Source organism: Macaca fascicularis, chromosome 20 (assembly GCF_037993035.2).
Source record: "Macaca fascicularis isolate 582-1 chromosome 20, T2T-MFA8v1.1".
Lineage (NCBI taxonomy): Eukaryota > Metazoa > Chordata > Mammalia > Primates > Cercopithecidae > Macaca > Macaca fascicularis.
The window spans coordinates 42,253,754-42,325,229 of record NC_088394.1 but is presented as its reverse complement, the minus strand read 5'-3'; the positions used below and the strand labels follow the sequence as shown (position 1 = coordinate 42,325,229).

Sequence of the window (71,476 nt, the reverse complement as noted above, 5' to 3'; positions counted from 1 at the left end):
GCATGCTAGTCATTCTGACCACAAGGCTCCCTCTTGGAATCATTCTACTAGGTTTCCTTGGAAATATATATATATTTTTTTTTCTTTTTGAGACAGAGCTCTGTTGCCAGGCTGGAGTGCAGTGGCTGTCTCGGCTCACTGCAACCTCTGCCTCCTGGGGTCACTTGATTCTCCTACCTCAGCCTCCTGAGTAGCTGGGACTACAGGTGTGTGCCACCACACCCAACTAATTTTTTGTATTTTTAGTAGAGACGAGGCTTTACCAGGTTGGCCAGAATGGTCTCGATCTCTTGAACTCATGATCTACCCTCCTTGGCCTCCCAAAGTGCTGGGATTACAGGCGTGAGCCACTACACTCAGCCTGGTAACAATTTAATAGAGAACCAGCTGTTAAGTTGAAGAAATTACTTCCCCTTTGCTTTCTGCCAGTGTGTTAGGGACATTTCCAATGAGATGATTCAAATAACACACTTTAAACAAGTCCTGACATAGAACCAGTTTACAACACATTTCCCTAGAAGTACCTCCCACAGCATAGAGATCAGCAGTACAGGCTCCAGATCAGAAGGCCTGGGGTTGGATCCCGGCTCTGCTACTTGTTAACTATGTGACTTTGGGAAAGTTACTTAAGCTGTCTGTAACTCAGTCTTCTCACCTGTGAAGTGGGGATAGAGATAATAGTACTCTCAGGCTTATAATGGATAATGGAATTGTTATCTGTAAAATACTTATGACAATGCCTGGCTCATAAGAAGCGTTTAATCAACATGGGCTATCATTCCTGGTTCAATGCTTTTGTGCAAACTGAAGTATAAAGATCACTGCAAAGGCGACACGGGCTGGGCCCCCACTGGGGTTATTCTGGATGCTTCTCTCCACTAATAAGGCTACTTGACAGGCAAAACAGATGCTAAGAATGTGAGTTGGAGTCATACTCCCTGGGTTCAATCCTGGCGAAAAAACTCCTTCTTAGTTATGTGAGCTAGAACAAGGTGCCTCACTTCTTTCATCTGTTAAGTGGGGACAGCAGTGGTATCTGCATCATAGGATGGTGTGATGGTTAACACTGAGTGCCAACTTGATTGGACTGAAGGATGCAAAGTATTGATCCTGGGTGTGTCTGTGGGGGTGTTGCCAAAGGAGATGAACATTTGAGTCTGTGGGCTGGGAAAGGCAGACCCGCCCTTAATCTGGGTGGGCACCACCTAATCATCTGCCAGCATGGCCAGGATGTAAAGCAGGCAGAAAAGTGTGAAAAGGCCACACTGGCCTGGCCTCCCAGCCTCTTTCTTCCATGCTGGATGCAGCTTGCCCTTGAACATCAGACTCCAGGTTCTTCAGTTTTGGAACTGGAACTGGCTTTCCTTGCTCCTCAGCTTGTATATGGCCTATTGTGGGACCTTGTGATCATGTGAGTTTATACTTAATAAATAATTAGGCCAGGCGCGGTGGCTCAAGCCTGTAATCCTAGCACTTTGGGAGGCCGAGACGGGCGGATCACGAGGTCAGGAGATTGAGACCATCCTGGCTCACACTGTGAAACCCTGTCTCTACTAAAAATACAAAAAATTAGCCGGGGGCGGTGGCGGGCGCCTGTAGTCCCAGCTATACCGGAGGCTGAGGCAGGAGAATGGCGTGAACCTGGGGGGCGGAGCTTGCAGTGAGTGGAGATCGCGCCACCGCACTCCAGCCTGGGCTACAGAGCGAGACTCCCTCTCAAAAAAAAAAAAAAAAAAAAAAAAAAAAAAAAAAAAAAAGTACAAAAAAACTAGCCGGGCGAAGGGGCGGGCGCCTGTAGTGCTGAGGCAGGAGAATGGCGTGAACACGGGAGGCGGAGCTTGCAGTGAGCCGAGATCGCGCCACTGCACTCCAGCCTGGGAGACAGAGCCAGACTCCATCTAAAATAAATAAATAAATAAATAAATAAATAAACAAACAAACAAACATATGTGTGTGTGTGTGTGTGGAGGGTACTTAATTTAATAATACACAGAGTAAGTATCCTCTATTTTAATTTATTCTCTTTCTCCCTCCATTGCTAGAGTATAGCAGAAAGTAGTTTTTCTACCTGAATATGCAACTGGGCCACCACTTCATTGAAACAACTCAGGATGCTTAATTTCCCTTGTAAAATTGATTTTCACTCCATGTTCGCAGGGAGGGCTCTCCATGTTTTGAATGTTTCCGCACCGTGTTAGAGGATAGGCTCAAATGGAAGTCTAGACAGCTGGTTCCTGACCACTCCTCCCTTGATTGTGCTTACATCAGCTTCACTTTTGGAAAGCATTTTAAAGGAATGATAAAGTAGCTTAGTTTCAGAGTTTAGGTTTAAAATGTCTTTCCATTTTTTCATCAAAAGTCCAAAATGGCCAAAAATAAAACAATTAAAAAGGCCTTTAATTATCAGGTCTACTTGGAATATCGATGTGTGTAAAGCATGTGGGGCATTACCCACTCCAAGCTCCGTTTCTAGAACGTATTTTTTAAACTGTGATTCATTTAAACTTGTTTTTTAATTTCAGCAATAACAAAATAGAAATAAGCAAATATGCATATACACACATATCTGTATATATAATTTTAGGGGGGGATAATCAGTTTCACACGTTTGAGGTTACGAAACACAATAGGAGTTGATCCGTGTAAATTCAAGTTGGTCTGAATCACTAGCATTTATTAAATTATCATGGAGCACAACCTGCATCTCTTTGGTCAATTTATTGACACAATTTCTTCAATTATGAAGAGCGGTGAGGGGGCGGCATTAGGGGAAAAGGCAAGTCCAGGTGATCTAAGACAATGGGATACAGGGGAAAGGAGAGTGTAGTAAAAGGCTCCTGATCCATCCTGTGATAAGGCCACTGTCCAACCGGCCTGACCCTCCCCTCACTCTTGGGTTCTGTGATGAAGGCTCCTGGTTTGGGCTGATGGGAGAAGGGAAGTCACTTCCTGTAACTGGCAGCACTGGGAGGCCACGGCTCACTCTATTCAGAACAACTCAGTTTCATATTCCTAGAAACCTCAGGTCCAACTTTAATCAGTCCACTCTTGCTGGGCAAAGGGGAGAAAGGGCATCCTGAACATGTTTTCACCAGGGCCTGAAATCTTAACACCTGACATCACAAGGCTTAGATTCCAGTGGAAAGATGGGTGAGAAACACACACATAAATAAGCAAGATAATTTCAGAGAGAGCCAAGCGACTGAAGAGTCAGAGGCTGTGACTTAATTGAGCTTGGCATGGGACAGGTGTGAATCCCTCTCTGATGATGAAGTGTAGCTGAGACTTGAGTTATGAGGAATGATGGTGCTTGAAGTCTCCGCTGGTTTGGGACAAAGTTCCCATTTCAGCTCTCTCCCTGGTAAGGTTGTTCAGGAACATGAGCTGCTGCTCTTCCCAGGGTTCCGCCATCTGTCCCTTTTCTTGTGACATTGTCTGAGGTCAACTCTGCAAGAGTAGGGACTTTTGTTCACCGCGGCACTCCCACCCGGGAGAACATTGTGGGGCCCACCATAAGCACCTGTGGAATGAATGAATGAATGAATGAATGAATGAATGAATGAACGAACGAATGGAGTAGTTCCCCTGTCTCCTCCAAATCGCCACACCCCTGTGTTCCTTATCTTAGTGAGTGCAAGTCACATCCCCTTGTTCCCAAGCCAGAAACCTGGTGTCAGCTCTGACACGTTCTCCCTCCTCAAGCCTGAGCTGATTCTTTCTCAGGCCTGGCTTTGTGGGTTTTGGGCATCTTCCAACAGCCTCTTCATGGGATCACGTCTTCAGCTCGCCCTCCCCTGCCAATGCTTCCGGCTTCAGCCAGGCGGATGAACATAAGATAGGACTCCGATCAAGACCTTTCTCTTCAGGTGCTCCGCGGCTGCCCATGCTGTCCCAGCCTCTCGGGATGGTGCAAGCCTGGAACAGTTTAGTGCCAGGATGTGCCCCCTCCTCCCCTCTCGCCCCCTTTTCTCTTTTATCCTGAAACCAGTCGCCCTAAACACCCACAGTGTCTGCGCAGTTGGTGTTCAGTAAATGGTGCCGCGGGACTTGGGTGCTGCTGGGAAATGAGCCAACTGTGTTCCCAGATCTCTGGAGGTTGTGGGGGGGAGTTGTGGGGAGAGAGGATAGGAGAGGTGACAGCTGAGACAGGTGTGCAAGCGTCTTCCAGGAGAGTCTACTGTGGTGAAATGGGGTCCCCTGGCCATTGGGTTAGAGAAGTCTTTGGGTTGTTCTTCCAGGATACCTACCAAGCACCCATCCCTGCCAGCCCTGTGGGATCAGGGGCATCCCAGAGGCCTTGGGCCAAAAGATATGACGTGGGCCCCTGACACAAGGGATCCCAGGAAGTTGGGGGCATCAGGGCAGAGGCGAGGACAGGAGCCAGGCTCCAGCTTCAGAGCAGCGCGGACATCTGCAAGACTCGCGAGCTGGAGCCCACGTCTGTTTTTGCAACAGCTCGCCCTGGGGCTCCCAGCCCAGGTGTGGGTGCCTTCTTAGGCAGCAGCTCCGCCCCCATCCACCCGCCTCTCCTCACAGCTGTCCCAGGCCCCTCTAAAACCAGGGGCCCAGAGTCAAACCCTAAATTGAACCTCCCATGGAGCCGGATTGTAGCCCACGGATGCAGCCAGCTCAGAGCAGGGGGCCTAGCACGCCGGAGGGAGGCGGCGGGAGCAGGTGCCCAGAGAGGAGTGGCGCCCTCGCGTGTTCAAAGACCGGAAGCGAGCGATTCTGTGGCAGGAGCCGCTCTGTATCTGCATTGGAGAAGATTGATTTGTCCATCTGATGTGTTGTTTCCATAGAAGCAGGGCTTAACCTTTTAAGTGAAGATTAAAAAGCTATCTAATTCATTTCAGATTAGGCTTCAAGCATCTCAGTACTTAACGCTCAAGTGTTTCTGTGGGACTTGCTGTAGTCATTCATCTAACCGCCAGACACAGCATTTCCAGGGTCTGAAGGCTCTCACTCCAGCAGCAATCTAGGTTGTTTATTTATTTTTTAAAATTAACTTCATCAGGAGATATAACTTCTGTGGGAGATCATCAGAGTATTAATAATACCTTTTAATTAACGAACAGCACTGACTTCTCTTCATAAACACAGGAAGACGGGAACACAGGCAAGATCTGCACACACATTCAATTAATTTATTGTATTCTTCCAGATCGGACATAAAAAGCATCTTGGGAATTGAGATCACAACACACTGTTTACACCATTTTCAAAATCAGACTTGCATTGAATTCTTTTTAAAAGAACATAGTAATTTTTAAAAATCTAAATATTTACATATTAATAGCACATATATACAGAAGATTGAGACATTATCCATAGATACGGGTTTTTTTTCCCCCGAGGAAGTGTGTGAAAAGGATTTCTGAATAAAGTCTGTACAGTAGTCACAGTAAGTAAACACAATTTTAATTTATAAAATAAGTTTTTTTTTTTAAGATGGGGTCTCACTCTGTTGCCCAGGCTGGAGTGCAGTGGCCCAGTCTCAGCTCACTGCAACCTCTGCCTCCCAGGTTCAAGCGATTCTTCTGCCTCAGCCTCCCGAGTAGCTGGGACCACAGACACTCACCACCATGCCTGGCTAATTTTTGTATTTTTAGTAGAGATGGGGTTTCACCATCTTGGCCAGGCTGGTCTCCAACTCCTGACCTCGTGATCCACCCGCCTCGGCCTCGCAAAGTGCTGGGATTATAGACGTGAGTCATCGCGCTCTGCAATATGATTTTACTGTTGCAGTTTTGACATGTATTTCCAGTGTGTGGATCCATTCATTGCACATATCTTTGGTTTGAACAAGCCCCACCCGTCCCCAAGTGCTGAACACTCCAAGCCATGGCCCCACCTTGGAAGGCAGTGCTTCTGAAGGCTCCCCGCGAATCTCTAACAGACCACAGTTGGAAGTTAGTGTTTCTGCCTTTACCAGCAGCATACTCATCCTATTTTAACAGATGGAAAGGTCACTAATTAATCTTTTCCCTTCTCTTGGGTAATATTTCCTTCTGGGAGGCAGAGGAGAGATTCTAAAACCCATGGTGCAAAAAAAAAAAACAAAAAAAAAACACAAGAGCCACGGTTCGCAGTACTTCACGAGACCACTTGATAAAACAAAGGGACCGTTTTCAGGAAAGGGGTTACTTACTGGGCAGAAATGGAAAAAGGCTAACAGGAAGGTATGATGGAAATAATTTCTCCAAATCTTCCTCATAGCCTCAAAAAGAAGAAAAATAAGCCAGACATATATGGGATGTAACTTGTCTAGTAGTTAGGTTAATTCCACAAGCCACCCCTAAAGCCAGCTTTTTGTCACAGTACAGGGATGCCTTCTCTTATCTTTGATGACTGGCCGGTCTTTGGTGGAATACGGATTTATCCCAGAGCGCCCCTCCTATCTCTAGGTTTAGCATTTCAGTGTGACGTGACATGAGTACTGTGGACAGGGCAGTCAGGAAATCTGGGTTCTAGGCTAACGGGCTCTGGGCAACCACTTACCCTCATTCATGCTCAGTTGCCCCACCTGCAGAATGAGGGGTGAGACTTAGTAGCCTCTACAATAACTTTTAGCTCTTAACCTTCTGTACTTTCCTAAATCCAGGGCTAGGGGAAGGCATTGGAATTGTCAGTAGGCAGGTGTGAACCCCGGGTTTGGTGATCTGCAGTCCAAATTGTTTTCCTGCCAATTTTTGTCCTTTGGGTCAAGTGGCAAAGATTCAATGCAATTTGCTTTATACAATAAATGAAGTGTAAATGCAATGTTTCTAAATGACACAGTATTTTAAATTCACCTTTATTAGAGAAAGAAATCTGCAGGTAAATATATCTATAAAACAAATACCTTCGTGGCAAGATATCTTTTAAAAATAAATTCAGATTTTCATATATTAGTTTTATATAAAGTGAAGGGCAAGTATACTAGGAACCAAATAAATGATATAATATTCAATACATTTTTAGCTAGTTGGCACATGGTGCAAAAATCCTGTACCACTCAGTTAAAACCATCTGTTAAAATTGCTGTGAGGTATCATGTAGATAACTGATTGATTTTCTCACCTTTTAATTAGTTATTTTGTTGTTGTATTGATGTAACTTAGGTGATAGGTTTTTCTTTCCTAAGAGCTCATAGGTCATTTACACTTAGTTACAAATGGCTATCTGGGGGACACTGATGTCATGAATGATTTCATCTGATGGGTCAGAGCTATCCTTCTCCCAGAACAACTTTTTCATCTTCTTCATCTTCTAAAATGATGAAGTTCTAATTAATCTTGGCCTTCACAACTGCTCTCTCAGCACTGGAAAGAGTCATGTTCCTTTATACTGCATCTAAGCAATTTACATTAAAATAAATATGTATCAAAGCTCTATATATTCACACTAGGTGCTGAATGAAAACAGGGAAGAGAAAACTACTTCTTTTTAATGGACAATGAACTAACTGAATCATACGCTGGACTTTTAAAGGGTAATGAGTCAATCCTAAAAATGATTTTAAAAATCTTATCTCAAATTGGAGGCTTGATTATCACACATTACAAAGAAAGTATGTGAAATGATTCAAACATGACAGGTAAGCTTGACAGAACACCCACAGTTTGTGGGAGCCTGAAATGCTACGTGGATCTTTGTGGAATTTCAAACGGAAGTTACATATGCCACTGAACAATGTCACTAAAATCAAAGTCTACGCAATGAAACCTGGTTCTGTGTCTTCTGTGTTTTCTCTCCTGGTATCAAATATATTACTTACAAAATTGACAAGAAAATGAAGGGGAAGAGCCGCTTCTCTAAGGAAGAGTTGTCCATGTGTCTGTGACATGGCTGGAGGTGGGTGTTGTGGACAAGTGAAGAACTTACTGGGGAGGTGTCTGTGTTTCCCAGTTAAGTCACTAAGTTTTTAGCCAAGGCTTTAGTTGTCCTCCCATGAAAAATTGTAGAAATTTGAAATTTGTAATGATGATGTTTTATGAGAAACCTCATGAATGTGTGTTGCTATTAGAGTATATCCACATATTATCCAGTAATAGAAAATGGCCTAATAAAATATAATTTACCCACAAAACAGAGTATCATTCAGGTATTAAAATAATGCACTTGGCACCACTGCACTACAGCCTGGGCGAGAGCAAGACTCCATCTCACAATAGTAATAATAATCATCATAATAATAATGCATATGAAGATTTGCCATAAAATGGAAAAATGCTTGTTAGGTAAAAACAAAGAAAAACTTAGGAAACAAAATTTTACATGTTTGCTCTCCACTATATAAATAAATAAAATGGAGAAATGTTTGCAAAAAATCATCCAATAATGGTTGTCTGTGGGTGGTAACAGCAATTGAAATGTCCTTTCTTACACTTTTATTAATTTTTTAAAAGAAAAGTATGTAAAATGCCAATTTATGACAATTGCTAAGTCCAGATGAACATCCCCTATTTCAAATTTGGAAGCCCCATTTTAAATTTTAGAAAGCATTGTTTTGATTTCACTTTCTCTATAGTTTTTTTATGTGAATTGTCCCTAGCTCCTGGGTGGCTTTTCTTGAGCCCCAGGTCCTTTCCACACGTCTGTGCTATAGCATTTATGTAATTCCTTCTGCCTCTCACACTAGTCTGAGGGCATTTGTACACCAGCACCCAACACAGGGCTGATTCCTGGTAGTTGCTCCAAAAGGTTTAGTGAAGAGGGTTAAGGGAAAATAAAATGGTTGAACTACAGAAGTGGATCCATTTTTGTTAAAACATGATGAATAGAAGGTTGCTTACATATAATGCATCCAAACAAATGTCATCTCACCTTCTGCCTGTAACCCTGCTCTAGTCACTTCTGGTTCTTAGAAACACTTAAGGACTTAAACCCCTTTCCCTGACCTTCCCCCAAACACACAAATTTGGAAGGAGGAAAAAAAACTTTAAAAAGCAATAAAAGCATTGTTGAATCTTTAGAAAGAACTAACTGTTGCTAGCTCAGATAAATTGGGTAATGAGAGTCTGTATCAGAGCCCTTGGTCACTCCTGTGGTTCTGACCAATGAGGCTCAAGTTCAAGGATGAAACCACATGTGCAAGAAAGGTGGAATTCTTAAAGGGATAAATGTTTTTATTTATCATGTTCCTCAGCGATTTTTATCAAATATCTATCAATAGTTTAGTAAAAAGTCCTGCGTGTGTGTTATACTACTGTCTTCATTATGACCTCACAGCCTTGGCTAAAGTTTGAGAAAAGACTGGAAGAACTGAATTTGAGTTGCAGTGAACCAGGCCAACTGACGACGAACATTTTAACTGTGAAGACTGAGACAGTGAAGTGGACTCCTAAAGGCATTAGCACATCCATTGTCTCTTGGGATCCTTAAGAAATATGCTGAGAAAAGCTGGCTTTGGCTTAGGTGTGAGAAAGCTATACGGTATCATGGCCGGGAGTCGAGGGACCTGGGTTCCGGCCAGGCCATCAACCAGCTGTGAGACCTTGGGAAAGTCACTTAATGTTTCTGGGCCTCAGGGTTTTTTTCCCTGTAAAATAAAAGGACTGGATAAAAAGAAGGGATTGGACTAGGTGATCTCTCAAGTTCCTTCTCATTCTCAGATTCTTTGACTTTTTTTTTTCAGTTCCATGAGGCACTTCTAGCACCCTCTGTGCTCAGTTTTCTCATTGGAAACATATCTCCATCTTCAGATAGGAAAATACAAAGGCATTCTGTACTCGCCACTTGAGGTGAATATAAACTTCAAAGGGAGTGGCTTTCAAATAAGAAAAGCTCACTGTGTCACTTGACACGGGGAGGACAGGCAGTGCAGATGCCCGGGGCGGTGGGGCACTTGGGAGAAGGATACCACTTGGGAAGCACAGTTAGAAAGGCATGGTGCTCCCTTGAAGGGCCTTTTGAAGGGCAGGTCTGTTATGACTAGGATTTCATAGATCTGCTGGGATTGGACCTGGGTGATAAGAATGAGGCTGATATGAGTGCCCTGATATTCAGAAAATGACAAATTGGGGAGGAACAACAGACATCACGTATTTCAATTCTCTTAATTCACAAATGTAAAAACAAAGCCACATAAGAAGAGAAATCCCTTTTATATAATGAGTGTATACAGGAAGAACTTGATGTAAGCAGGTCATTTTGCACTATGTAGCTCATTTCATTTATCTGACTATCGATCTGTTGTTTAGCTACTCAGTGGCAGAGAAAGCAATGTGTCACTTACATGGCTGAATTTTTCTGTTCCTCTGAAGCTCACTCTGAAGTTCACTAACACATGCCTATCCTACACCTGTGAACATGGCTTTCCTTGCCATTTTGGGATATGTGCTGTCCATGAACATATGGCCTGGTGAAGTTCCTACACAGCCTAGATACTCCAGTAATATTTGCTGAATTTAACTCAAACAGACCACCCCAAATCTAGAGGAAAAAACATTCGGTTGAGCTTTTTCAGTAAGAGGGTTTTTGAGGGTACCTGGATTTTGTGGGCAGAGAATCTTCAGATATCCTTTTTAGGGGAGTCAGTAGAGTCCTGTGACCAATGGAGGGAATACATTGTTTTCCACAAGGCTCATTGATCAGTCACCTGCCCCTCTGGCTCTCAGATATGAACCCATACACAGGTAGGAAGCCAGGGTCAGAAGCATTACTAGAGAGTCAAATAATATGAAGTTGAATTGTGTCTATGGCTTAATACAACAGTGTGCAGCTTTTGCTTCCAAGGAAGGGGGTCTTCAGCTGATCTGGTCCTGGAATTAGGAATGTGCCACTCACACCAGATGGCTGGACTTGTTCAAATCACTCAATTAAAACACAGTGTTCATTGAGTGTCCACTGATTGACTGCTCAAGGCTCCAAGGATGTTTGGAGGAGGTGGGAGAGGACAGCCTAGCCATGAATTTGATCACACAAAATTACTGGTCCCTGTTTTAAACTGAAATCTCATTTCATGTTAAAAAATATTGTGTAATGTCCAAAGGTTTGGGGAAGCAAAATGTTGTGATACTTAGTTCTCAGGATTTGCTCTTCTGAGATTTTTCTGAAAATAAGAGTATGACCAAAATGCTTTTCTATTCAATATGAAATCATCTCTGCATATGGGGCCTTGAGAAGCTCCAATGTCCAGGGCCTGGGTCCCCTGCAGAAGCAGTTTGCTCAAGCATCTACGTGTCTAACGTTAAAATCATTTCCAATGCCAATATTTTTGTGGGTTGTATTTTCTATGGGGTGATGAAAATTTAAATACATTTTATTTACCTGTTGGTGGTAGAGAAATGCCATCCAGTCTTTCATCACCATCAGCGATCTCTGCTGGTTACAAACATAAAACACAAATCTCCGTAGTTTCAGGGAGCACATTCATTTGACTGAAAACAGTGACACAATTTTCCAAACTCCAGTGTGCATAACAGTTTTCACCATCCTTTCCCTTTTCAGCTATCATTGGTTCATGTTATAGATGTTAATATCATTATTTGAATACAATATTTTTTGATAATAGTGATATAAAATAAACTTTCCTGTATTACAATTTTTTGAATCTTATGAACCTCATTCCAGTAATCACTCATGATTTCTGTTTATTTTTACTTATTTACATAGGCTTAAATATCGAACCAGCATGTAGGGTGAATTGTCTAAATAGGGTCATCAAGGGGATGTGTCAGTGAATTCCTGCTGTAGACTTGCACTTGGCATCGCCGGAACCACTCCTGGGGGGCAGCTTAGGAAATGTTGAGAATTAACCTTTCTTTGGAGACGACTGATTCAGATCCTAGAGCTGCCAATCTAACTCTGGCATCAATGTGGTCACAAAGAAGGAACAGGTGTTGCTTCAAAACATTCTCCATTTCCACATTTTAAAATGCAAACCTTCCCTCATCTCTGATAAATGTATCCATCTCCTTGGGAGTTTTCCAAAGGTAGATCCTTCAGTCACAAAAAACCTTCCGTTAAATGAAAAAAATAAAAATAAAAAAAAAGGTGTTCATGTGTCTCCTGATAATGGATGGTCTTGTTAGTTTCCCCTAACACGTGGGGACAGGGGGAAACATCACATTATGGCCCCTGGGATAGTTTTGGTGGTGCCCTCCAAGGCCCAGGGTCTGTGGTCCCCACAGGAAGGCCCATGCTGACTGCATAATGTGTGTGGGCAGCCCTTGTGAGGTTGTTGAATGACGTCAGTCTTGGCACCATGTTGTAACACTGAGTCGGTAGAAGGCTAAACCAGCACTACATACTTGTTTTGATAGTTGTTGCTTTAAACACAATCAGGGCTTAGCTATAGCTAGAAACATTGTAAAGCTCCCCTGTCTCCTTCATCCTCCGACATCTTGTCCTCAGATGAACACTCACGGGCATTAGTGAAAGACGCCTTGTCTGCTGACCTGCTAGATCCACCACAAAAAGAAATCACTGAGAAGGGACAAAATACGCAAGACCAATCTAGGTTGGAGAAGATTAGCAACCACCAAAAATGATGTTGTAGATGAATATTTAATAACATAAAAATATTCAGTCAAACCATGGGATAAATGGTGTGATTAAAATTCTGGAACAGGTTTACAGAAAAAAAATACAGGACATACTAAAATGTGAACTGTGTTTCCCTCTGGATGAAAGGCTTTAGGTGTTTTAAATTTTGTTGTATGGCTTTTAGATATTATTTTATATATGAAAAATAATGAACATATGTTTATATTTAGAAGACTTTTTTTTTCTAATTGGTTTGAGTGAGTTGGAATAGACAGATGGTCTGCATGGTAGTTCTCTCATTGCCTAGGATTTTAAAAATCCTTCAATAATCATCATCATGATGAAAATATCCACCGTTTATTGAAGGCTTGCTGAGCACTTGACATGCAATGTGTCATTGAATCCTTAGGAAACTCTACAAGGTGGGTCTGTTGTTCTGCCCATCTTAACAAATGAGGAAAGTGAGACAGAGGTGAGGAAGCTCACTCCAGGTAACACAGCTAGTAAATAACAATGCCAAGGACATGAATCGGGTTAATATCTGGGCAATTCATCTCTTTGTTATTAATAGTCCAAATATACCACATGCATGAATATGAGCTAATTTCTCAAATTTTCACCTTCTAGCTCATTTTATATTTTAGCCACTTTCTTACATGTATAATTGCTTTCCATTTAGTTATAACAAGATCAGTTTGGGGTATAAACTGATCTTCCATTTGTAATTCAGCTACCTTCCCTTTGAAAAAACAGGCCTATGCTATTATGTGCTTTAGTAAGAACAGAACACATATAACCAAAAAAATAGATGATTATATGTAAATTAGAACACGCTAGCTGCATGAATAGGGGATGAGAATCAAGGAGGAACAGCATTGTTGTATTATTCAAATTTAATTATAACATTTATCTGCAATAAGGAGCTCACAATCTTTCTTCCCTGGTGACAATCAGGTTGCTAAGTTTGGAAAAGATTGAGCAAGTCCAATAAACATTTAACAGTAGTGACATCTTTACTCTGAGATCTAACAAAATTAAAATATTATGATTTCAGCTGTGAGAAAAATCATCTAATGAAAATGATAAAAATGTATACCAGGGCTGGGCGCGGTGGCTCACGCCTGTGCTCCCAGCACTTTGGGAGGCCGAAATGGGTGGATCACGAGGTCAGGAGATCCAGACCATCCTGGCTAACACGGTGAAACCCCATCTCTACTAAAAATACACACACACACACAAAATTAGCCGGGTGTGGTGATGGGCGCCTGTGGTCCCAGCTACTCGGGAGGCTGAGGCAGGAGAATGGCGTGAACCCGGGAGGCGGAGCTTGCAGTGGGCCGAGATCGCGCCACTGCACTCCAGCCTGGGAGACAGACAGAGACCCTGTCTCAAAAAAAAAAAAAAAAAAAAAAAAAAAAAAAAAAAAAAAAATTTATACCAGGAAAAAGGAATCATTGGAGTTACAGAATAAAGATTATTCCATGTGATGAGAGATGAGAGCCCCAAATGAATTTCTATTTGGATTTGCATAATGGCCTTTCACATCTGTGGGGCACTTCTTTTTTTTTTTTTTTTTTTTTTTTTTTTTTAGGCAGTGCGGGCTTCTTTAAGCGGTAGCCAATTAGCTTGTGGAGTCAGAGTCTCTACCTCATTCCAGGAATGGAGCTAGATATGATAAATAAGGTTGAAGTTGTGCAATATCTATGTGACACTTCTGCTAGGAACACAGAAGCCAAGGTGCCAATCACAAGTACCTGGGCAGATCATCTAAACCAGCGGTCAACAGTTACAATGCTCGACGTCAGATATTGTGATGTCTAAAGGGCAGGAGTGGGCAGTCTTCCAAGTGAGTGGAGGCTCCTGGAGGAGGGGAGGGGTGGGGAGCAGGCTATGGCTTGGATCTCATCCTGTAGAAATGGACAAACCTCGGGGGGGGGGTGGGGAAATGGGCATTTGTGATGTGAATTATTAATAGAAATGTGACGTGGTTACGGGATGTGCTCCCTGGCCAGTCTGCTTGTGGCAAAGAGAAGAGGGATGTGGCGGCATATCCCTACTGGGTGCCTGCCTCTTTGCTGGTGGGACAGGGGAAGGGAATAGAGACCAGAATTCACAATAATCGCTCTCCGTATCTGATGACAGAAGGAAAATAAGGTGTGTTTATGTGTAAAATATGCAGCATAAGGAAGGCACCAGAACAACATTTAAACTGTGTTTCTTAGTCATGTGATCCACTGCCAGCAAGGTCTTTCTGGGTCCCTGAGAACAGCCTTCTACAGAATTTCCTCATTATTTTTTTTTAAGAAACAGTGTCTCACTCTGTCACCAGACTCACTCTGTCACAGCTCACTGCAGCCTCAAACTCCTGGGCTCAAGAGATCCTCCCACCTTACCCTCCCAAGTAGGTTGGAAAACAGGTTCGTGCCATCTTGCTTGGCTAATTTTTAAGGGGTGTGTGTGTGTGTGTGTGTGTGTGTGTGTGTGTGTGTGTAGATAGGGTCTCCATCTTCACAAAACATCTGGAGATGTTGCCCAGGCTGGTCTTGAACTGCTGGACTCAAGCAATCCTCCTGCCTCAACCTCCCAACTATTTTTAATTTTTGAGGAAACTCCATGCTGCTTTTCATAATGGCTACACTAATTTAGATGAAATTAGAGATTTGTGGCCTCCTAGATAAAGTCATTCTTATTTGATGGGAGAAAGCTGACTACACAGGGATTCTTCACCAGTAAATTGGCCCCCGCTGTCACTTTGAGGAAGCTGAGACTTCAGTGACCAAATCTGAACAGTCACAATTCAACTGGTGCTGACTTTTCCTGGAAGAATAATCCCAGAATTCCAAGCCCAGAATTTTAAACCCACACACAATATCGGTGCAAGCATGCGTGCACACACTCCCCCTCCTTAAAATCTCTTTTATTCTATGTGATATTGCTGGTAGAAGAGATTCTTTCTTCTTCTTCTTCTTCTTCTTCTTCTTCTTCTTCTTCTTCTTCTTCTTCTTCTTCTTCTTCTTCTTCTTCTTCTTCTTCTCTTTCTTCTTTCTTCTTTCTTCTCCTTCTTCCTTCTTCCTTCTTCCTTCTTCCTTCTTCCTTCTTCCTTCTTCCTTCTTCCTTCTTCTCCTTCTCCTTCTCCTTCTCCTTCTCCTTCTCCTTCTCCTTCTCCTTCTCCTTCTCCTTCTCCTTCTCCTTCTCCTTCTCCTTCTCCTTCTCCTTCTTCTTCTTCTTCTTCTTCTTCTTCTTCTTCTTCTTCTTCTTCTTCTTCTTCTTCTTCTTCTTCTTCTTCTTCTTCTTCCTCTTCTTCTTATTCTTCCTCTTCTTCTTCCACCTTAAGCAACTTGTACCTTTACAAAGTCATGCAGATCCAAAAAATAAAAATCAATAGGCAAACAGAAGCAAACCATAAAAGAGAGATCCAGTTTTCATATACAAGAGCATCAGGCCACAAACGAGATTAGCAATCTTTTTCACTTGTACTATTCAAAGCAAATGGCCTGACATAATTTTTCCTATTTAGTCTGAAGGTGTTTCAAAATTTATTTGAGTAAGACGTTAAGAGATCAAATCACAGCATATTATACACAGTATTTCCTTCAAAAGACAAGACACTGAAATAACCTAGAGTCAAGTATTATACTTTATAAAGTTGAAGAATTCATAAGTGCTTCTCCAATTATTTTTGTGCACCTTAGTCATATCTGAGCCTCTTTTAAACCTCCTTCTGGCCAGTTCAATTTGATCCTATAGAATCTGTACCCAATCTCTTGGGCCAGGAAGCTTATCCACATGGTTAGCTCTACAGTACTTTCTGTGAAGACTGAAAAATATGTAAAATATTGTTAAATACCTTAACAAGTAAAATATGCAGATATGAACCAGAAATACATTCTAAAAAGAAAAAAGTATATTTCTAAATGATGTCAGTTCTGCACGATATATGTTCATTATCTCTATTATATTTCTTTGGTAAAGATGGAGATTGGCAGGTCTGGCTAGGTCCAATGCGTTGTGCTTCAAAATGAAACTGGCGATAATCACTAAGTAGTTTGTATGGAAGCTGCTCTTTCTACTGGCTCCATATCCATGTGTATGTGTCCTATAAGCAGAGAAGAAAATGTTTCCTAAGGGTCTACTGACCTTATGACAAGGTTTAGCAAATGTATTAAGAAAGTTCACTTTTTTTGTTGTCAATTCAAAATTGAATGCAAAATTACTTGAAAAGATGGTATTTCTCATGGTGATTTCTACTAACTCAATCAGTACTCAAATAATAATGCAGTTGGTGTCATGATGAAAGTTCCAATTCTACTTCAAGTCAACCCCATATACATCGCGTGAGCTCCCTGATCAAGCACAAAGGGAACTAAGGAGAACCCCATGGCAGGACACAGGGATGCAGGATGATGATTGTGGGAAGGCTGTGCACAGTCTGTGGCTGCACACGCGGCGCTGGGGTTGACATTTCTGCCTCACACTCACTCCTGAGCACTTTTAAAGTCATCTTTTCAACTTGTGTTTTGTAAGGTCAAGATCTGGTAAGCCATCACGTCACGTTGACTCCTTGGTATTTAAAATATTGGTAATTTCAATGTTTTAAAAGGTTTTTCTCAAAAAACAAAAAGGCAAGAGAAAATATTGACAGTTTCAACTACAGAAAAAGGTAAAATTTCTATTGAATGAGAAATAAGACATTTTGTCAGAATGAGTAAAGCTAGTTGTACTAAATGTGACCAGAAAGGTTCACTATCTACCGTCAGATAAAGAGCTCATTCAAATAAAAGAGTAACTTCAAAAGTCCCTATAGATAAATGGGCAAAAAATACTTAATAAAACATGTTAGGAAAAATGTCCAATTAATATGTAAACCAAAAAACTGCAAAACACATTTTATACCTACTAAAATTAGAAAAACAATTAGAAAGCTAATACTCGATACTGATAAAATTGGTACATTTAAACATTACTGTTGGTGCAAACAGGCAAAACTCTTTTGAGAAATAAGAGTAATATTTAATGGGAGACATAGAACTGTTATACCTTTGGACTGGTAATCTTACTCTTAGAAATTTATCTTAAGGAAATAACTTGAGAAAGAAAAGCAGCTATATGTGATCTCTACTGTCAAACACATGGAAACAATCCAATTGTGCAGTAAGATCAATGTCAGTAGTGTGGCGGATACATTTCAGGGAGCCCAGAGTGAAGCGGGGGCTCCCCTTCAGGAAGCTACTGTGAAAGTCTGAGTAGTGAAGCATCTAGGGCCTCTCAGAGAACTGGCATTGTTTGGTTAATCACATGATATGATAAAAAGAGAAGAAAGGGAAGGTGTGTGAGCTGAAAGAACATCGCAGGCTTGGTTTGGAGCATGCTGAGTTTGGGGTGTCTGTGGAGCACCCATATGGAAATGGCAGATATAGTCCTGGTTACAGGACCCCCAGCGGATACCAAAATCTGCAGATCTTCAAGTCCCTGATATAGGCCAGGCATGGTGGGTCATACCTGTAATTTCAATACTTTAGGAGGTTAAGGTGTGAGGGTTGCTTGAGGCCAGGAGTTTGAGACCAGCCTGGCCAACACAGTGAGACCCTGTCTCAATTAGTCAATCAATCAACCTGTCAGTCAATGAATCAATAAATAGATAAATCCGGGAGTGGTGGTACAAGCCTGTGGTTCCAGCTACTCAGGAGGCTGAGGCAGGAGGATCACTTGAGCCTAGGAGTTCGAGGCTGCAGTGAGCTATGATCACATCATTACACTCCAGCCTGGGCAATCAAGCGAGACCTTAAGCAACTTGTACAATTGTGCCCTGAGACTCTGGAGCATACAACAGCAGTGGAGGGGTGCCCAGCCTATTTGCATTATTTTTTATTGTTGTATTGAATTTTTTTTTTCCTGAACATTTTCAATCTGCAGCTGGTTGAATCTGTGGATGCGGAACCTGCAGACAAGGATGACAAGTGTATTTAGACAGAGAAATCTACAGTTCAGAGAAGGGGCCAAGCTGAACACACTGCTTTAAGAGGCACAGACATACATGTGGTGGTTAAAACTGAGAGAGGTTTGGCATGGTGGCTCACACCTGCAATCCCACTACTTTGGGAGGCTGAGGCGGGTGGATCACTTGAGGTCAGGAGTTTGATACCAGCCAGGCCAACATGATAAAACCCCATCTCAGCCAAAAATACAAAACATTACCCAGGCATGCTGGCGTGAGTCTGCAGTCCCAGCTACTCAGGAGGTTGAGGTAGAAGAATCATTTGAACCTGAGAGAAGGAGGTTGCAGTGAGCCAAGATCACACCACTGAACTCCAGCCTGGGCAACAGAGCAAGGCTCTGATTCAAAAAACAACAGCAGCAACAACAAAACAAAACAGTGAGAGAGAGAGAATGCTCACCAGTGAGAACACAGAAAGTGGAAAGGGCGTAGGCTGGGTTGGGAACCCTGGGACATGCTACGCTGCCAAGGAGAAGGTGGAGGCAGAAGAATGCATGAAAGGGCTCAAGCGTGGCTGGCCAGGCAGGAGGGGCGGGGAGAGTGGTGGGAAGGCCAGTGAGTGGTTCTAATAAAAAGGAGGGACCAGCAGGCTGCAGGGCAGAAGAGGGGTAGGAGGGTTGGAGAGACGGCTTGGTGCCCTCTGAAGGTCAGTAAAGGCCAGGAAGGGTGGCCACTCTCAGGACACCTGACCCAGAGGGGAGGGCAGAAGAAGAGGGGAGACAGGAGTGCCGAGGGATGGGGACTTGGGCATGGGGTGCAGGCTGAGGGAGCAGCGGTGTGGCAGAAGAGAACAGGATAAAGGGAAAAAGAGGAGATGGTCAAAGGCACCACCCTGGGGGGCTGGGGCTGATGGATCTGGAATCGATATGAAGGGGCATCCTCTAACAGAAGGAGGGAAATGTCCTTTTCTGAACCCATGGGAAGGGAAGATGGTCAATTCAGAAGTGGTTCTAGGCTGGAGCAAACACTCCTGAGGCCTCAGTGGGTTCAGGGGTGAGGAGCTCTGGAGGATGGAGAGTGTGGGGGAGGTGAGGGATCTTCTCAGAAGAATCGGAGAGGGAGCGGACCACAGACAACTAATACGGCTGCCAAGCCGCAGACGAGCTATGGGGTAGGGCTATGCAGTGTGGCCACAGGCTACAGGCTTTCCACCTCGGTCGCCTGCAGCTCCTTTAGGACAATGGATGACAGGGCTGGTCTAGGCTCAGGATGTTGCTGGGCAGTTTTGGCAGAAGAACAAAGATATAATCCCTTGAAGATGCTGAAGGTGTGACCTAGCATGAATGAACTCACCTCTCCACTCCCTCCCATCTCCTTCACCCCCCAAATCTAGGAAGGACGGAAGGATGTGAAGACAGAAAAAGGCTTGTGGACTTGGAGATATCTATAGAGATCAGGGAATGCAGATGTCAATGGATTGGCAAGCAGGGGTCATGGAGCTGGACGAACTGTCCCCTGAGATACCGGAGCATACAGCAGCAGCTGAGGAGCAGCCACGTGTGAGGATGCTAAGGTGTGGCCAACAGTGCAGGGCTGAAATGCAGCAGAGGTGAATGTCACTGTGGATGAGGTCCAGCGACTACATAGGCTAGGCCATCTGTCATGTGGACAGAGAAGTGATCAGGATGACAGTGGGACTGGGGAGAGAGAGGAAGATGTAGGGCTATGATAAGAGTCTTAGTGGAAAGGTTCCATTGAAACCCCACCTGCAGAGAGGGGCAGTGATGCTTACAAAGCAGAATTAATGACTGGGGAGAAAATCAATGAGGCTGCCCAATGTATGATATGGGGGGACCAGGAGAGCAAGGTGAGGAGGTGCCGAAGAAAGGCAATCCCTGGGGGTGCGCATGCTTTCAAATCTCTGCCACTAGATTCTAAGTAACTTCAGGGTCTTCATGTCTTTTGTCTCCCTCATACACCTACTATAGTGCCTTTTTCTAAAGAAGAATTCAAGCATTTGATAAATAAGCAAACATATTTTCCAGTTTTGTTTCTAATGGAAGCAAATACATTAGCTTACAAATTTTGACTAATTGGGGGAAAATAGTCTAACTGAATTAGAAGGAAGTCTTTAATTAATAGTATCTATTTAAAGAAGCAAGGTCTTATTGTCCTCAAATGTCCACAAGAACATTTACTAATCAGATAATTTACAAAACGTTCTTGAAGTACTGTTTTAATAAACAGAACAAAATATTTCCATTTAGCACCCTATTTATGTATATAAAAATGTGTACTTCAAAATAGCTGAATCCACTGTCTTAGCAGGTAAACATCTTGAGATCCCCCCTTGTAATATTATTTATACAGTTAATTTCCATGGAAATCCCGCTTTTCTTGGGTTGTGAAATGCATGTGTCCAAATTAGCACACATTAGAAAGTCATGGCTCCAAATTAATGAAGTGGATTTGGACTACACCACACTGAATGATTCCCATGTGTGCAAGCAAGCAAGTTCAAGGTAAGCCAAAGGAGATTGTGGACTCTCTGCTCCTACATCGTGAGGAGGTTCAGATCAGACCTTTCTAGTCCAACCTTGAGCTCAAATATTCTCTCAGTCACTAAAAGGGCAGCCGTGTCTGCTTATCTTTTTCTAGTTTCAATAAAAACTTACTTGGTTTCATTAGAAAGAAGCCAAGAAAATCACTGTCTCCTGAGTCTGTGTTTAAGATCTTTGAAGGTGCAGCAATAGGCTTTTCAAAACATACCTATACAAATAAATATTTCCACTGGACACATAATTGACATTCTAGTTCATGAATTACATCTAAACTTAAAAGAGACTTTTAACTGGAACTTACCTACTGAAGACGAAATCCTATTCTCTCCATTATGATAGCAGATGAGGCCTCAAGAACAAGGCCAAAACATTGTCATTGCATTGATCTGCAAACGGTCAATATGCTATGTGAATAGAGCTATCAGGGAGACAGAATGCATTTTTGCTACCTAAATCTATAGCTACAGGTCAAGCTCTTATTCTGGTAACAGTTCCATTAGGAGTAATGATGTGAAAAGAGGTATTGCATTAATGTACTGAGTTTTCTACTATGGTAATAGTGGGTCATTAAGAATCATAGTCGAACCATTTGCATTCATCTTTAGTATGCAGTATGCTCTAAAAGGAAATTTCTCTCCTTTCCTATTTTAATACATGAAGAAGAAGCAAGTTCTAAATTTAAAAGAGTTCAGATAATCTGAAAAAGTGGAATAAGATCAACAATTAAACTAAATAAAAGAGTTAAAGCATCTCTTCTGCTTAATACAATTTGAGTGTCAAGGCACAGGTAGTATGTGAAGTCACCAGAGAAATGACAAATATTCAGTCTGATCTGTACATGAATAATGACTTTTCCAATATGCCAGCATCCATTTGAACACTGACCTTTAATTGAATATAAATAATGAATCAGCTGCTGGTGGCTGGGCAGACCCTTCCTTCAGAATGCTGCTCCTCATGTAATCATCATCAAGTGAACGCAGCAGCACGTGGCGTGTCTGACATGCTGAATGCGCCACTCTATGAATAGGGCAGACTGACCATGTTCCCCAAACAGCGATCTATCCACACTGTCGTTTTCCTGAGGGACTTTTAATTTGGGTTTTTCTGACTGGCTGTGCAGGGAAAAGCAGAATATGGCATGGACTTTGAAAGGAAGTCGCTGTGTCTAGCAGACACTTTAAGAAGCGGGGGTAGGTTGGAATAGCTTTCACGTTGCTGTGAAATCTTTTAAGAACTCTGACTGGCAGTCACAGCACAGCTTCAGATTTGATGACTCAGTTTTAACTTGTCAAATCAAGGTTTACATCATGGAAGGAAATCAAGGTTTAGAGCTGGCAGAACTGAAAACCAGGTCTTCATTAGATCTGCCAAACTCCTAGAGCTCACAAGGGGCAAGGGACAATAGTCTCTGCAGTCAGGTCCCAGGGGACAAGCAGAGGGACCCAACTGGGGACCAATTGCAGCCAGAGATGTACAGAGGGAGAGGGAGTCGTGGAGGCAGCCCGCCCACATGTCTGAGTGAGGGGACCACAACCGGGGTCCCTCCCACTCTCTTTCCTCTTACTGTCTTAGAGCTATCATTTGAGACTCCCCATCTGCTGGGCAGTTTAGACACATCTCATTTAATCTCTCAGCAGCCAGTGGGGGTAGGTACTGTGCTCCTAAATTACCAATGACAAAATTCAAGTATGGCAGCTTAAATAACTGGCTTCAGACTGCACAGCTAACAGGAGTTATTTTCCACATAAATAACTTAGGTTTACAGTTGTATTTGTGCACACAGTGATTGTCAATGAAAAATGGTTGAATTGTAAACATAAGCAAATTCATGGCTAAGTGAATTCTCCCATGTTAAACTTGAGAATGCTGGGTATTACTTTCAACCTCACAAAACAGACTTGAATATAAACAGACTAAATGTCCTCCGATTAAAAGGCAGAGTAGCAAGTTGGGGAAAGAAGCAAGATCCAACTATATCTTCAAGAGACCCATCTCAGATACAATAACACTCATAGGCTTGAAATAAAGGGATGGAGAAAAAATCTACCTAGCAAACAGAAAGCTAATAAAGTGGGTTGCTAATCAAATGTCAGTCAAAACAGACTTCAAACCAACAAAGAACAAAAAAGACAAAGAAGGACATTACATAATGAAAAAAACCTATCCTTAATATATATGAACCCAACACAGGAGCACCCACATTCATAAACCAAGATCTTACAGCCTTACAAAGAGACTTAGATAATCACACAAAAATAGTGGGAAACTTCAATACCCCATTGACAATATTAGATCATCAAGGCAGAAAGCTAACAAAGATATTTGGCACCTTAACACTTACCTAATGGTCCTAATAGACTCCTGGAGAACTATCCACCCCAAAACAACAGAATATACCTTCTTCTCATCTGCACATGGCACATAATCAAAAATTAAACAGACATCCAGCCATAAAACAATCCTTAGCAAATTTTTAAAAACCAAAAGCTTACCACACACACTCTGAAAACATAGTGCAATAAAAACAGAAATGAGTACTAAGAAAATCTCTAACTACCATACCATTACATGGAAATGAACCTGCTCCTGATTGACTTTAGGGTAAAGAATAAAATTAAGGAATAAATCTAGAAAATCTTTGAAAATAATGGGAAATAATTTGAAAGAATAAATAAGATTAATAGACTGCCAGCTGGACCAATGAAAAAATCCAAGATTCAAAAGAGAAGATCTAAATAAACATGATAAGAAATGACAAAGGTGACATTACCACCTACCCCACAGAAATACAAAAATCCTGAGATTTAAAACACACACACACACACACACACACACACACACACACACACACACACACAACCTTTATGCAAACACAAACTAGAAAACATAGAAGAATTTGATAAGTTTCCTGGAAACCTACAACCTCCCAAGATTTAACTAGGAAAAAATTGAATTCCTTCACAGACTTATAATGAGTTCTCATATTGATCAGTAATAAAAAGCTTACCAACTAGAAAAAGCCCAGAACCACATGAACTGACAACCAAATTTTACCAGGTGTATAAAGAAGATCTAGTAAGATTCCTACTAAAACTATTTCAAAAAATTGAGTAGGAGTGTTGGATCCCTAGCTCTGGGGGAAATTCAAGCAGGACACTCAAGCAGACCTGTGAAGAGGTCCAGGTGGAAAGGAACACAGACCTCCTGCCAATAGCCATGTAACTGAGTCATCTTACAAGGGGATCCTCCAACCCCAGTCAAGCCTTTCAATGACATCACCCTTGAGTAATACCTGATTTAAAACTCATGAGAGATCTCAAGCCATAATTCTACAGCCAAGTTGATCTCAAATTTCTGACCCATGGCAATCATGATAGATAATAAAATTATTCAAGTGAGTTATTGAATTTTAGGGAAATTTGTTATATAACATTAGATAACTGTTATAACTCCACCTTCATTACTTAATCACCCACCAAATACCCACCTCCAAATGCCATCACACTGGGTGTTAGGTTTCAACCTTTTGGGGGAAAGGCATAAACATTCATCCTATAGTATAATAAAATCATGTCAATGTAAAATCATTAAGAGAAAGGAGATTTTATGTTTTTTGTGATTCACATGTTGACTTAACAAAATATGTCAAGTAAAAGTGTATAGAAACACTACAAGTTAAGAGGAATATAACACTTTATAAAATAAGTATGCCATTTAATAAGACTGTCATATTTCTCTCTAAATTGCCTTCACATATTTTCACTTATCCCATTTTTCTTAAAAATTATGTTAATTATTTAGTGTGATTGTTTTAATGGGTGTTCAGAACCAATGTATTATATTATATTTTGATTTATAGAAACAAAAGTCTCAGGATGATGAGTTTAGGATAAATGCTCAGCTAATAAGCTTCTATTGCCAAGTGTAAACTAAGGAATGGTGTCCCCTCACCCTTTTTTCAGTCTTCTTCTGGTTTCAGTTGCTTCTCACCATCACTGTGTGTCATCATGAGTACTGGCATTATCATCGTCTTCCCTAACAAATATTGTTCTGATTTTTCTGTATGAACAAACTTGCATAAAGCACAAATGACTCTTTAAACGTACAAGTAACCTCTTTAACCTTTGGTTGACTCCTTTTCTTATTAATAATATTGACAGTACGCTTCTTAAAATGAAATAATTTTCCTCATTTATCTTTCACTTTTTGATGAGGTGGAGCAATTCAACTAACAATTGAAACTATTTATCCATAATGATAATGAGATGCCCAGAAATGTATCTTTAAGGTATTTATCATAGAACAACAGGAATGTCAAAATACCATCTGTTAGTGAATCATTGTTCTTTAAAAGATGAGTGATGGCTGTGTAGCCTTTTGGGGAATACTCTTTAATACTGGTTACAGATAGCTCTTTGTAATTTGAAAAACATAAAATGATAATAAATTAACAGGTAGAATTCTAAAATATATTACATAGAGAAAGAAGGAGAATTAAATGAAGCAATGTCTCACATATTCAGTATTTTGAGGAAACTCATACAAGGGAATTTTCTAGGATAAATATATTTTTTGAAGTAATCAAATTTAAAGAATTGTAACTGTTGGTTTTTCTTTGCTTCTTAAACATTATAAATTAAATCATGTCAGAAGTATACCATATTCTGACATAAAATAGTTCCGTCTCTACCGAAGGTCAGTCTCCTGACAGTGTGACTATTTAATATAGATAAAGATTTGTGATCGCTGCTTCCAATTTGCCGTGAAAGAGAAATTTCCAGTACTATTGGAATTCAGCGTAGAGAGTCACCATGCTCTGAATGATGGTCTGAAGGCAGGGATGCTGGAGCATAAGGTAGAATTTTGCTATAACATTGGATGTATTAAAATATGTATCTTTTGGTTTATATTTATTACATAAGCAATTCTAGCAACCAGATTTCTTATCTTCCCTTCTGTTAACTCAGAGATGTCCCCTGACTACTCTTTTGTTCTTGGTAGTTTTCTGAGCTGTTTAATCTTTCAGACATCCAGCTTGTGTCTGAATATATGTGTGTGTGTGTGACGCATGCACATGTCACAGGGTGAGTTGTTGTGTGTGCATATGTGTATGTGTAGATGGTTGAAAGGCACCAATGACAGCCTGTCTGGGTGCAAGCAGGCCAAGCCCCATTCCTCAAGATGGAGGAGGAGCTGTTGCCCCCTGCAGGGACTCCCCAGCAGGCCACGGGGGGAAGCCCCACGACCCAGACAGCAGGTGGAGAGCAGCAGCCGGCCAGAGACGAACTACAGCGAGAAACTGTGCGGAGCTCCAGCCGCTGAACTTCCTGCAGCAGGAGAGCCTGGGCACCCCGCCCCTGATGATCTCACTGCACACAGCCTAGGGCTCCACCCGCTGAGGAATCCGGAACCTTATCCTACCAGCTCGCCTAGCGACCAGGCCAAGAGCATGGTCTCTGAGGAGCCCGCGCAGGAAGGCAAGGTGACGCCCACAGAGAAGGATGCCGAGTCTGTAGAAGCAGAGACTTCAGGGGGACCTGCGCTGGGCCCCGCCGGCGGTCCCAGTGCCCAGCACCGCAGGAGCTGGAGACGGCGCTGAGCACCACCAGGTGACGCCCCGTGGGCTCCTGCAGGCAGGTGGCAGGGTGGCTGTGCCGGGATCCTGGAGCGGCTCCTGGCCACACGCAGGCAGCCCCGGGGCCATCAGGCACCGCGGTGCCTGCCGCCCTCGCTCAGCCCTGAGCACATCTGACCTGGCCGAGCCAGCTGCCCCCATTGAACCCGCGCCCGGCGCTGCGGCTCTCCGCAGGGGCCCCTGCTGACCCCGCGGGCTCTGGCTCCGGGTTCCTGTCCCAGCCTGCGCCACCTCCAGCGCCCCTGACTCCCCAGCGGCTCCTCCCCACTCCTAGCCTTGGCTGCCCCCAGCGCGGAACCGACCCCTTCCCCTGCCTCCAGCGTCGCGGGTCGCGCCTCTTTGCAGCCTCTTTGGCGTCTGCGCCTCAGCGCTGGGGCCAGGGCCCCTCTTGAGCTCGCCGCCAAGCTTGCCAAGCCAGCCAAGCCCTCTTCTGCCTCAGCCCTCCTGGCAGCGTCTTCCTCGCCTGCTGGTCGGCATCGCGCCACAGCCAATGTCTCCTGTAGCTGTCTCCTTGGCGAAGCGCTGCAAGGGCCAGCGCCGAACCTATCTCTGCGGAAGACCCGGGCACAGAAACTGCCCTGGTGCTGGGCAAGCGCTTCCTCCCCAAGTCCCCGGCCTGGGCAACCTGGAGGAGCCCAGGGAATAGCGCTCAGGACCCGGAAGCTGGACAGCCCGCCAGCCCGCCACTGGCCACTAGGCGCCCTGGGCCTGACCACAGCCCCCACCACCTCCGCCGGTTGGCAAGGAAGGTCCCCTTTCAGCTCGCAGTTCCTCAGCGGAGAGGAGGACCCTCCACAGACCCGCACCCTGTCTCCAGTGCGGCGCCCACCACTATCACAGATGGAGCTCAAGGTTACTGCCAGGCCATCAGGCCGGGCAGGGCCCGCTGCTGTGGGGGGAGTCCAGGACACGGCTGGACTTAAGAGAGGAGTGGGACCGGGCTTCGTGCCGGTGCTGTCCCCTGCCCTGTCGCGCCGCCGGTGCTCTGCAGATCCAGAGGGCACCCACACTGGGGAGAAGCCATTCAGTGGGCCATCTGTGTCAGGCCTGCATCACTAAGGGCAACCTCCAGGTACACTTGGTACATGTGGAATAACGACTCCCACATCCTCCCCCAAGGCGAGCTGCCTCGGTGGAACAATCCAAGGCTCTGCTAGGGGGTGATGGCCTGAAGTTCTCTGAAACATTCCCGAAGGATCTGGCAGCCCAAAGAATGAATGGCGACCCCAATATTTGGAACCAGGATGCTGCTGGCTCCGAGGAGCTTGCAGTAAAGAAGAATGAGATTTTCATCATTCAGGACACAGGCTTTTCCCACATCCCAGGAAGTTTTGGCTGCTGCACCGCCCCTCTGGGTACCCTGGGACGCAAAAAAGCTCAAAATTGTCCTCCCATTGTCAGCCTGGACAAATCACCTGAGCAGCCTGCACAGCAGGCAACCTCCATTTGCCAGCTCACCCAGGAGAACAAGGAGATGGTCTAAACTAGCTGAACACATGGGACTCAGGTCCTTCCACAGTGAATCTGACTGTTCCTGAGAACTCTGCAACCTTTTAAGTTAAAAAAAAAAAAAAAGTGATTGGAAAATGGCCTCAGGAACACAAAGAGCCCAGGCAATCCTCACTCTTCCCTAGAGGGTCTCACTGTGTTGGCCAGCCTGGACTCGAACTCCTGGCCTTAAGTGATCCACCACTTTGGCCTTTCAATTGCTGGGATTACAGGCAAGAACCACCCACACCTGGCCTTTGGAGGGACTCTTGCTTTGTGTGTTCGGGCTGGTCTTCCTATGTAATCAGTAAGATGTTCCTGCAGTTTAGTTTGGGATCTTTCTGCACAAATTCAGTGGATCCTGTGATTTTTTTCATGTAATAAATTGTATTACAAACAAATTTGCAATGAATAAGCTAGACAATTAATTCAGTTAGTAACCTAAGGCCTGGAAAATTTCATTACTTCATCCACACATGTTTATAAGGAGATGATTGAAGAAGTAGTCAAAATATGCAGATTCCTAATCATCCCCAAGAAGAAGGGAGCCACTGAAAGGCAACCTGGGAGGGTGTGTGGGGTTGTTCTGAGGTTGTGAAAGCCACTGAAATTCACACACGAGGGGATAGAAAAAGGCAATCCACATATTTTGAGTACCTACATGTGGCGGGTATAACTTGGTCTTTGTTAAGATGATCCACCACCTTTGGAGTCGCACAGAACTGGGTTGAATGCCGGTTCCATCGCTCATTACTATACGATAGTGAATGTGTTTTTAACTTCTCTGAGCCTCAGTTTTCTCATCTACAAAAGATGGGATTGTTATGAGGCTTACATATGTTACATGTGTATAAATTTAGACACAATGCCTGTAATTTTGTAAGTGTCCAATATATGGAGGGAGGAGTATTCTATTTCCCTCATTTAATTTTTTGAGCAAGTTTATAAAATTTGTGTTATTCATATTTTTTAGATTAACCAAGGATGAGAAAGATTACATAAATTGCCATAGTCACAAAGCAGTCGCTAGTACATTTACTTAGTAATTGCTAATTAAAAGGAGCAATGACCAGGCGCGGTGGCTCACGCCTTTAATCCCAGCACTTTGAGAGGCCAAAGCGGGTGGATCACCTGACGTCAGGAGTTCGAGAGCAGCCTGACAAACATGGAGAAATCCTGTCTGTACTAAAAATACAAAATTAGTCGGGCATGGTGGCGCATGCCTGTAACCCCAGCTACTCAGGAGGCTGAGACAGGGGAATCATTTGAACCCAGGAGGTGGAGGTTGTGGTGAGCCGAGATGGTGCCACTGCACTCCAACTTGGGCAACAAGAGTGAGACTCTGTCAAAAAAACAAAAAAAACAAACAAACAAACAAACAAAAAACCACAGTAGCAATGATAATGAATTTTAAAATATTGTGTTACGTGGTGGTTTTCTTTTCTTTTCTTTTTTTGTTTGAGATGGTATCTCACTGTTGCCCAGGCTGGAGTGCAGTGGTGCAATCTGGGCTCACTGCAACCTCCGCCTCCTGGGTTCAAGAGATTCTCCTGCCTCAGCTCCCAAGTAGCTGGAACTACAGGCATGTGCCACCACATCCAGCTAATTTTTTGTATTTTTAGGAGGGACAGAGTTCACCGTGTTAGTCAGGATGGTCTCGATATTCTGACCTCATGATCTGGCCTCCTTGGCTTCCCAAAGTGCTGGGATTACAGGCATGAGCCACCGCATCTGGCCTGGTTCTCTTTTATATAAGCGTCTTCATTTGCTGAAACCATAGATTCTAAGTTGCTCTATCAAAGTGATAATTAGAAAAATGTGATGTACTTAGTGCATAAATTTTAGGAAATTTCCCCTATTACTCTTGTTTGATTGAATATGTGTGTTATTTTCCAAAAGTGTAAATTGAATATATATGTGTTGAATCTATATATATATTGAAAATATAAGTGGACATCACAGAGTAGACTAAGTTCATGGCAATGCTTTTTCTGAAAGCACCTGGGTCTCTCTAGTTTCTAAAAACCTCACAGGCCACAGGGGAAAGGGCGTTCTTTGGATGCCAGATAAGGCACGAAGCAGATTTGGTTACAATAATTTTAGCGTAATTCATTGTAAAGTGATGATCTCTAGGAACTCCCTCACAGTGGAGCAACCTGAAAGCTCCCAGCAGCCAGCAATGAATGAAAGGTGGGGGCGGGGCTGCCAGCAGGGCGGGGCCTGGTGAGCCAGGGACCTAGGCTCCCACATCACAATGGGGGCGCGGGCGCGTGGAGGGGACTCTGGGTCTGATTGGTTCCTGGGAACCAGGAGGGAGCTCTGGCGGTTGGCAGGGCAACCTTGTTCAGTTGGTGGGAAGCAGTGGAAGTAGAAGGAGCTCCCTGTGTGCTCTCTTCTCCGCAATCACAGCTATCAGGCTTCTTGCATCTAGACCCATTCTAAATAAACCAAGCAGGTTCCCAAGGGACCCTTGCAGGCAAGTCGGCTCAGGGGAGGCGGCAGAGGCGGGTGCGGGCTGCTAGTGGGGTGCAGCCCCATAGCCAGGGGCTGGCCCTGCCAGCGTGCCGTTGTTGAGAAGCGGTGGAAGTGCTGAGCTCTGCAGACTTGGAAGCAAGGGAAGGCCCAAGCTGCTGGAGAGGAGCGGGGCTACCCCATGGGGAACACGCTGAGCTGTTGCTTGGGCACCAACCCCAGCCCCAGGCAGGGTCTATCGAGGGGGTCTGCGGAGCTGTACTGTGGCTCTGACATCTATGAGGCGGTGGCAAGCAGAGGTGCAGGCCAAGGCAGAGAGGAGCGGAGGCATAGCAGATGGAATATGCTGTTCCCCAATGCCAGCCCCAAGCGGGGCCAGCACAGGGGGTCTGAGGAGTTGTCCTGCAGCGCTGAAATCTATGAGGCATCGTCAAGCAGAGGTGCAGGCCAAGGCAGAGAGGAGCGGAGGCGCCACAGATGGAACATGCTGCTCCCCAATGCCAGTCCCAAGCAAAGCCAGCCCGGGGTGCAGTGGACGGAACCGCCCTGCAGCTGTAACATCACGGAGGCGGAGGTGGCAGTGGCACCACACCCCCCTGCTGTGGAGCCTGCCCAGTCTGATTTCGGAGCCCAAGAGGGCCATGACCTGCAGCACGTCGGCGACCAGGAGATGCCCAAAGGTAAGGAGGCGACTGATACTGTTTGCCCTCAGGCGCGCCTCTGGCTGCCGCTGACCCAGGGTCCCCACTAGAGGCATCCACAGCCTTGGGCTCCTGCCTTCTGCCTCTAGCCAGCTTTCCTAGGCCCAGAGACCAGGCTGGCCTTGCTTCTTGCCTGCCCACCCTCTCCCTCATTCTTTTTCCCTGCAGCATCTAGCGGTTTCTCTCCTCCTCCCTGCCCCAGTGCCCAGTTCTGGCCCCTTTCTCATCCCCCCAGGCTGGCGGAAAACTAAGTTTTCAAAATAGAAAATGTATGCTACAGATTTCATTTCTGTAGAGGAAGTGTCTGACAGCTCTTCTCTTTAAACTTTGGTACTTGTGAATGTTGTTCCTTGTTTGGTGGTGTAAGGTAAGCCACTCAGTGGTTTTATACACTAGGTGATAGATGGGTAGTGTTGGATGAGAGTCCAAAACAGACTATATCATTCCTTAGGATTTACAGCACATTTCCATGTATGTCTCATTTCACCCTGTCTCTACGAAAAAAAACATGGTCAAAAATTAGCCAGATGTGGTAACTTGCACCAATAGTCTCAGCTGCAAGAGGATCTCTTGAGCCCAGGAGTGTGAGGCTTCAGTAAGCTCTGCTGGCTCCATCGCACCATTGCACCACGCCAGCCCGGGCAACAGAGTGAGACCCTGTCTCTTTAAAAAAGTATTTTTTGCCCAAAATAGCTCTTTGTTTTAACATATTTGACATATCAAGCCGGTGTCTGACAGTAATTGACCACAGCATCACTTGCTGCTTGAGACTTTCCCTGAAATGTGCTGGTAATAGCAGCATAGAGGAGGGTGGGTATATTTGATAAGAAGAAGGAGGAGGGCATGTGTATAATTCATCTACAAGTTGCATCAGTTTATTTAGGTGCAAATTTTAAAAAAGAAGCCCCAGACACAGCCCGGTTTTATTCCACATATGTGGAGAACTTCTGTGATTTTTTGCATTCTCCAGTAGAACTGTGACATTGTGGCATTTATTTTCTTCACATTTATTACTAAAACTTTTCTCAAGATTGTTAAAAGTGATTAAAATGGATGTGTAGCTTTAAAAATTATCTTTTCTACTCACTTAAATTATTACATTTTTCCTTCTTCCTCTACAGATTTTGCTTCTGACCATCCAAGGGAAAGCACACTCTTCCTGAGAAAATATCAAATGAGTGGTAAGACAATATTGCTTCTTCCTCCAAGCAAAAAACTACAAACTTTCTGTTTTGTGTATTACAGAAAGTATTTAGAGGAACTCAGATAGCAGTTAAAATGTTTTAATATTTAATATATTTACTCATCTTATTTTAATAGGTGACATAATTTCCTTTACTTGTCACTGTTCATGGAAACTTGCAGACTTTGTGTTTATACCTTTGGCAACATTTTTATCAATGCAATTAATGGGCCACATGATTTAGTGTAGTAGTTATGGATATATGCCTTTTTCTTCATAGGTCTTTGCCCTTTTTCCCTTGTTCCAAAGAGTACATTTTGATGATGAGTGATAGGATTTAGGGCACAGCTTGGATTTCACTTGAACAAATCAAAAGAATTTGTTGTTCTAGATTGAATCTGTGCTGTTGGCCTCCTTTTTGCACAATGCTCTAAGCACATGAGCCTATCACATCCATGTTCATGCTACTCAGAACTTTTTCACTCGAATGTAATGGAAATGTAAACATGGCCTGTGCTGTTTTCCAGGTTAGCCTTAGTGTGTGAAAGTAGTGTAAAGTTTCCACATCCTGCTTGTTTTAGGAAGAGAATTAGAACTGTAGGATTTTTCTGTACTCCTCCTTATATTTGTAACATTCTGCTAAATCTTACTTTATTTTCAAAAATGGCATACACCATGTTTTTCAGTTAATTTCAACAGTAGGAATAGAAGAAGTGGGGGTTCTATAATAACATCTGAAGGAGTGCCGCACAATACAAAATGGGTTTCTCCCCTGCATTTTTATAGTTTGTGTGGACTTTGCCTGTCTTGAGCTGGTAACTTCCGGTTAGGATTGTTGTATTTCTCAGTTTCTTCCAGAGCCATGGGCTTCTCACACATGGAGTGTATGGAAGTGGAAGAAAACCCACCCCATGTCCCCGTCTCTTCAGCAGTGGGAAATGTGTGTCCGTGAGACCAGCTTAACTTCAAAGGAGGAGGCGTTGTAGGGAACAAAGCGTGGCCCAATTCCCCCTTGCAGCTTTTATTCTTCGGACCTGTGTTAGAACAAAATGGTTTTGTGCGCTGAGGATGCGGTGTTCAATTAGGTTGGCACACTCATTTTAACATTTGAGTTTAAGATAGGCTACTTTTCAGTTGTGTAAAGACCCATTTATTTTTTCAGTAACATATTAATAGATGAGCGATAAGTCATTTGGGGTGCTTGCAGGGATTCTAGTGCATCTGGAGATTGGCTCCTGGCCAGAAACTGGTTCTCAGAGCTGTCAGCTATTAGATCCTGGTAAGGAAAGTAAACTATGTGTAAATGTAGAATCAGAAAACACTACTACTTAGGGGTTCAGATGTACAATAGGTACATTTTTTATTAGCTGAATTTCTCATCTGTCCTGTATTTTGGCATTTCTATGAAGGAATACTTGAGACTGGATAATTTATAAAGAAAAGAGGCTTTATTGGCTCACAGTCCTACAGGCTGTACAGAAAGTGTGGTGCTAGCATCTGCTTCTGGCAAGGGCCTCAAGAAGCTAATAATCACTGTGGAAGGTGAAGAAGTCATTTTTCACACAGTGAGAGAAGAAGCAAGAGAGAGTGAGAGGTGCTGCATGCTTTTAAATAAGCAGATCAGGCCTGGTGCAGTGGCTCACGCCTGTAACCCCAGTATTTGGGAGGCTGAGGCAGGCAGATCAATTGAGGCTGGAGTCTGAGACCAGCCTGGGCCAACGTAGTGAGACCCTGTCTCTACAGAAAATTTAAAAATTAGCCAGGTGTGGTGGTGCATGCCTGAAGCCCCTCCTATTCTTGAGGCTAAGGTGAGAAGATTACTTGAGCCCAGGAAGTCAAGGTAGCAGTGAACCATAATCATGCCACTGTACCCCAGCCTGGGCATCAGAGTGAGACGCTGTCTCAGAACAACAACAACAACAACAAAAACCCAAGAAGATTATGCATGAACTCAGAGCAGGAACTCACTCATCACCAAGGGGATGGCGCTAAGCCATTCATGAAGGATCTGCCCCCATGGTCCAAACACTTCCCCACCTCCAACACTGGAGACTACATTTCAACATGAGATTTGCAGGGCACATATGTTCCCTAATTGGTTTTGCCTTTCCTTGTGTACATGGTGATTCTTTCAGTTTTATGTAATAGAATATCTGTTAGGTCAAAAATAAAACTATGTTTTTAGATTTTACTTTATGAGATTAATCATGCCAGATTATTTATACATTTTGTTGGTAAGAATTTTTTAAAGTGGAATTTTGTCGCATTTTTCTATAGTGATAATCAGATGATTAGCAACTACGTTTATTCTATAGTATTTACACCAGAATTGATTTATTTTTTCATTCTTAGTGCAAGAAAAGAGGACCTCTCGCCTATATCATGTAAGTAAGCTTTTGAAAAGTGAAGAAATCAATTGTTTGAATTAAAAGTCTGTCAAGATTCCTTAAAAATTTAACAGGGAGCCAGTGCTGTTAGCATGATCCTTTTTTGGTGGATTTTCTAAATCTCTTCTATTTTCCTATGCATCAGATTTATACAGGAAAGTCTTTGGTTTATTGTGCCCATTTTTAAGGGTGTCTGACATTTAAGTTACATAATTTGGTTGTGATATAAAGATCTGCCTTAAATATTTAATCTTTTGGCTGGATGCGGTGGCTCATGCCTATAATCCCAGCACTTTGTCAGGCCAAGGCTGGTGGATCACGAGGTCAGGAGTTCAAGACCAGTCTGGCCAAGATGGTGAAACCCTGCCTCTACTAAAAATATAAAAATTAGCCAGGTGTGGTGGTGCTCGCCTGTAATCCCAGCTACTTAGGAGGTTGAGGCAAAAGGATTGCTTGAACCCAGGATATGGAGGTTTCAGTGAGCTGAGATCATGCCACTGCACTCCAGCCTGGGTGACAGAGTGAAACTCCGTCTCAAAAAAAAAAAAAAAAGAAAATTAATCTTTTTAAATCAAATCAAATAAAAAATAGCTGAGTCCATTTTCTTCAACACTTTCTGCTGACTTCTTGTCATAGCAGGTGAAGGCGTAACTTCCTCACTCCACTGTAACCTTATTTACCTCCCTGTTTCTTTCTCCCACCTCTAACACATTTTTTATTAAATAATTAATTGGTATTTACATGATTATGACTAAGCACATATTATTCACTGCTGAGTCATAGAGTATTCTGACTGTGCCTCATCTTTGTACATGCTTCATTCTTTCTCTTAAATTCAAGCACTTCTGCACTTCCCCCAGATAACCCCCTTTTTCCTAGCCCGTGACAGCTCATAAAGCCAAATGCGACCATTAGACCCCAACTGGCCTCCTTGTTTTCACATCCTTCATTATTTTGTGTGTGGAATTAATTTTCCGACTATGTTCCTTTGCCTTTTTTTTTTTTTTTAACAGTTCTTCTTTCCCCAAGTGTTGTGACATTTGTTACATGCCTATCAAAAAATAATATTTTACCTACTAAAGCATATGTTCCATGTTTTTTCTTGAAGTGACTTTCCTTGGCCTCTGGTTATCCTCCTCCAGGATAGTCTATGTTTCCCTAGGCTGTCCTGGGCCTGCTTGCCCAGGAGCCCTCTTCAAACTCTTCTGCCACTCATGTTGGATCCCTGAGTCCTAGACTGTGCCTTGCCCTCTGTCTTGTGTTACTTTCCAGTGATGCTGGAGCACAGTTTCCGAGGAAAGGCTCATGGACACACATATATAGAATTCTAGCCTCTCTCAAAACCCCTCCTTTGTTATAGAGTATAAAATTCTAGAGTGAAAACTAAATTTCATGGCTCAGAAGACAATTTTCTATTGTCTTTTCATTATACTGTTCTTGAAAATGTTACCATTGTGTGGTACATCATACGTAACCAATTTTTACATTTCTCAAGCTTTTTTGGACCTTCTCTATCCCTGGGATTCTGAAATTGTATAATAAAGCCTGGAGGGGACATTTTATTGTGGCCACTAAGTGTGCAGACTATCTCTTTTAGATAATTTTCCTACTTTCTCTGTTTTATTATTATTATTATTTTAGCATTCTTATGATTCAGATGTTGGGCCTCCTAGACCAGTATTTCTGTATTGATCTTTAATTTCTTCCCCTCCTATTTTCCAATTTGTCTTTTGTTCTGCTTCTTAGAGATTCTTTGACTTTCTTCACTAACTGTTCTATTGATTTTTTTTAACTCCTTAAGGACATTTTAAGATTTTTAAAAATAATTTTGCTCCTGAATTTTTACTGGTCCCAGGAATTCATTTCTCCTATTGTTTTGATCTGTCATTGGGGGTTTCCCTCAAATGCGTGGTGGTCTTTGGCTTTCTCTAATTGGAAGCAGGACCTTTGTTCCCCGAGGGGTCTCACTGTGGGGATTTGGAAGTCGAGCCAGCTTTTCATTTGGGGGACATCAGTGTATTATGTGAGGGTATGATGTTTCAGTTTTCTTCCAAAAACGGTCTCCCAATTTTCTGCCTTGGCAGTGCAAGCCTGGCTGCTGGCTTTCCAGAATCAGGTTTGGGAAGGAAGGTGCAGTTTAACTTTGTGTGCAATTTGTTCCTATTTCCCAGGTTTTAGTCCTGGGAATAAAAGCTCTGAGCTCAGATACCCTCAGGTATAATATATCCAGATAATACACATCCAAATTCCTTTTGAGAGGAGAGGTGGACTTGGGTCTCTAGGCACAGATTTACAGTTGACCTTGCTGGCTTCTGTTGTATGTTTCACCCTACCTTCCCAGGTACCATGTGCCTCTGAGTTTGGAGCCTGGGTTGTGTTCTTTAAAACAAACAATATTGCTTGTTTCTGTTCAAGTCACTCCCTGTCAGCTCCAAAGTTGTGCTTCCATGTCAGTTGCCACTCCTCTGTCTGCTTTTCACCTTGCAGCATTGACTCAGAATCATCTGCCGTCAATCCTGTCTCCTGTTCCTGTGTATAATGTTTATTTTATGACTAATGCTAATGAGATTTCAGAAAGAAGCGAAAATAAATTTCTGGTCAATACATCGTATTTAATCCAAATTTAGAACCTATATGTAAGTGTAAATCTAAGTTTAAATTTGACATAATTATTACATTAATTCAGACAATTTCTATTTTTACCTACAATAAGCATATTACACTTTTCCACTCAGGCCTTATGTAAGAATTCTATCCAAACTCCATACATGCCATGTGGTCCCATTGCTGTGCAACATAAATGGAGCTGTTCTGTTAGTGCACAAAGTGTTAGAAATTTTTAAGTTAGTTAAAAGTCATTAATTATTTAAAAACTATCTGAAATATGTCTTGTAAAAAAGTGGGGAGAAAAAAGTGATCCTGAGAGTCACCATGTTGGTGGCTCATACCTGTAATCCCAGCACTTTGGGGGACCACTTGAGGCCAGGAGTTTGAGAGCAGCCTGGCCAATATGGTGAAACCCCATCTGTACTAAAAATACAAAAATTAGCCTGGCATGGTGGCACATGCCTATAATCCCAGCTACATGGGAGGCCGAGGGAGGAGAATTGCTTGAACATGTGAGGCAGAGGTTGCAGTGAGCTGAGATCAGGCCACTGCACTCCAGCCTGGGAAACAGAGCAAGACTTCCTCTCAAAAAAATCCACAATCCAAGATGCATTCATTATAAGAAATGTTAAATAGAAGAAAATGAGGACAGATATCACCTAAAGCTATACCAATTAGTCTGTGTTTTGATGTATTATTTTCCTGTTCTTTTTATTCTCATAAATGGATTTTTTCTCAGAATCGAGTTTTGTTATCATGTAATATTATGCTGTTAATATTACCCCTAATAGTAGTGACCTTAAGGGATACCTTCTTTCACTTTGAATAGAAGTATCTGAATGAGTCAATTTTCATTTTTCATGCTATATTTGTTTTTTGAGACAGTCAAAGTATATTCATTGACCCACATACACTGTTAATGTAAAGTATACACATTAATAGAGTAGCTTAAGAGACATAAGAGTTTAGCTAGAGTTAAAACATTTCTACCTTGAAGAAGAATTTGGTCCTTCAAATAGTAATATTGTTCAAAAACATCTGGAATTTTTGTTAAGAAATAAGTGAATTTACAGTAAAAAGCATCTGAAACAAGCAAAATGGTGTTAGACTGTATGGATATTTCTGATTACTGGCTATAGGCAGTTTTCAAATGCTGTGTACTTTTATAAACAACCACTAGATCTTCTCCCTACCCTGTCTTTCACATACCTGTGGGAGACCCTGAAGGAAGAGGGTGATAACATGATGCAGACAAGCATATCCCAAGAAGGCTCATCTGAGTTTTTTTTTTTTTTAAGTTAAAATAATAGGTATTTTGTGGTTTTAAATAATGCTGTTGATCTTTTCAACTATTTGGTGCCAGGGATTTGGTTACTGGCATTATTATTAAGAAAGAGTTTTATTTTTTAATTTTTTTACTTTTTAGATGGAGTCTTGCTCTGTTGCCCAGGCTGGAGCGCAGTGGCATGATCTAGGCTCACTGCTACCCTGCCTCCCGGGTTCAAGCAATTCTCTGCCTCAACCTCCTGCGTAGCTGGGATTGCAGGCACGCCAACCACCATGCCTGGCTCATTTTTGTATCTTTAGTAGAGACGGGGTTTCACCATCTTGGCCAGGCTAGTTTTGAACTCCTGACCTCGTGGTCCACACGCCTCAGTCTCCCAAAGTCCTGGGATTACAGGAGTGAGCCATCGTGCCTGGCCAAGAAATGCGTTTTCCTAACATAGATGAGGCAGTTTCCATATTGACTATTGCACTCTTGACAAATGAATAGATACTTTTAAAGTGTTTTAGAGATAGTTTATTTTCTAGAAGGCTCAAAAGATTCATTGTCATCTCTCTGATAGCACTGCAGATAAATTTTCATTGATTTGTAACTGTAGGAAGATTTACCTTCCAAATTGTAACTGATTTAAATAATTTGCCAAGCACTTATTGAACTCCTTAATTTCTCCCACATCCTGTGCTCAGCAGCTGCAGGTAGGAGAGGAAGGGCTCTCCCTCCCCTGGAGAGGCTTACTTTCTCACCAGGGGGATACTCTGCAGACAATTGCTATCAAGTAACACACGGTGCATTAGACCAACGAGTACACAAAATGGGAAATATTTTGTGGTGTGGCTGCTGGCAGAGGGATCCCAGAAGGCAGAGGAGGTGAAACCTGCTGGGACAAGGGGGAAAGAAATTGGCATTCTGGGCAGAGAGCAGCATGAGTGAGGCAGGACAGTGCCATGATGTGTGTCAAATAACTTACAGACTAAAATCAATCAACTTTTGAAATGAATGCAAAGTATTCTCGGAAGTTCTCATTTGAGTAATATAACAGCAGTCTTATGTAAACATGAAGTGAAAGTTAAATTCCCAAAGCTGTTTCCATCATCTGATTTTTAGGTGTGAGAGCATCTTAAAGCAGTACTTTTTCTATCTTCCGCCAAGGAAACAGGCCCAGAGAAATCTATGGCCACTGACTTGTTTGGTCACTAGCCGCCCTGGGACACAGAGTCTCTGACTCTAAAACGCTGATTCCATCACACTGTCTCTTGAATGAGTGACTTAGGATTAGTAATTTAGTGAATGTAGTATGAGGTCTTTATTTACTGCAATAAAAATGCCCCGTGCCAGTATTATTTAATGTACAACATTTCATTGTAGTTAATGAATAAAAGAAATAGAAAATAGCTGCTTTTAACTGCATAATAAAAAAAAAAAAAGCAGGAAATCTTATTTTAAACTTTTCCCATTATTTGTAAGGGGAATTCATAATAGAGGCTTTCCAGGTTTGATGATTGGTATCATAGCAAGGGCAGAATTTCATAACCCAGTCCTCAAACATCATCTGCAGAAGTTACGCACCTCCAGTGAGTTTCCCATAGAGCTGCTCATGATACCACACTCAGGCAGGTCACGGGGTATAAGAAATACCTTAATGTTTTATTGTTTGACATTTTTACTAAGGTAGAAAGCCCACACTGTTGTAAGTTCAGCCTGCTGCAAACATTTTCCTCTATCTTCCTTCTCCTTCAGATACCTCCATGGCATCTTGATAGAAAATACAGCTCATGTTCCACCATATTGCTAGATAACAGCACAGTCAGCAAACCTGATCTTAGACACACACTGGAAAGGTGAGTACAATGAGGTTTTCGAGGGCTGAGTGACAAACCCTCATATGCTAAAAGCATCCCGGCCATCCTCTATCATTTCAGCCATTTGGTTGCCCTTTTCAGCAAGCAGTTTAAGAAACTGATTTCAATGATATATGGATTTCCAGGACCTAAATATGAATTTTCTGTTTCTCTTTTAATCTTAGAAACTGTGATTAGAATAATCTTAGAAATAATAAATAATAATCTTCTAAATAATAATAATAATCTTCTAAATAATAATCTTAGAAACTATGGTAGAAGAGAAAGCCAGTTACCAAATAAACAACCCCAGAAAAACCATAGCTATTCATTTGATGCATTTATGTTATGACAGTGTTGAACGCAATGGGAAGGAGAGGTGCCTTTTATTGGATGTTTCTGGGAAAAATTATTAGTTCTTTATGGGCTACAGGCCTAAGACCATGGGTGCTACTTTGGAAACTACTCTTGGAAGACGGAACAGCTTGTCCTCCAGTGGTGCACAGTGTATCTGCATTTAACTGTTCCCATCATGCATGAGCACTTCATAGGCCACAATCAGACATGTCTTTTCAAAGCACCCTCGAAGGATGGGTTCGAGTTTATTTAAAAAGCCACAACAAAGCCCAGTTCCATTGGATGTGTCCAGGGAACATTATTAACGTCTCCTTAGATTATGAGTTTTGATTTTCGGGAAAACAGTTTGAGAGGTACTCCCTCAGAATATTAATGTCCTTATCCCTAGTAACTTTCCAGTCTATAACCATGACTAGTGTACAAGCTTAATTTTGTTTCCATTTTACTTGCTTTTTACGCTAATTTGTCAGCAACTTCTACTTTAATTATAAATGGTAAATTTATGCTCATAATAATATTACTTCCCTCTCTCATATATAACAACTATTGAGATCAAATTGTGTTTCAGCAGGAACTGGACTCCACCAATGTTTAAAGCCCTGAGCTTTGGCCTCTATGGAGTCATCACTTAATGTTTGTATTCAGCCTTAAGTAAAAACCCACTCTGTTTTGGCTAGAGTCCCTGGTTTCTTCTGATTTCAAAAGATTCTGATGTTTCAGTATGCCATTCAAAAGGAGTTTTAAGCTTCACCTTGCTCAAACAAGTAGAGGTTCTGCTTTTCCTTCCAGCACACCCTAATTCCTGCAAGTGTTTTTAAAATAGAATTTTCTTTTCTTTTTTAGAGACAGGGTTTTACTGTGTTGACCAGGCTGGTTTCAAACTCCTGGGCTCAAGCAATCCACCTAACTCAGCCTCCCAAAGTGCTATGGTTACAGGCATGAGCTACCACACCTGGCCTAGAAGTCTATTTTTGAAATACAGTTAGTTTTAATTTGCTCTCAAATTTTAGAAGGGATCATTTGGTATATTTACTTTTGATGAAATAATGGTTTACTGAGCAAATTAATATAGTAAATTGGCTTTTTGGAAAGATTTTGAAAAATGTTTTTCATGGTTACTAGTCCATTGTTCTCAAAGCGATGATTGGGCCATATTAGAATCATGTATAGCTGTTTCTTTAAAATATATGTCTGCAAACACATGCGTCTTCCCAGTTCCACATTCCCTCCATCTCTGGGCACTCCCAAGCCTTTTAGAAAAATGCTTAAGTATGTGAGGCATCATTATATGAATAAAAGCATCCCAGATGATTCTGACCTTAACCCTAACTCAGTCATTCCCAAACTTTGTTGCACATTGGAATCACCTGGGGAACTTTACCAACAACCCTGATGCCCGAATCATGTCCAATGCCAACTAAATCACAATATCTCCAGCTGGTGGTGAGGCTGTTTTTAAAGCTCCTTGGGTGATCCAGTGGGCAGCAAACATGGGGGCCACTACTTCCTTTGCATGGAGGAGTGATGGTTCTAACATATAAATTACACGTTTTCCCTGTCATTTGCTCTTCTTTCTACCCATAGAGCCTTTCTTCTGTGTGAGTCATTTCTATGTATGTGTGCATATGCTTAAATTGAAACCATACCATAGGATTTTGTGAACACCTGCAGTTCACAAAAGCACTATGTGGGGACCTTGGGCAAATTAGTTTGAAGTCTTGGTTCTCTTATTTGCAAAATGGGTGGTTCATGGAGTGTCAGGTAAGGTTCAGTGGTCTTTTCAGCATGTAACTTCCAATTCTGTGATTTTAAAATCAATTTGGAGATGAAACTGTTTGAGGCACTATAGAAATATCCATCTTAGATGCTAATAATGTTGTAAGGCCTACTTTTTACAACTCAAATTTGCCTTCTCAAATTATTCTGAGCCTCATTTTAAATGCTGAGGGCAAATGGAAGCACAGAACTTATCCAGGAGAAGCCCCTGTTTGCTGACACACAACATTGAGGATGACTTAGGACCACAGTAACATACATCTGAAGAGTTGTATTTGTTCACTAATATTTTGTTTAAACTAATGTGGAAATATTTGTCATGAATATTGTACGATGCGGTGTTACACTGTGTGTTTAGTGCCACTTATTTCAGGATAGTTACAAGTGTCATTGATTTTTGTGTGCATTATGTTTACTAATAAATTTCCTGCTAATAATTATGTATAGGTGATTTTAAATTACTTTAATTGGTATAAAGCACACTGATGATGTGCTTTTAGGGAAATAATGACAAATGGGTGAGTAGGTGGTGGTGAACTAAATCAGTTGAAATGTAGGGCCTAGCCACTTAAAAAGCAAAACATTACTGTATGGCCTAAATATAAGCATATGTACACATGGATGTAAGTGACTTGCACAAGATTACAGGTTCTATGGGTAGAAGATCAAATGACAGGGAAAATATGTAATTATGTATACACACTAACCATCAGCAGAAACGTCTTCTGACAGCACATTGCCTAGCAGTTTGGTTATCCTATTTTCGCTATAAATCCAGGGAGCTAAAACAAAAGAAACGGGCTCATATAGTACTGCTTTGAATGAGAGGATTTCAGGGCCACTGAGAAGATTCCTTCCTCCACGTTTTAAAAACATATCTTCAGGCCAAACAAGTGATAAAGTCAGTAGTTAAAAATATTTTTTTTTCCCTCCACAGTGTGACTTTGGCAATATATTACAACATAAAGCACAGGTGAGCTCTTTGAAAACCTGCCTTGTTACTCCGGCTCATCACTTTGTATAATATGACACACACTGTTAGGTGTTAACTGTAGACATAAGCTGTAGAGTGCATATTTCACAGTGTGAAAGTGAGTCATCTGTGGGCTGGTCTGTAAGACGCTGTTCACTCTGAAATTTTCGAGGGTCCCACAGTGTATTTGCTTATGTCCTGTTTGCAATTTATTGTAAAGAAGCAATAAAAAGATGACCTAGCCTCATGCAAATATATAGTACAAAAAAGGTGTATTTTTAAAGCTTTCAGGTAATTGTGGGTATTTTTAACCACACCAAAGCTCCACAAGTGCTGATTTATTAAAATAGTTATAATGGGGTTGTACATATCAATGAATTCATTCCACTAATACTCACTGATCTTTCTTGTACACTGAATGGATCTTTCCCCTTACTGGCTTTTATATTATCCATTGGCTATTTGGAAAATATTAATTCATGTTTATGTATAGTGTAAAAACTCACTTTCATTAGCATCACCACGATTATAAAAACGTCTTCACAGATTGAGATGCTGCCAAGCTCACAGTAGTAGGTATTGAGTCTTCCAAGTCCTGATTTTTAGCTTGAAAGCATTAGATTTATTATGGACAACAAATACTTGTTATTTTCCTTGAAATGACAGACTCACTTGGCTTCTTTTTGAGAATGACAGTCAGTCATACTTTCAATAGAAATGGTGCTCTGTGAAAAATTGGCTTGTTCAGCTCGCAGTTAAATCACAAGTGCTTTTCTTTAACATAACCATACTTCAGTATGCAGAAGTGCTTTATGTGAACGTTCTACTTAGAGTACTAAAAAGAGAGGTCAAGATTTAATAGCTCCATTAATTTTTACTGTTTCATCAAGGACATTCTTAAGCGAAGCTGGCTACTTTAATAAAAACTGCAAGGGGCGGTGAAGAGCGGAATGAATACTAGTATAATTCAGTACCACGGCCCTTATTCATACTGAGAAACCAGCAGTTTTACCCACTTTTGCTTTTACGCAATTATTACAAGTGTTGAACAGTGAGAAAGCAAGCGATGTCTTACTACTTTCAGAAAGTAATAAATTATTTTTATATTTTATTTTCAAGCAGCTTCTCAGGTTTAATTAGTATTCTTATAAGAACATTTTGGGCCACAGGTGGTGGTTGGCACCTGTAACACCAGCACTTTGGGAGGCCAAGGTGGGAGAATTATTTGGGACCAGGAGTTTGAGACTAGCCTGGGTAATGTGACAAGACCCCATCTATATCAAAAAAGAATGAAAAATTAGCTGAGCATGGTGGTGTGCACATTTCATTCCAGCTACTTGGGAGGCTGAGGCAGGAGGATCGCTTGAGCCCAGGGAGTCAAGCCTGCAGTGAGCCATATTTGTACCACTGTGCTCCATCCTGGGTGAAAGAGCAAAACCCTGTCTCAAAAAAAAAAAAAAAGTTTTGACATCATGGGCCTCCTAGGGAATCTCAGGGTCCACAAACCACATTTGGAGAACCACTGGTTTCCTAAGTGAGCGCACAATGTGTTAGATTTTTAAAGTTCATTAAAGACTGGCCTCTTTTAAAATAAAAAGGCAATGAAGTTTGTAACTCAAACTACTTAAACAAATATGATAAAAGTATAATAAAGAAATAGTTGGGAAATCTGAATCTCATTCACATTTAATAAAAGCTCTAAAAACTTTATTGCCAACCACTACTGCTTTATAAAATGTTCTTGTGTTCCAGCATGAGGGTAGAGGGGTGAAAACAGATGTAGTTTATTACCATTGCCTGTTAGCGGCGGTGAATATTTAAAGGCAAATCTGGATCATCAATGTAGAAAAGATTTCACAGTTCAGGACATTATGTGCTGAAGAAAAAGAGGTCAAGAAACCCTCTGAAGGCCAGGATCCGGGAGAAAAATTTGCAAAAACTATTTTGGCGAACAAATTTCACCAAAGCAAACAAGATGTATCTCCTTCCACCCTCCATGCCCTACTCCCAGCAGATACTTTACTAAGATGTTGACAATTCCCAAATTAATTTCTTAAATGCACATTCTTATTTTATAGATACGCAAATAGATCTCTGGCTATTTTTGACGAGCCAATACATCCACTTTCAGTAAGTGACACTTTCTTTGAGATTCTATTTTTGTCTCATAGAGTTGTGTTTAGTTCATGCTGAAGTCAAAATCACCCACCTTTAAGTCTCGCCTCTGTTGTGTCTAATCATCTTATATAAGGAGTGTTGTCAAGTGGACATGCTGGAGTAAGAGCTGACTTGCAGCTTTGTTTAATTAGTGCGCTAAGGGGAGTAAATATACCATCCAGATAACAAAATGTGTCATTTTAAAAGATAATTTTCTATAGCAGCAAACCATATAAATATTTGTAAATAGTCCTGACAAATGTGCACAATCTCTGTGAATAGAATTAGAAAACAGTTTAAATTTAAATCAGTTTAAATGCTATAAAAAATTTAAAACTTCCTTCTTCAGACATATGCTAGCCACAGGACCACCTTAGCATCTCTGTTTACAGGAAACCAAAAATATTTTAAGATCCCGCTGTTTATATTTTTGAAAACTAAAAGACATTTTATCCCATCAAAATTATTTTAAGGGACATGTTGGCACAAATGGGAGCAATACCATCTTAAAAGCACTTAAAAAGTTTTCTTGAGTGGATATTTATATTGTCTTTTTCTTCTTTCAGCAAGGAAATTCTTCAGGGAAATCCTTCGAGGATGATCCCAAATGCAACTGTATTTTCAGATATTTCTGTACTCTTTTTCAAGTCACAAAACTAACAGCTCCATGTGCAATCGTAGCTTTGGTAAGATATTCCTTATCTATAAAGCATCTTTAACAACTGGTCTCGCCGGGCGCGGTGGCTCAAGCCTGTAATCCCAGCACTCTGGGAGGCCGAGACGGGCGGATCACGAGGTCAGGAGATCAAGACCATCCTGGCTAATACGGTGAAACCCCGTCTCTACTAAAAAAATACAAAAAAAAAAAAAAAACTAGCCGGGCGAGGTGGCGGGCGCCTGTAGTCCCAGCTACTTGGGAGGCTGAGGCAGGAGAATGGCGTAAACCCGGGAGGCGGAGCTTGCAGTGAGCTGAGATCCGGCCACTGCACTCCAACCCGGGTGACAGAGCGAGACTCCATCTCAAAAAAAAAAAAAAAAAAAAAAAAAAAAAAAAAAAACAACAACTGGTCTCCTACTCAGGGTATGGCCATGTTTCTAATCAAAAGTAGATTCCTGAAATTATCATCAGATCTTTTGAGAGAAACCTGTACAAGCAAAGTAAATACACATATTTGAATGTAATCATCATTGTGGTTTAAAATGATGCCATTTTTTTTCTTATCACAGAATAATTGCTATTAAAGGCAGCAGGAGAGATTTCTGGTTTCTCCTTCAACAGATTCCAATATAGCAAAACAATAAAGCAGGATAAAGAGAGAGGGATGGGAGGGGCTCACTAATTGAGAATGATGAGGAAGAGCCTCTCTAGAGAGGTCACATTTGAACAGTGACATGACTATAAAGCGAGGATGATAAGGAGTTCTGGCATGACAGGCAGTGGAACGAGAGCGAAGACTGAGATAGGAACATGTTTCATGTGTGTTCAAGGAACAAACAGCAGGGGGCCCGTGAGGTGGGAGGAATGAAGGAAAGAATGGAAGAGGTGAGGCCGCACAGGCAGTGCCATGGCTCACAGAGCCCTTTGGCTTGCAGGCCATGGGAAGAAGTTCAGGTTTTATTCCAGTTTGATGAGGGGACTCATGGTAGATCTTAAGCAGTGGAGTGCAGTGTTCTTAATTTAAGAGGTTATGGCGATGGCTTGGGGAGAGTAGACCATAGTTAGGAGGAAGGTTGGGGCAGAGAAGAGGACCAAGAAGCAACTAGAATGATACAGGTGAGCCGTGACCCATGGTGGCTCAGAATCTGAAGTAGGCAGCCTACCAGTGAAGGTGGGCACAGAGTGTTTGCACCCAGATTGGAGCAGGGTAACTCACATGTAAGTATTAGTCCCCAGGAGCTAGGCCAATAACAATTCCTTGGACAAGATGAGGGCCAACTTGGGGAGTGGAGCCTTGGGGTGAAGGGCTCTGGTTTGTAGGTGTCAAGACTCTGAGGACCTTGGCAAGAGGAGTCTCAGGAGAGTGATGGGGGTGGGTGAGGTGGGTTAAGGAGAGATGGGAGGTGAGGAGCTGGCAACAGGCCTGATGCTGTGAGCAAATGAGAGGATGCCTCTGGGGAGCTGCGGGGAGCAGGATGGGAACAGGAAACACATTTGTATTGGGGGAAATCTCTGGCAGAGAGGGAGAAAGTCTTCAAGAAGAGGTGATTTGGGGAACAGTGTTCTGCAATAGTGGGATGGGATCCACCATGCTGATAGAAGAGCTGGTGTTAAAAAATGAAATTCCTCACTGATCCAGGAGGACAAGTGGTATCGGTATCAGCAGGTCCAGCTTACCAGTAAAGGTGACAGGAAGTTGAGGGCTCGCCAATGCTGTTTAAGTGCTCTCTAGTGAGTGCTGTGGAGTTGAACCCTGGGAGGGAGGGTCATTCCCAGGATACTCGATAGTGCAGAGTTAGGAGGAAAGGGAGCAGAATCTCTCATAAGAACGTATCATGTTCAAGATCCATTTGATTTTGAAAACACAGTTGAGTTCGGAGAACTTTGCCAGATCTGAGCCGTCAATCTGATAACCTTCAGACAAGAAATGAACTCTCTTAAAATGAACTGTTTTCCTTTGGTCTTGATACAAAGACGTCAAGTAGCATGGAGACATACTGTTCTGCAGAGCACCCTCTGGGATAGGAACGCCTCCCAGCTCACCTCTGTCACCTTCACTCAGCTGGTCCCTCACCCAGTTCTTTATAGGATAGAGATTGGATAGATAGAAAATACTTCCTGAGATTGTCTCACAAACTGCTTTTTAGGTTTAGAGGAACTCCAGGGATGCAGAGGCCGACAACTGTCTCTGCCTTCAAGCTAACCAAATTGACTGAATGCAGATACTGTGGGACAAGCAATGAGTTTTCATGAAGTGATTATGGAGACATGGAAAATAGGGGCTGTGAGCAGGACCCTCCTTTCATATACATGCGTTCCTTATGAAGCACTGGATACCAGATTATTTCTCAGCCACAGAGACCTGCACTTGTCATGCTATCTGCACGGCAGGCATTGGGAAATGCTCTTGACCACAGTTCCTCAGCTGGTGTCCCAAGAGTGGGTTAGTTATTGTGAAAAGGAGAAGACAGCAGTGTCCTCAGTATCACTTGGGTGTTACATATTCAAGCATGGCACACCTGTAAAATTCCTATCTACCTGCCGACCAGGTGTGACATAGCACACGGACGGCGCTGGAGCGTTTCCTGAACAACCTTAATCTGCACTGGGCCTGAGTTTGTGCTGCCTTTCATGAGTGTGAAGGTGCTGATGGTGCCTCTCTTCATGCCCAAGAATGTGCAGTCATCCCTGTCACCAAAATTGGGCTGGAAATGTCTATGGACAGAGTAGGCTGCAGAGGTATCTGACTATGACTGTGATTTGGCCTCTTGCTTTGTCTGAGCAAAGTCTCTGCGGAACATAAGAATAAAAGGCACTTACTTTCTGGTCAAAACCAGAAGAAATCTATCATTCTTAAATGTTCTTATCACCACACTTACACTGAACTGAAATCAAAGACCAGCGCTCTATTTTGCAGGTGTACATTGAACGACTTTTAACTAGTGCTAACATCGATCTTTGTCCTACTAATTGGAAAAAGATTGTCCTCGGAGCCATGCTTCTTGCCTCCAAGGTTTGGAGAAACCGTGGTCTGTGGAGTGAGGATGACAGCCAGAATCCCCAGGACGTTGCAGTTGAGAACATGTGAGTTTGTCAGATTTTGGCGATCTTTGTAACCAGTTTCCATGCCTCGTTGCTCTCCAAGTTAAGACTGTAAGAAATATCTTTATAGGTTTCATTGTGCAGGTAAAGGAAATAGGTATAAGATCGCAGACTTCTCTCTATCCAGCGTTAGTGTAACAGTTTGTATTTTCCAGCATTAATGGGTAGGTCTTGATGTGTTATTGTTGCAATAACCTGCTTGATGAACTGAAAAGTATTTTTCTGGTTATTTTCTGGCAAACCTCTTACAAGTGTACTATCAGAATGATAAGGTACAGTAAATATCTTTATAGCTTTTGAGAAGCTATGTGCCAGTTTCAGTCCCCTTTTAAGGGGTAAACATCTGGCCTTTGAAATAATTGGCCACTGTTAAGATCATAAGGCCTCTGGACTATGGGGAAGTTATGGCTTCAACTTCAGTCACCCATTGTGTATTTGCTTTTGCTGGCCCTTTCTTCTCCCTTTTATCTGAAGCTCTGTTTTTATAGGAACCTTGAGAAATGAAGTTAAATAGCCACAGATTCCTGTGCTCTGGTCCCTCCCCATTGAGAGTGTTGCATGTATTTGGAAATTGGTCTGATGAGTTAGAAGCTCCAGCGTTCACCAACCACAGTGTGAGAAGCATTCTGGGGCATCACCACATGCCCACCACACTCTCAAGTCTCCATGGGTACTCAGATATCTGCAGCAGCACTCTTTGGGCCTGGAATTGCCCATGACCATGTGAGGAGCCTTGCAGAGTCATGGGGTTCCTCCCAGATGCACCAACATGACACTGAAACACAGCTTCACCAGGGCTCCCTTCCAATCCAGCCTCATGACTGCTGTGAAGGGAGGGGCCCTGGAGCTGGCAGGCAGGGTGAGCAGGGAGGCATTTCCAGCAGAGCCTTCGTGGATGCCCACTAGACAGTGAGGACAGCTGTGTGGGCTGCATCTGTGCAAGACAAGGGAGCAGTTTTGTTTACATTGAGCAGCAGCAGCAGATCAAGATCATGCCAGGCATTGGCACGAGTTAGTGTTATGACTTTTACTTATGACTCCAGATAATACTGTCATTCACAATCACCTCAGTGTACGTCTACAATTGAAGATACAGTGTCTATTGTAGATACACCTCAGAGTATATTTACGTTCAAAAATGACCCCTTTGCGGCTGAGCTCAGTGGCTCATGCCTGTAATCCCAGCACTTCGCGAGGCTGAGGTGAGTGGATCGCTTGAGCTCAGGAGTTGAAGTCCTGCTGGGTAACACAGTGAACCCTGTCTGTACCAAATGTTTTTTTTAAAAAATTAGCTGGGCTGGTGGCAGGCAGTAGTAGTCCCAGCTACTTGGGAGTCTGAGGTGGGAGAATTGCCTGAGCCTGGGAAGTTGAGGCTGTAGTGAACTATGATCACATCATGGCACTCCATCCCTGGGTGAAGGAGCCAGACCTTGTCTCAAAAAGAAAAACAAAAAACCATTTTTGCCACCACTTTGCTAATAGTATAAACCAAGTGATCATGGTGACATTTCTGATAGCCATTTTAGCAAAGAGTGTGACAGCAAATGAATTTGAAACAAACGGAAGTACTTTGGAAGTTCCAAATGCTAAAGTGGCTTTGATCATAGTCATCCTTTTGTAAACTGGTTCCTTGAAGAAAGCAAGATTTGTGACTGCCTGAGTTCTCCTTGCCTGCTGCCTAGCCAGAGCTGATTGATTAAGACAGGGGAATTGCAATAAAGAGTTTAATTCACACAGAGGCAGCTGTATGGGAGTCCAGCGTGCTACTATTACTCAAATTAGTCTCCCAAAAACTCTGGGATGGTTTTTAAAAGAATAATTTGGTGGGTAGGGGGTCAGAAAGAGGGGAGTGCCGATTGGTCAGATCAGAGATGAAATCAGAGGGAGTTGAAGCTGTCCTCCTGCACTGAGTTGGCTCCTGGGTGGGAGCCACAACACCAGATAAACAAAGTTTATTGATTGAGGTGGTGCCACCTGATCCCAGTGCAGGGTCTGCAAAATATCTCAAGTTCTGGTCTTAGGTTTAACAATAGTGATGCTATTCCCAGGAGCAATATGGGGAGGTTCAGACTTTTTTGCAGGTTTCAGCTGCATGACTTCTCAACCATAATTTCTAATCTTGTGGCTAATTTGTTAGTCCTGGAAAGGCAGTCCAGTCCCCAGGCAGGAAGCAGGTTTGTTTTGGGAAAGGGCTGTTACTGTCTTGGTTTCCAAGCTAAACTATAAACTATAAACTATGTTTCTCCTGAAGTTAGTTTGGCCTCTGCCTAGGAATGAACAAGGACAGCTTGGAGGTTAGAAGCAAGATAAAGTCAGTTAGATCAGCTCTCTTTCACTGTCATGATTTTCTCAGTTACAATTTCTGCAAAGGCGGTTTCAAGTTTGTAATCACGAACAGCTGAATTGTTCTCAAAACCTGCACCTCAGCCGGCTGGGGCTCTGAGTTCTAGTCACAGGATCAGAGCGCATGCAGGGATCTGTGCAGGTTTCCACAGAAGTGAGCTCCAGGAGCAGTGAGGCAGAGCCCAGCTCCAAGAAGACCAGTTCCCAACAGTGCTGTTGCTGTGTGAACGGAGAAAAACCAGGAGCTATGCTCCAAGCAGGCTGCTTCTGTTTATGATCTTGGGAAGTTGAAAAGCATATGTCAAAGCATTTAATAGACATTTGTCTCAGCCCCTGCTGTTGACTGTTTGCAATGGTCCCATTTTGAGTGTAAATTTAATAGTTAAAAATTGGTTCCTATCGGATTTTTCTTAAAAATTTCCAACATCTATATGTCTTCCTAGAATATGTTTCCTTTCTAAAGAGTAAGTTAAACTGAGTAGCCACTATTCAGAAAATTTGCTGTGTCTGTAAAGGTTATGCTCTTCAATCATCTAGCCATTATAAAAAACCACAAAGCCCAGAAGATGCATATTCTATATACAGAATGCTTTTCTTCAGTGAGTAAACCTCTATTAAGAGACATGTTAATTCTGTAAAGTACTGTATTTCTACACAGTTACAATGTACTAGTGGAGAAAATAAAAAGGGATTATGAAGTGCTATTGATTCCTGTAGTAAGTCAGGTACTGATCAGCTGTCTATTCAAATATCATTTGATTTACATTTCTATAGACTTACGGACATGTGAACAGGAAATTAATTTTGGAATTAGGTTCAGCTGGGTTTTAAGTTCAGCAAATGAGATCACTACATCTTGGCTCGTGGTCTAACTGTCCCCCTTACAGGAAAACATCAAGCATTTGTTGACTTAGCCAGTAGGTAAAATATCAAAGCTTTCAGCCCAAGAAACCAAATGTGTTGTTTAGATATTGATTATTTTTAACCAATTACCTCATGACACAGGTTACTCTGAAAGCAGCCAGATTTACTCTGTGTACCTATTAATTTAGCCTTGGTGAGGATGGCTGGATGACCATATGGCAGAGGACGGCTCCCAGCCCTTTCCTCTCCCAGTGCATTCAACTCCCCACAACCCATTCTGGCCAGGGGTGACAGATGCTGAGCACTTCAGGGTTGCATTCCCAACTCAGCAGCAACACTGCATGCATAAGGCCAGGGCCCTACTAGAAATCACATCATAAAATGGGTTTAGTCTAGCCAAAATATCTCTCCTTCATTTTTCTGCCTTTCAAACTTTGAAGATTAAAGATTATCCTTGCCCCGTCATAGTGGCAGTTTCACCTCTTCATAGTACTAAGATGAGCAGAATCTTGCGTTATGCCTCCTTGACATAGCCTTGTGTGCTGGAGCAGAGGGAAGGGGATTCTTGTTGCCATGGAATGTAGCTTGCTTATGTATTTATTTGGGATGAATCCTCCCTGTAGCCTTAGTGTTTTTCCTCCTCTGAGATAATAGGCTGGTTCTCCATGGGTCCATTTGTGGCAGTGGTGATGCGCCCAGTCCTCTTATTGGTTCTTCTCTTCTTCAGTAAGGCCCTTCCTGTTGTCGTCCTGGTAAAAATGCATGGAGGTCCTTCAGAGCTGATAAATGGCACCCGTCATTCCTGTCATGGGATTGCTATTGCGGGGCTTGTGATTGAGCACGGAGTTTGAGTTGTGCAGCTGCCCTAAGGGAACTCTGAAGAATGAGCCCCGAGTCAGCAGCATGAATGCAGAAGAGGCTTCCACCTTTCCCTCATCCCAAACTTGGGGTGCTGGGAGGCAGAAGAGACCCCGAGCAGCTGTGTCTTGCTTGGACATTAGTGTGGGAACCCAACCAGGCAGCCTTTGTTTGTTTCAAAACAGAATTTAGAGCATCCCAATAGCTCAGAAGGATATTTTTAAAGATAACCCACTTGACTAGAACTGTCCTATGTTGGTTTAATTGTGTTTCTTCTACCCCAGGAGCAAGATGGAGAAGTGTTTTTTGGAGTTACTTGAGTTTAATATTCATGTGTCTGCCAGTGTTTATGTAAAATATTACTTTGACCTGCGTGCCTTGGCAAATGACCATGACATGTATTTTCTATTTCATTTTCTTCACAAAGATAAAGCCCGGAGACTGAAGGTAAGGATGTGAAGTCACTTAGCAGAGTTTACCATCAGCCACAGAAGCCAGCATCTGTGACAAAATCATATTAAGTAGCGATTAGGAAAATGAAAGCCTTAAAATTAACAGACCAAAAAACTAGTTCTTTGGCAACATATTTCTTTTCTTTTATGGTTTATACAAGGATCCATATTCTTTTATTTATTTATCTGTTTGTTTATTGAGACAGAGTTTCACTCTTGTTGCCCAAGCTGGAGTGCAATGGTGCGATCTCAGCTCACTGCAACCTCCACCTCCCAGGTTTGAGTGATTCTCCTGCCTCATCCTCCTGAGTAGCTGGGATTACAGGCATGCGCCACCACCAGCTAATTTTGTATTTTTAGGAGAGACAGGGTTTCTCCATGTTGGTCAGGCTGGTCTCTAACTCCTGACCTCAGGTGATCCACCCACATCAGTCTCCCAAAGTGCTGGGAATACAGGCATGAGCCACCAGGCCCGGTCAAGGATCCATATTCTTAAAAATGTATTGATATCCTTTCTGCTGTGACCACATTGTTAATTAAATTTAGTCTGTTCTTAATGGGTTTTATTTTTAACCTCTACCCATTCACATAACAATATGTGAATAAATGCAATTGTATTCCTAATTATATCTACATACACAGTACACTTACCACTCTTGACTGTCTTTTACTTACGCAGTTTGCAAATTCATGTTATCATCTAGTGTATATAGCACAGTGCAGTCCCATGAGTTTATTAGACAAAGCAGAAGTGGCTGAGAGACTTGTACTGAGACTGTATAAGGTGCCAGTGTTTCAAATACTGGGTAGGAAGGACATGGGTTTTTAATGCAAATGGTAACTTTCATGGGGCAACGTATGATTTATGGCTTTGACTCTTGGTGAGTATACAGGAAAATTACCACTGAAATCGACACATTTAAAATTGCCACTTTCTCTGGTATCTTGGTGGTACTTTAGAATAATACACTTTTCTATCACAATGTGCAAGTAAAGTAGCACCTTTTGGTGTTCCACTCATGAGACTTCTTAGATGTTCCAAGACAGCCCAGAGCACACCTGCCTCATTAAAATTTGCTTTGAGTATTTGGTAACTAATCAGGGTTGGGTAGAATTTGAATCGCTGTGTAAATGGATGTTTTGGCACAAGTGCATGTTTATTATGTCGAAGGAACAAGTGCACAGGTAACAGATGATATAGTTGTCAGGTGCTTGTCACAATACTCTTGAAATCTTTGGGAGTCCTATTTTATTTTTTTGTGACAGTATCATCAAGCAATGAGCCCAATTTTAAAATAACTTAATAAAATAAATTCCTCTTGGCTCTGGCAATCTATTCGTAGCCCTTAAAGGAGCTTGCCTTAGTGAATGGGCAGGGAGTAGCATCCTCAGGACCTGGCAGTGTAAACCTCAGCCAAAGCAGCTGCGAAGGAACCATCTAAAGAAATCTGTATGTGTGGCTTCTCATCAGCAATGCCTTTTAAAACATGTTGGAACCCTTTTTAAAATTGTACCTGTTTTCTCTTTGAATGACTTTCCTAGGCTATGTCACGGCCGTGTGAATACAAAGACTTGCATCAAGATGCCGCTGCTATGAAAAGGGCTATCAGCATGAATTTCATTGGTATTCGGTGCCCTAATGCCATCTTATCTTAAAGAGAGAAATTAGCCTTATAACATCCTGAACTTCTCAACTATAAAGACAAGAAAATACTTGTCCTGCTGGAAAAAAAAATTAGGATTTTCTTTTTTTCTTTTTTGTTTTTTGTTGTTATTGTTAGTGTTTAGGATTTTCATCAAGAGGAAACATCTTCCATCAAGAGGAAACATCTCCCAGTTACCACACGGTGGATGGGTCATGGTGGCATGAACAGTGGGTGCCAGGTGCTTCCTGCCCTTCCTCTTCCACTGGTTCCAGATGGCATTCCTAGGGCACCACCTTCCTGAACAACTCTTGGGGAGGAAGAGTGTCGCATGGACACAGCACATCCCAACTCAGAGTCTACAGTCACCCACAGTCTTAAGCAGGTGCCAGTGGTGTCCACAGTCACCCACAGTCTCAAGCAGGTGTCAGAGGTCTTAGCTGAGCTGGAGCTCAAAAAACTTTAGAATTGGCTCCACATTTGTGAAAGTACCTGGGTTTGGTTCTCTGTCCACTGAGGCACTGAATGCACGATGGCCCAGAAGTCAACAATGGTGGGAAGAGGGAGTGGCATCAGGGCCAGGCTGTCATTACTCCAAGGACCAGGGTAGCTCAGGCCTGCTCATATAGTCTTTGGAGGGAATCTTTGTGTGTGAAATGAGGCCTCCAAGTCATGGTTATAAAGGAAGAGATGAAATCAGCTCATCTTCCCCCAGGCCGATAATGGTCACACCACCCAGGGAAGCAGCAGAAGACCAGGCCTTGGGATTGTTAGGGAAACTACGGAAGTGAACACTGAATTTACCCAGTTCCAGGAAAACAACAAAGGAGGAACATCTGGGTTCAAAATGTTATCAGAAGATCATTTTCCCAGCTAATCTTGCCCTGGTGCATTGTATGGTCTCAGCACTTGTCAACAAAACAAAAGCCCCTCAATAATTCTAACACAGGGAAACACCACAACTCACATTTTCCAGTGCACTGCAGAGGTTCAGGAGATTGCTGGTGCTGCCTGCATCTGTCAGTCTGTTCACATATGGAGAGGAACAGCGGTTCTCATGGGAGTGGCTTCTGCATCCTGAGGAAGTTTGCCCAGACATTGGTTGTAATAACTGGTGGCACCCACTGACATGCAGTCCACAATGGGAATCCTGTGGTGCAAAGGACTGCCCCCCTTTTCAATCAAGAAATAACTTTCTGGCTTCCAAAATAGAAAGTTCTGAGGATCAACTGCCTCAGAGACTACAAGGGAAACACTTTCTGAGACTTTTTTTTTCTTACAAGAACACCAGATCCCCACCAATGTGAGATGTTAGATCAAGTTTTAGTGCAAGGGTAGATGTTGGGGGCAGAAATCTAAGATGCCCCATGATCCCTGCTGTCTTTTGTTACACCCTGAATCCTCATCTTTCCTTGGGTACGGCCAAACCAGTGCCTTGTTCTAGACGTTTGAATATGGCAAAGTGAGGGAGTGGCTCTCTGGGAGTTACCTTTCCTTTCCTTTTATCAGGAACAATAGGAATCCCTATTTTCTTTCTTGTGTTTACTTTCACAGTGCAGTGGTTTGGAATATCCCACTATCGATTTGTGACTTCCTCTTCCAACCATAATCTATGGCCCTTTGTATGTAATTGAATATTTTCATGTATTGACATTTTGTGTCTGAAGATGAAATGTTAGACTAAATCTATGAAAACATTTCATGCAAAGCCTTCAGTGATTGTAGAGTCTACTCTTTGGTGAATACACAAATTGATCTGTTAAAAATTGTATTAGATGTGATAATGATATTTTCTTTTTTATCTTCACCTGTTAGATATACTTACTTTAATTCTTCCAAAATTAATGATATGATTTAAAATACTACTAGGATATTTGGAGTCGATAGTTGAAAATAAAAGGCAAAATAAGAATTACTGAGGCCTAGTGATAATGTATTTAGGATGGGTTTATTATGTACTATCCCTATCATTAAATGTTTAAATTTCCATGCAAACCTATACATAAGAACTTGAAATTTTCTATAAAACCCTTCTTGCTCTGCACTTGAGCTCCAGTGCATAACAAATAAAAGGAAAATGGATTCTCCTTCCGGAAGTTTGGCTGGATTCTCTCTTTCTTTTCCCTGCAATGCAGGGAGAGCATTTTGAGGTCACCATGGGGTGAGGTGGCCATGAGTGGGGGTCCTGGAGATGGCGGCCTGGAGGAGTGAGTGTGTGGACACGGGTTTGGTGGCCACGATTCTCCCTTGGGTCTTTCTGGTTGTGGTGGTGGCTGTGAGGACGGTGTCTGGGGATCCTCTCCAGGGGAGTTCTCTGCTCGTGCGGTCTCCCTGTGGAGAGGGCCCGAGGATGTCTGGGGAGGGATTCATAGGGTCGCCCCTGTGTGACCCGCCCTGTGCGGGGTCTCCGGAAAAGCATCTTTGTAGGGGTGGTTGGGGGAAGCCATCGCCTGAGTGGAGGGTGGGGCCTGGTCTCCCCTGTAGGGTGGGCGGGATGTCTGAGGGAGTGCTGGAGGGTTATCCTCTGCGTCGGGGTCGCTGTGCAGGGTCTCAGCACAGTCCTTGACCTGGGGAAGTCATTGTGGAGACTCCGAGGTGGTTGGGGCCGGGAAGGGGGCAGCCTGGGCGGTCTCCTGGTGTGTCAGCGTCGCTGATGCCAGGAGACAGGTATGGGAGGAGTCTTTGGAGGGGAATAATTGTGGAGTCCCCACGTTCTGGGCTGGGAAAACTCGAGGGTGCTCTAAGGCCGGAGGCCAATGCGGGGTGCCCAGGAATAACCTAGTGGGGCTCGCGGGGGAATAACGGGTCCCCCGAAGGGTAAAGGGTGGAAGGAAGGGACCTCAGCAGGTCAGGTCTTGCAGGGCCCTTCTGTAGGGCTTCTGGGAGACAGATGCTTGGAGCTCCTGAGGTCGCCCCTACCCGGGGCAGGGTATTTTCCCTGCGCCAGACCTTCCTGGGTCCCGGAGGAAGGAAATGAAACCGGCTTCGCCCTCTCCACCGCCACGCTCGACTCAGGAGCTCTTGACACGCTCTTGACTCACGCGCTCATGTGGCGCTTGGCAAAGGCAGTTCGGAGGAGTCGCGGTACTCTTGGGCGGGGAAGCTCCTGGAGTCTCGGGCCTGCAGCAGGAAGGGAGGAAGCTAGTGGCGCACCTCTGCATCCTTTTATTTCGGAATTGGAATTGGGTTTTCTTGGCGCATGGTGCAGAGCGGAGGGTGGGACGGGCGTCCCCCTGCTCCTTCTCTGCCAGGGGCAGTTTCCAGGGCAGATCCGAGCGCCTGGGGCGCGACCGCGGGCTCCTGGGACTGTCAGGGGCCGTCTGTGCCCTGCGAGGGCCAAGCCAGCCCCACAGCTCCTGCGCGGGCCAACGAGGGCGCCCGGTGCAGAACACGGACCAGCAGCCCAAGCTCCCGAGGTGGACAATTTTGCTCCGGAACCAGCGGCGCCAGGTAGGGCTACAAACAGAGGGAATGCAGAGGGCTGGCAAAAAATTGAAGAAAGAAAAAAGGCAAATTATTGAATGTGGTAGTCATGAAATGTGGGGTTTGGTGTTGGATTTGAGTGTTACACTGGGTTTCGAATGAATGATTACGATGCAGTTTTAGGACTGGCGGTAGACAACTGTAAAACTCCAGGCACCTGCGGAGAGGAGAGTCGTTGATAACCTTTCTGTGAGAAGGCTCTTTTGAGCTGTGTTTGATAAGAAATATGCCCAACCCTACGAGTACAGCTTTCACATTGCTAACAATCTGCGAGTCTTCAATAAATGACTATCATTTCCTTTGCTTCTCTGACCTGGTTAAACGAATCACATGGTTCTTGCCCATTAATACCCCTGCATGGGTGACCAAACCTTCGCGTGTTAGCTTGCTGCCTCCGTTTTCTTTATCATGCTTTCAAGTGGACAAGAAATAGATTTCATTTTTACAATCTGAGACTTGGGTTTCCGAAAGTCTAAAACAACCTTAGTGTATGTTGACATGTTGATTTTTAAAAATGTTTTACTGAGGTATATTTTATATAATATAATCACATATTTTAAATACAACTCCAAGCTATTTAGTATACTTATAGAGCCATGCGGGTTTAATTACCACCTAAATTTAGAGTATTTGTATCTTTTAAGAGGAAAATGCATCCTATTTGCATTCACCTTTGCTGTGTCAGATCTAGACAACAATCAATTTTATGTCTCTATAGATGAGCCTATTATCAGAGCTTCTAATAGCCTGGATCATGAATTATGTGGTCTTTTGGGTCTGGTTTCTTTCACTTAGCCTAATGTTTTTGGGTTTCATTTCTGTTGTGGCTTGCATCATTACATCATTCCTCTTGGACGGCAAGTAGCGTTCTATTGCATGGACATTACCACATGTTATGAGCATTCATATAAGAGTCTTTGTATGATTATAGGAATTTCACTTGTTTTGCATACTAACTTCGGGTTAGAATTTCTGTGTCGTATAGTGATTTTATGTGCAACATTTTGCGTGATAGCCACATTTTTATTTCGTATTGTTTTGTTTTCAAGGTGGCGCAATATTTCACATTCATATTTGCAGCACATGTGAGTTCCATATTCTCCACTTCTTTTCTAACATTTGTCATTGTATCTTTGGTATAGCCATTCTAGTGGGTGTCAATTAGTATTAATTGTGGTTTGACTTGTATTATTTTAGCAACTCATGAAATTGAGCAAATTGGCAAATTGTGTATCTTCTATGGAAAACGTCTATTCAAATATTTTGTCCACTTTTAATTGGTCAATAGTTGTTTCATTATTGACTGATAAGAGTTTTTTATATATTCTACATACTAGCTTCTCTGAGTTTGGTTTTTAAGATTCCTTATATGAGATTATATACATATATATATAAAATATTCTTTATAAACTCTAGTATACCCAAATCACATATACAATTTAAAATATTTTCTCCCATTAAGCAGCATATTTTTTCATCTTCTTTTTGATGTTCTAAGAACAAAAGTTTCCAATTCAATAAAGTATAATTCATCTGTTTTTAAAAAAATTGTGCCTTTGATGTAATATCTTATACATATCTATGTAATCCAAGAATACAAATATTAACCCTATGATTTCTCCAAAGAATTTTGTGTTTTACCTCTTACATGTTGATAGATTATCCTTTTTGAGTAGTTTTGGGCAGCTGCGGTTTGAGTTAGGGGTCCACCTTATCCTTTTGCAAAGTGGATATTTAGTTTTCCCAGCAAAATTTTTTGAAATGACATTTATTTTCCTATTATAATTTCTTGGCATCTGTGACACAATCAATTTACCATAAATTAATGTTTATTAGTTGCCCTTCTGTTCTATTCGCCTACATGAATCTATACTCATGTTAGTACCAGACTATAACACTACAATAAAGATTGATATTGGTTGTGTGGGCATGGTGGCTCACACTTGTAATCCAAGCATTTTGCGAGGCCGAGGCAGGATAATTGCTTGATCCCGGGAGTTTGAGACTAGCCTGGGCAAGACACCAAGACCCCATCTCTACAAAAAAAAACAACGTTAGCAGGATGAGTGGCATGCACTTGTTGTCCCAGCTACTCCTGTGGCTGAGGTGGGAAGATCGCTTGAGCTCAGGAGTTCCAGGATGCAGTGAGCTGTGATTGTGTCACTGAACTCCAGCCAAGGTGACAGAGAAAGACCCTGTTGCTGAAAAACAAAAATAAAAAGATATTGGCAGGGCAAGTCATTAAATTTTGTTATTCTTTTTTAAGAAATTGCATTTATTTTATTTTGGTTGCATATCCACATGCATTTTAGGAAGAGCTTTACAATTTTTATTGACAAAACTAGCAAATTTGCATTGAATCTATACAACCAGCTTTTAGTATTTTGGTGTTAATAGTAAGTATCGTTATTCTTGAATATTGATGTCACTCAACATATTCAGTTCTTTGATTACTTTTAGCATTTTAGAATAATTTTTTCACCATAAAGTCATTGCATTTATTTTGCTACATTTATTTCTGAGTATTTCTTCCTTTATGATGCTTTTACCAATGGAAATTTTGTCTTCATTTAATTGTTAGAATAACCAATTTTATGCAATAGTACAATTTAATTTTGTATGTTGATCTTATATCTGATTGTATCTAATTAACTTACTAATTCATCTAGGTTTTCAGTAAATTTCTTACACATATTTATACAAAATTATGACATGTGAAATGACCTATTTCTTTTTCAATCTGGGGAAGGGGTAGGAGAAGGGTTCTGCCTAGGCCTGGCCCTTCTTCCCATCTGGTCATTGCGGGAGGCCCAGAACCTTGTTGGGGGCTATGGAGAGGCACAGCGTCTGCTGGGGTCCCTGGGCCTGGAGGGGCAGGGATGGAGGGAGAGCCTGGCTCCCGCTTCACCTGGTTAGGATAAACACCAGAGCTGTCCTGATGGGGTCCTGGCAGCACAGCAGAGGCACAGGTGAGGCACCCTGGTGAGCTGGGCATGCTCCCTCTCCCCAGCTGAGCTGCCCTTGGTCTCTTGCTACCAGCTGTGGTCCCCCTGGGAGAGACTTGGTTCCCTCCTGGCAGGGAAGGGGCTGCCAGAATGGGAAGGTGGAGCCACCAGCTTCTCAGTTGGAGCTCAGAGGCCTGGGGGACCAGTGTAGTTGTCCTCTGGGAGACAGGGATGGGGGGTTCCATCCCCCTCCATCTCACCAGCACCAGTGACTCTCAGGAAGGAGATGACTGTCAGGGCACCTGCAGGCGGCAGCAGGAACCAGAGGCCCCAGCCAGCCACTAGGCCCAGAAGGCAGAGGAGACGTTCAGTGCCTGTGACTGGCAGACTGGGGCAGCCCCTCAGGGCCTGAACCCCGGTCTGCATCAGCTGTTGCCAAAGCAGTTCTGCCCGACCCTCTGGGGTGGAAACTGAGCAGAGGACCCCACTACTGGGACTTGCCCCTGTCAGTCAGTCTCCTAGGTCTCAATCTTGAGGGGTCCAGGTACGTGATCACGCCAGCTGAGGCAGCACTGGCGGGAACCTTGGCCCTGGCCTGGGAAACGCAACCCTCAAGAAGGCAGGAGAAAGCGACTGCCATCAACTGATCTCAGACCACCGCGTTCCTCCGAGTCTTTGAGTAACATCTCTTTCCAGGCATTGCCACCAGGGAGGAACTGGCCAGAGAGACGGGCCTCCCGGAGTCTAGGATTCAGATTTGGCTTCCAGGCCAGGGTGGCAGGGGACGCATGCACACAGGCAGCTGGTGCAACTTGCCCGTGGGCAGATGTCACTCTCCCCACACCTGGGCCTGGGAAAGGCCGCTTCCCGCACCCCACATGAACAGCCCGCCTTGGGTTCTCCCACGGAGAGCTTTCCTGAGCCAAGCAGCAAGGACCTTCACTCTGCTCCAGCCCAGCCAGGCTTCACAGGCATAAGGAATCTCCCACCTGCTCCTGGCACTGGGTCTTTTGGATTCCATGTCCTGGCTGCTATGGAAGCGGGGGTATCCCACCGTCAGACTCCTCGGTGGCCTCTGCACCCGACCAGATGTCAGGAGGACCAGGACCCACAGCATGGCGGCCTGCTGGGGGCGTGCTCAGTGGGACAGCTTGGGCCCAGTCAAGCTGAGTCACAGAGGTAAGGTGTACTTGTGCCCCACTCGTTCCACCTGAGTCCGTGGTGGGGCTGGGGCCAGGAGTCCCAGGTCGCCAGGGCGGCATAGGAACCCGAAGCTAAGGCGCCTCCACCTCCACAACTGGTGCCTGCGTAGGCCTCCGCGTGGCAGTGGCAGATGCAAGCCATCCAGGCGCCCTCCCAGCCACTCCACCAGCCTGTTAGAGGAGCTCTTGTCGACCCGAGTTTCAGCAAAAGGCATAATCTCTTCTAGATCCAGAGCCACTGGGGGAGCTAAAGGACGTGGAAAAGCTCACTCTGCTGGAACCACTCCTAAGAGATGAAGAATACCGGGCCCTGCCCCAGGAATTTTAGGACCAGGGGTTGGGGTGGGATGGGGCACAGCGATGGACTCTTTGGGGGTGAACATCAGGCTCGGTATGGAGAGGCGAGAGGTCTCTCTTCTCTTTCACCTGACCTGTGTAGAATCTTTGAGTTCCGGGTCCCGTGACGGACTACACACAGAGAAGAGTTGTCATCCTTTCTTGAGCATCCAGGGGATCTCAGACACGGCCCCAATACACCCAAGTGGGCCGTCTACTGCGCATGCGCGGGACCGCAGGCAGCTGGCTAGGCTTTGGGATCCGCCCAGGCAGAGGTCTCGTTCCTTTTTCGTCCCGCGTTCTTCAGTGGGGTAGGGGGAGAACTCGGTCCTGCGAAACACTAGGACCGGATAGCAGACAGGTCGGCTGTCTTTTCCGCGGCTCGCCTCCGCTGCCTCCCCGCTCCAACGTTACTCGCCCACCTGTGCCCCGCCAGCCTCCTCGCCATCATTGTGGAGTGCCTGGCAGCTAAATGTAGGGCCCAGACCTCGAGCAAACCCGGGTGCTGCCCTTTCAAGACGGGAGTGAAGGCAGGCAGAGATGGGGAGAGGAACCGAGGCAGCGAAGGAGAAAAGGATGGAGGGAGGACAGGACGGTTGGACAGAGGGAGGTTGGAAGGAAGGCAGGGAGGAGAGGAGGGAGGAAAAAGAGGGAAAAGCGAAGTCAGGGAGAAAGGGAGGGAGGGAGAAAGAACGTGAGTGGGGGAGGAATGGACGGAGGAACGGAGGGACAGAGGGAGAAAGCAAGCAAGAAATAGAGAAGGGGAGGCAGATAGGAAAGCGGTCTTCTGCCTCCAGGACCAACAGGACCCCGCACTCCGGGAATATGTTGGGCGACCAGTGCGGCCTAAGTGCTTGGCCCACAGCCGCGTCGGCCCGCGGGGGCTCACCGACCCTCCGAATCGCTAGACCTGAGCGATTGTGACGAATTCCTTCTCCCAAGGAATGAGTCAATTTCCCGAAGAGCAAAGAGCCGAAATTCGGGTGGTTGTCTGTTTTTCATTCCGCGTTCAGTGCAGAGGCCGACTGAGGCACAAGGGAGCTGGCCGGCCTCTCTCTGTCCGTGTCTGTCCTGTGAAATTCTGGCAAGGTCTCTCCGCGACGGCTCTCCCCACACCTTCTGACAACCCTCTCCCCGAGGTAGCGAGGAGGAGGAAGGCGAAGGAGACTCTTTTGGACTGCGACCCTAAGGGATGACATGCGAGTGTGCTTTGAGCGGAACTCTTTTTTTTTTTTTTTTTTTTTTGAGACGGAGTCTTGCTCTGTCACCCAGGCTGGAGTGCAGTGACCGGATCTCAGCTCACTGCAAGCTCCGCCTCCCGGGTTCACGCCATTCTCCTGCCTCAGCCTCCGGAGTAGCTGGGACTACAGGCGCCCGCCACCTCGCCCGGCTATTTTTTTGTATTTTTTTAGTAGAGACGGGGTTTCACCGTGTTAGCCGGGATCGTCTCTCGATCTCCTGACCTCGTGATCCGCCCATCTCGGCCTCCCAAAGTGCTGGGATTACAGGCTTGAGCCACCGCGCCCGGCCATGCGAGTGTGCTTTGAGCGGAACTCTGGCATCACCAGCAGAGAACAGCTGGCCCAAGCAATCGGCATTCAGGAGCCCAGGGTCCAGATCTGGTTTCAGAATGAAAGATCACGCCAGCTGAGGCAGCACCAGCGGGAACCTCGGGCCTGGCCTGGGAAACGCAGCCCTCAAGAAGGCAGGAGAAAGCAAACTGCTGTTCCCTGATCCCAGACCACCTTGCTCCTCTGAGCATTTGAGAAAGATCGCTTTCCAGGCATCAACAACAGGGAGGAACTGGCTGAGTAGCCTTGCAAAGGCAACTCTCTGCATGCTCTCTGACTTTTGGAGGAAAGGTAAATGCTTCTGGGCATATTTTCCTCTCTTACTTTTTTGAGGCCGGTTGGTGGGTGGGATAAGGCCAAGACTGGAGTGGAATTTTAAAGATTCAGCGCTGGAGTCCATATGTCCCACTGGGGGAGCTAACCTGTGGCCTCACACAGTGATCCTGGACCTTTTAAGCCTGCTGTCCCTCAGAACTGTTTTCTCACCTTTTAATGGAATGACGTGTGCGCTTCAGCTTGTTTAGCAAAAGCACTCTGGAATCATTTAGCTTTTGAGATTAAAAAACACAAAACCATAGCACAGCTGTTTTTTTTTTTGTTTTTTTGTTTTTTTTGTTTTTTTTGCCCAGGCTGGAGTGCAATGGCAAGGTCTCGTCTAACTGCAACCTCCGCCTCCTGGGTTCAAATGATTCTCCTGCCTCAGCCTTCTGAGTAGCTGGGATTACAGGTGCATGCCACCACACCTAGCTATATTTTTTGTATTTTTAGTATAGACAGGGTTTCACTATGTTGGCCAGGCTGATCCACCCACTTCGGCCTCCCAAAGTGCTGGGATTACAGGCCTGAGCCGCTGCCCCTGGCCAGCACAGCTGTCTTTAGGCAAGCAAGATCACATCTACTCCAGCACGATCTGTCATCTGAAGACTTGAAAACAAAAATGAAGTTATTATAGTCACTGGGTGGGCAGTGTCTGAATGCATACTAATCAACACAAACCTTTGAAAGGTTATACTTAGTACAGAACGTTTAAACCTTGCTCTGTATGAATTGTACTTTTTGAACATAAGCTGCACTTTATTTTCTAATCTGGAAGATGAATAAGTTAAATACATGCTTTGAGGATGCTAGTAATTGCAAGTGATATACGTGATTGTGATTTTGCTTTGCAATTTCCTCATGAAAACAATGTTGAGCACCTTTTCATGAGCTCATTAGCCACTTGAATCATTTATTCCTGTACTGATATGTTGTCATCACTAATCATAAAAATGTCATCTGATAGAATATATTTTTCTAAGTTAATTTACTTATGAGAAATTTACAAGGGCATAAAATAATTTGCTCAGTGAATGTAGTCATCTCATTTAATCTTTGATGTTTTAGATGACAATATTTTTTGGTTTTTTGAGACAGAGTCTCATTCTATCGCCCAGGCTGGAGAGCAGGAGGGAGAACACAGCTCACTGCAGCTTGGGCTTCCCAGGCTCAAGGGTCCTCCAACCTCAGTTTCCTGAGTAGCTGTGGCTACACGCATGCACCACCATGTCCAGCTTTTTGTAAACTTTGTAGACATGGGGTTTTGTCATCTTGCCCAGGCTGGTCTCGAACTCCTGGGCTCCAAGAAATCTTCCCAACTCAGCCTCCCAAAGTGCTGGGATATCAGGCATCAGCCATCAAACCTGGCTAAGAAGGCTTGGTTTTCTTATTGGCATATTCTATATTCACCAAATGAAGTATCTACAGTCTCAGTCCTGGTCGGGTAAGCAAAAAGAAATAATCTGCAGTAATTTTGCATGCTTATATTCAAATTTTATATCCAAATCCACAACATATTGGCCTAATTTTAAAGTTTTTTAAACAATATATGTAATGGCCATGTAAACCTTTCATGGCTTTTTAAACTTAAAAGAGATTTGAAAGAATATCTAAATCTTAAAATTTTTTAAAGAGACACTTAAAACAATGAGAAATTTTGGTTATACTTCAAAAAATTTAAAATGTGTTTCTTTTTTTACTTCGTAAATATTCTTATCTTAGTGTTTGTAGCCTCTATATTTAAAAAATTACTTAATCCTCTTAGTTTATTAACATATTACCAACAGGTTGTTTATATTAATCTCCACAGTTAACAAACTCAATAGTTTTAGTACTGCTTATTCTTAATAATATTTACATGTGTCTTTCACATTTTTTGTATCCTTTTCATTTTATTAATGAATCAGAAAATAGGCAATAAAAATTCAAAGCCACTGTCTCTTCTTCCGTTTGTCAAGCCAACAATCTGTCAACATGGGATTACATTAAAAGAGAAAATGACTATCTTGAACTGCAGCGGATTCTCTTCCCTGTTCTCATTCACGCTGGCAGACTCCAGCTTGTGAGGAAGGGAGCCCAGCTGGGACCAACAGGCGGAAGTTGCTGCACACACCTCCAGCGTAGGAGCAAAATGCAGCCCCTAACATTTCAAACCATCTTGAAGAGGTTCTGAGGAAAGCCTCCGCACTGGGCGAAAGCTGTGGGGACCAAGATCTCTGTGGCTCCTCTAAGCACAAACTGAGAGGACGGCAGAGGACCCAGGCTCTGCCCCCACCTTTTTCTTTAGACTGAGGAGTGGTGATTGCCATAAAAGAATACCAGAAACGCAGAAATCCAAGCTCTGCTACTCTGGCTCCCGATATTGGCAGTGGCTGCTGCCATCACGCCGGCTGCAGCAGGGAGGCGCGGCGGGGTCTGCACACTCCTCGGAGCCCTGGGAGCCCCGTCCCTTCTGAGTTGGAACCTGAACTCCCCGATGCGCTGCAGCCATCCAAACCGCAGCTACAGACCCAGGCCTCCTGCTCTGCGGATCAGCCAGGACCCCCGCCCTCCCAAACTGCGGCTGTGGGTCGGAGCCTCCCTGTGCTCTTGGGTGGTGGCCGGAAACAGGCAAGATCCGCCCTCCCGGGTGCAGTTGCAGCGACTGACCGCGGCTGCAGACGTGGGCCTCCCGTTTCACAGAGCAGGCAGGAGTTAGGGACAAGCGGAAGCCCTGTCGCTTCCGAGTTGGCGGGGCGGGATCTCCCGGGTGCAGCTGCCTCCGGCCGGCAGCTCAGATGCAGGACCCGGGCGTCTCTGCAGCCTGCACCCTCGGGTTCACCAGGAAGAATCTCTGTCCCTACAGGCTCGGGGGTGTCCGCTACTGTGCCTGGCCTCCCACTGCTCCTGTCGCCTACTCCGATTGCAGAGCAGGAGTTGGGGCCGAGCCATGAATGGCAGCGGGAGGCAGATCGATTGATTATTGGGCCTAAGGGGGAGGGTCCCCCATAAGGACCCACCTTCAGGCCTGGGAGGGCCTGAAGGTTGGGGGCTGGGCTGCCAGTCCCGCGGACCAGAGTCTGATTGCGTTCTGGAGACAGAAGTTTAATTGCAAAGAAAAATAAAATTTTTAATTTTTATTAAAAAATATGAGAAGTCTATGGAGAAAAATAGAGCAAGTTATCATATATATTTTAAGAACTTGGAGAGGATTAAAATGTTCGCAAAAATATGTAAATCAAGCAAAATATTAAACTAGGTGTGCAAGCCAGAAAATAAATGCTTCACAGACAGAAGGTAAGTTCGGCACAAAACAAGTCGCTCAATCCAGAAAAATCTTTGTCTTTATAGCAGAAAGGACTTACCAGAATAGACAAAAGCACTTTTATTATGCTAGGAGGGATAGATGGTCTTTTATTAAAGTAGCCTTGTTCAAACCAGATCCCAACAATGTCAAAAATCCTGTATCAAAGTAACAGATTCTTAACCTGAGGGAAGACTCACCAGGGCAGAAAAGGTGACTTATAAGAGTTCAAAACCAGCCTGGGCAACATAGCAAGATGCCATTTCTATAAAAAATTAAAATCATTTTTTCTAATGCTTCTTTTTTTCATGTAATCTTCCTTCTTCTAAAAATACTTTAAAAACAGGATTTTCTGTTTCCGACTTATAACTTGGTCTTTGTATCAATGTGGTTTGTTTTCCTCCAAACTGTAGGAATGAGTCATCTGAGTTTTCTCAGTCTCCATAGCTTTAGTTTAATTGTAGGTGCACTTTGTTTATTGGAATATTTCTGTCTGAGCTTGTGTTTAATAGAGAGGTTCAGAAGTAATGTGTTTGAATTTAGTTGTATAAGATTACAGTGCTTTTTCCCACAAATGTGAACTTTACCATATGTGAGTTCAGAATATTATGTGAAATACTTTCACTTGTATTGATCATTTGATTTTCAGGTTTTCCCTGATGAATTTCACCTCCAGACTTAGAATCCTTTTCTTCGGGCCTCTGCTGAGTTACACCAGAATGTAAACGTGAAAAACATAATCATTGCTTTAATTGATAGGTAAGACCTTCCAGCACTGAAGGACACATGCTCGGACTTGGGAATAATGAATTTTAAACATTGTTTGAATTATTTGTTTCTGTTACATCTTTATCACAACAATGATCTCAATTTAATTATACTATAAATAGTGTAGCTTTGTGAGTATGAGTACTAGGTACTTGCCTTGGTTAGACACGAAAGAGGCTTAACTTAAATGTGCCAGAGACGTGAAGATAATATATTTATTCTGTGTGTTTAATTTACATTTAAAGACATTGTACAGACTTATTTTTTAAATTGTACAAATCCAAAGATCATAATGAAGAATAAAATTTGTTTTTTACCATGATGTAAGTATCTTGCAGTGGGAACTCATTTGATTTAGAGTAGCCATAAGATACAGACGATTGAAAATATTCAAGTAATCATTCTATTACATTTTCTTAAATAAAAAATTTTAAGTGTCAAACATGTTTAGTACATCCACTTCTTTATTTTCTTGGATTTTTTTTTGAGACAGAGCCTGACTCTGTCACCCAAGCTAGAGTGCAGTGGCGCTTTCTCAGCTCACTGCAACTTCCAACTCCTGGGTTCCAGGGATTCTAGTGTCTCAGCCTCCCGAGTAGCTGGGATTACAGACATGCACCACCATGCCCGGCTAATTTTTGTATTTTTAGTAGAGATGGGGTTTTACCAGGTTGGCCAGGCTGGTCTCAAACTCCTGAGCTCAAATGATCAGCCTGCCTCGGCTTCCCAAAGTGGTGGGATTACAGATGTGAGCCACTGTGCTTGGCCAATGAGTGACTTTTTCGCAGCCATGTTGTGTAGTAGTACAGAATGTCTGTCCTACTACTTGTAAGCATTGTCATGAAACAGGAAAGCTAAGTGAAGACTTATTTCTGTAGATACCTTTTGTATGTTTTTTAAAAAACTAAGTCATTAATTTTAAAGTCTGAGAATTTAGATAACAAAATTTTCCAAATTATCAGCTCGATCCTGGGCAGCAAAAATCCCATACTGATTGGGCCCCCTCTTAAAGGAAGCTAGTAACTGGATTTTCCTGTGTTGCCTGTAATGTCACTTACCCATCTCTGTCAGTAGTGATGCTTCTGGGCGTAACAAAATGTGGATGTAGTTGTGACTCTGACAAACAGATAATGATAATGAACCAGACATTATTTTGAGTAATTTAAGATGAGGGAAATAAAAGTTAATTTTATGAATTTTAGACTTAGTTGTATTTCAAACTTTAGTAAAAATGCAGTATCTTAAAAAGTCTATGTACTTTTATTTTTTAAAGATTATTTATTTACATCATGGTTGTTGAATACATTTGTCACTTTAATGCATTTCTGTCCATATCTACTTAATTATGCTTCAAAGAGTTTGAGAGAATTATCTTGTTGAAAATCTACTTAGTATGGTATGAAATAAGAATGCTGAAGAAAAAAGGTTGCATTGGCAAAACTGTTCAGTTAAAAATGAATTGAGGAGGCCGGGTGCGGTGGCTCCATCTGTAATCCCAGCACTTTCGGAGGCCAAGGAGGGAGGCTTGCTTGAGTCCATTTATTAAAAATAAATGCTCCAGTATGCCTCAATATCTACAGAATGATTTTACTAGTGACTACCTAAAAATCAGTCAGCCTGCTTTTCCTTAATCACCAACATCTGATGTAGAAGAAATAGTTCATTTTTTTCTGAACTGTGTATTGCTTATAATAAAGTTTATAAGAAATACAATTCTTATATTTAATTTTACTTTTCCAAATTTGCAAGTATAAGTTACATTTTTCACATTGAAAATGTAAGTTTTTGTTTTTTGATGAAATATTTAAAAATTCATTTTGCCTTTCT

General features: G+C 43.1%; 3 protein-coding genes across 3 annotated transcripts; all 3 read left to right on the top strand.

Moving 5' to 3' along the window:
* The first annotated feature begins 26,148 nt into the window (after positions 1-26,148).
* On the top strand, positions 26,149-27,133 carry LOC123570486 (putative uncharacterized protein MGC34800). The gene is given in 6 exon segments (XM_045381817.3): positions 26,149-26,268; positions 26,484-26,587; positions 26,589-26,654; positions 26,656-26,725; positions 26,727-26,942; positions 26,944-27,133. Coding segments are annotated over 6 exon segments (627 nt in total). The 3' UTR covers positions 26,995-27,133.
* Positions 27,134-30,436: 3,303 nt separating this feature from the next.
* LOC102126538 (cyclin-Y-like protein 1) lies at positions 30,437-43,673 on the top strand. Its single transcript, XM_065536890.2, has 5 exons — positions 30,437-31,242; positions 32,385-32,444; positions 34,799-34,830; positions 40,463-40,563; positions 43,634-43,673. Exons 1-5 carry the CDS (start codon positions 30,744-30,746, stop codon positions 43,671-43,673), a joined length of 732 nt encoding a protein of 243 aa, XP_065392962.1. The 5' UTR covers positions 30,437-30,743.
* A 5,733-nt stretch (positions 43,674-49,406) lies between these two features.
* On the top strand, positions 49,407-57,842 carry LOC135968787 (cyclin-Y-like protein 1B). Its single transcript, XM_065536889.2, has 3 exons — positions 49,407-49,568; positions 53,936-54,098; positions 55,646-57,842. Exons 1-3 carry the CDS (start codon positions 49,480-49,482, stop codon positions 55,757-55,759), a joined length of 366 nt encoding a protein of 121 aa, XP_065392961.2. The 5' UTR covers positions 49,407-49,479; the 3' UTR covers positions 55,760-57,842.
* Positions 57,843-71,476: the final 13,634 nt, after the last annotated feature.

Excerpts from the sequence above, each read along its gene's own strand:
- LOC102126538 (XM_065536890.2), top strand. The coding sequence starts at position 30,744 with ATGGGGAACACGCTGAGCTGTTGCTTGGGCACCAACCCCAGCCCCAGG. Across the intron at positions 32,445-34,798 it reads GAGAAAATATCAAATGAGTG|TGCAAGAAAAGAGGACCTCT; the intron begins GTAAGACAATAT and ends TTTCATTCTTAG. Across the intron at positions 40,564-43,633 it reads CTTAGACACACACTGGAAAG|TGTGACTTTGGCAATATATT; the intron begins GTGAGTACAATG and ends TTCCCTCCACAG.
- LOC135968787 (XM_065536889.2), top strand. The coding sequence starts at position 49,480 with ATGCTTCTTGCCTCCAAGGTTTGGAGAAACCGTGGTCTGTGGAGTGAG. Across the intron at positions 49,569-53,935 it reads GACGTTGCAGTTGAGAACAT|GAGCAAGATGGAGAAGTGTT; the intron begins GTGAGTTTGTCA and ends CTTCTACCCCAG. Across the intron at positions 54,099-55,645 it reads ATAAAGCCCGGAGACTGAAG|GCTATGTCACGGCCGTGTGA; the intron begins GTAAGGATGTGA and ends TGACTTTCCTAG.